Source organism: Rhododendron vialii, chromosome 7a, assembly GCF_030253575.1.
Source record: "Rhododendron vialii isolate Sample 1 chromosome 7a, ASM3025357v1".
NCBI lineage: Eukaryota > Viridiplantae > Streptophyta > Magnoliopsida > Ericales > Ericaceae > Rhododendron > Rhododendron vialii.
The window spans coordinates 20,086,704-20,157,780 of NC_080563.1; the positions used below are offsets into that span (position 1 = coordinate 20,086,704).

General features: G+C 37.2%; 8 protein-coding genes across 12 annotated transcripts in view; 4 read left to right on the top strand and 4 right to left on the bottom strand.

Moving 5' to 3' along the window:
• LOC131332059 (vacuolar-processing enzyme-like) overlaps window positions 1-1,201 on the top strand; it is a 7,276-nt gene extending 6,075 nt beyond the window's left edge. Inside the window, exons 8-9 of the mRNA XM_058366100.1 lie at window positions 1-136; window positions 686-1,201. The exon at window positions 1-136 is cut by the window's left edge and continues 71 nt beyond it. Of these exons, the coding sequence (XP_058222083.1) occupies window positions 1-136; window positions 686-868 (319 nt within the window). The 3' untranslated portion in view covers window positions 869-1,201. The remainder of the gene's footprint in view (window positions 137-685) is intronic.
• Window positions 1,202-10,773: 9,572 nt separating this feature from the next.
• LOC131333994 (glycosyltransferase BC10) lies at window positions 10,774-16,985 on the bottom strand. The gene is made up of 2 exons (XM_058368858.1): window positions 15,656-16,985; window positions 10,774-11,824 (listed from the first exon to the last, which is right to left on the bottom strand). The coding sequence occupies exons 1-2, from the start codon at window positions 16,175-16,177 to the stop codon at window positions 11,186-11,188; spliced, it is 1,161 nt and encodes a 386-aa protein (XP_058224841.1). The 5' UTR covers window positions 16,178-16,985; the 3' UTR covers window positions 10,774-11,185.
• A 4,653-nt stretch (window positions 16,986-21,638) lies between these two features.
• On the bottom strand, window positions 21,639-29,076 carry LOC131333996 (uncharacterized). The gene is made up of 4 exons (XM_058368861.1): window positions 28,724-29,076; window positions 24,368-24,469; window positions 23,715-23,882; window positions 21,639-22,079 (listed from the first exon to the last, which is right to left on the bottom strand). The coding sequence occupies exons 1-4, from the start codon at window positions 28,823-28,825 to the stop codon at window positions 21,957-21,959; spliced, it is 495 nt and encodes a 164-aa protein (XP_058224844.1). The 5' UTR covers window positions 28,826-29,076; the 3' UTR covers window positions 21,639-21,956.
• A 3,681-nt stretch (window positions 29,077-32,757) lies between these two features.
• On the top strand, window positions 32,758-40,027 carry LOC131332772 (protein neprosin-like; the record flags this gene model as incomplete). The annotated part of the gene is made up of 11 exons (XM_058367070.1): window positions 32,758-32,783; window positions 33,582-33,690; window positions 34,441-34,527; window positions 34,633-34,905; window positions 34,995-35,156; window positions 35,275-35,328; window positions 35,857-36,003; window positions 36,615-36,972; window positions 38,733-38,879; window positions 39,797-39,883; window positions 40,009-40,027. Coding segments are annotated over 9 exons (1,263 nt in total), but the record flags the coding sequence as incomplete, so codon positions are not given.
• LOC131332773 (protein neprosin-like) lies at window positions 38,849-40,873 on the top strand. The gene is made up of 7 exons (XM_058367071.1): window positions 38,849-38,919; window positions 39,246-39,354; window positions 39,797-39,883; window positions 40,009-40,287; window positions 40,385-40,543; window positions 40,636-40,689; window positions 40,817-40,873. Exons 1-7 carry the CDS (start codon window positions 38,849-38,851, stop codon window positions 40,871-40,873), a joined length of 816 nt encoding a protein of 271 aa, XP_058223054.1.
• LOC131333995 (protein neprosin-like) lies at window positions 40,728-43,246 on the top strand. 2 transcript variants are annotated; one of them, XM_058368860.1, is made up of 3 exons: window positions 40,728-41,138; window positions 41,347-41,493; window positions 42,639-43,246. In XM_058368860.1, exons 1-3 carry the CDS (start codon window positions 41,112-41,114, stop codon window positions 43,020-43,022), a joined length of 558 nt encoding a protein of 185 aa, XP_058224843.1. In that variant the 5' UTR covers window positions 40,728-41,111; the 3' UTR covers window positions 43,023-43,246. The 2 variants fall into 2 exon arrangements, with proteins under 2 accessions (XP_058224843.1, XP_058224842.1); XM_058368859.1 differs by having other exon boundaries at window positions 40,728-41,493.
• A 719-nt stretch (window positions 43,247-43,965) lies between these two features.
• LOC131333993 (protein EARLY FLOWERING 3-like) lies at window positions 43,966-49,400 on the bottom strand. The gene is made up of 4 exons (XM_058368856.1): window positions 48,625-49,400; window positions 46,885-47,729; window positions 45,284-45,335; window positions 43,966-45,165 (listed from the first exon to the last, which is right to left on the bottom strand). The coding sequence occupies exons 1-4, from the start codon at window positions 48,826-48,828 to the stop codon at window positions 44,185-44,187; spliced, it is 2,082 nt and encodes a 693-aa protein (XP_058224839.1). The 5' UTR covers window positions 48,829-49,400; the 3' UTR covers window positions 43,966-44,184.
• A 14,221-nt stretch (window positions 49,401-63,621) lies between these two features.
• The window catches only part of LOC131332286 (clathrin interactor EPSIN 1), a 9,307-nt gene continuing 1,851 nt past the window's right edge, over window positions 63,622-71,077 (bottom strand). For 2 of the 4 annotated variants that reach the window (XM_058366422.1, XM_058366423.1), the window contains 9 exons: window positions 70,790-70,869; window positions 70,611-70,689; window positions 70,391-70,474; window positions 70,123-70,268; window positions 69,810-70,034; window positions 68,503-68,663; window positions 67,814-68,010; window positions 64,941-65,325; window positions 63,622-64,103 (listed from right to left, as the gene is read on the bottom strand). In XM_058366422.1, the coding sequence (XP_058222405.1) occupies window positions 63,880-64,103; window positions 64,941-65,325; window positions 67,814-68,010; window positions 68,503-68,663; window positions 69,810-70,034; window positions 70,123-70,268; window positions 70,391-70,474; window positions 70,611-70,689; window positions 70,790-70,869 (1,581 nt within the window). In that variant the 3' untranslated portion in view covers window positions 63,622-63,879. The remainder of the gene's footprint in view (window positions 64,104-64,940; window positions 65,326-67,813; window positions 68,011-68,502; window positions 68,664-69,809; window positions 70,035-70,122; window positions 70,269-70,390; window positions 70,475-70,610; window positions 70,690-70,789; window positions 70,870-71,077) is intronic. The other 2 variants (XM_058366425.1, XM_058366424.1) reach the window with 2 other exon arrangements.

The window sequence follows — 71,077 nt, forward strand, 5'->3', positions numbered from 1 at the left end:
TAGGATGCACATCGACAATAGCATGAAGATGATAGGGAAGCTTTTATTTGGAATCAAGAAGGGTCCTGAGGTTCTGGAGACTGTCCGGCCTGCTGGGCATCCTCTTGTTGACGACTGGGACTGTCTTAAATCTCTGGTAAATGTTCTGTTTTATGCATATTCTTGATCACTGTTTGCACCGCTCATTATACGTTAATTGCTTTACTTCCATGCAGAGACAGAACTAAACTTTATCCTACAGGTTTATATAGCTTCCTGATAAATAAAATATACCAGTGCAGTACAAAAGTTATTTAAAATTTTGGCGTTGGAGACTGCTACTTTGCCCCTCCTGGCTCTATCCTTGCCTCTATGTGAAAGCATCTCTAGAACAATGTTAGCTATATTCTTAGTGGTGGCCGACTTGGTTATTGATAGAAATTGATAAGAAAAAGTTTTTGCAACAAGGGAAATTCATGATAAGAAGGATTGTTTAGCTACACTTATTTGCTCTCAATTGTTTATTGATGGGAGGGATAAGCAATAACAGCCAATTAGCCAAGCAGGAAAACAAATGGCTTTATTGCTTATGGCTTAAGCAAACGAGCAATTGGGAATCAAACGGGTTGCTATGATTGAAAACAATCAAGTTATGTTTACCTCTTCTATAGGGATGGGATTTTTCATGCTATAAACATTTGTGCAGGTAAGGACATTTGAAACACATTGTGGATCTATATCCCAATACGGAATGAAACACATGCGCTCAGTCGCCAACATCTGCAATGCCGGAATCCGGAAGGAGCAGTTGGCTGAGGCATCGGCTCAAGCTTGTGTCACCATTCCTTCTGGTCACTGGAGTTCACTTCACAAGGGTTTCAGTGCGTGATTCTAGCAGGATGATGCCCAACCTCGATGGCAAAACCCATTGATAGTAGGTTTCTCGCAATGGGGCTTGGTCTTTCTTTATACTGATTTATGTTCATTATTCTCATTTAGTGCTTGTTTGTAAGATTGCTTCAGTGTAAATACAGGATGGAAGCAGTTGTGTAAGAAAACTGGTTTGTATCGAACTATACTTGTTCCCCTTGTAAGAAATATATTACAAAGGTGCTTGTGATGTGGCTAGGGATGGATGTCATCTGTGAATTAAACGAACCATTGTCTGGAATACAGCTTGGTGGATAATCTATTCTCTTGTACTATGTTTTTTGAGGGCAAATCTTTTCTCATTGTTATTATTAAAGGCTGCCACAGTTTTATCTTTTGTTCATATTTTCTTTTTCTTTCATTTGGCTCTGTTTGATCCAGCTTTTTTGAACATAAAAGTTGATGATATGCGAAGGTAAGTCTCTTGATTCTTCTGAATAAGCAATTCGTTTCTTTCCAACTTCCATAAAAGCTTATTTTGGCACATGTACCCTACTGTGATTGTTGGGTCTTTCTTTGAGCATCAAAGTCTAAATACAACAAATTTTCTCAAAATTTTAAACTCAAAGCTTATAAAAATGCCCAACAAAAATACTAGGTACATGGTCAATTTGGTAATTGGGATCCTACGGCTATGAATGAAGAGAAGTGACAGATAGTCCAATGGTTTCCCCTTAAGCCCGCTAAAGATTGAGGAGGAAGCAGAGAAATTGCGGGATTTTTACTTTCTCAATCAATTAGAGAGATCATTTACGGCATTTATAAATTACTAAGTACATAGTATACAAACCTGAGGCATTACATCAATTGTGAGAGTTTACGAAATAACCAAATTCAACAACTCAACCAATAAAATAAATTAGCTCATCATAGGGAAAAATAATGAAATACTAAAGGAAAAGCCCTAGAAATCTTCATCTTCTCCATCGAGAGGTTCGGTTCAATTAAAAAGTGTTTCCATTCCCACAATATATATATATATATATATATATATATAGAGAGAGAGAGAGAGAGAGAGAGAGAGAGAGAGAGAGAGAGTCCCCTTCTTATAAGGACTACCTTATTTTAATAAAATGCGGACCTCCCTTTTTCGATCGAATTTCGATGATCCGAGCCGCTCAATGTGTTCAGAACGTGATTTTAAGGGTACCCGGGAGAAATCAGCAAAAAAAAAAAGACCGAGAAGGGCTTCATCTGAGCAGTTTTTGTTTATTTTTTATCTAACGGTTTAAATAACAACTGCTTAAATCAAGCCCTTTCCGGTCATTTTTTTGGCCGATTTATCACAAGTATTCTTAAAATCACGTTCTGAACACATTGAGCGGCTCGGATCATCGAAATCCGATCGGGAAATGCGAGAAATGGGAGGTCCGCATATAAGGTCTCATTTTAAGGTCATTACCTGAAGATTTCTGTGTGTGTCTATATATATATATATATATATATATATATATATATATATATATATATTTTAAGACAATTTACCTGTACTTTGATCAAGATCTCCTCAATTCAAAAGAAGACGACCAGACTTATTAAGAGCTTCTAATAAGATTGATGAAGTAACAATTAATACAAAAACAACCAGTTGGAAAGCATGCGTAGCAGTTGTCTTTTGTTGTATCTATTAATTTGCTATTGCTCGGCGCTAATTTCACCCTGAAAGATATATTCTATTCTTTTTAAGAGTCTCACTTCTAAATTTAACTTTTTATAGATGTATTATCATTACACTCTAAAGTTACTCCCTCTGTTCCAAATTGGTTATCCCTTTTGGGGAATCTAACTTATTAAGTACAGTACAACAGTATAATTGCTTTATACTTGACTTTTCTATATTGCCCATTCTTTACAGTACAATTATAGTAAAACAGTACAATTAGTTTTAAGAAATGGTAGAGAAGAGAAAGGCAGAAATCTTCTTAAAATCTATTGATCATACGTGGAAAGTGGACATTTATTTTCAGACATCCCAAAATAGAAAAAGGGACCAGCAATTTAGGATGGAGTGAATATAACTTTTTCTAATTTACTCTCTATGGAAACATCATCATATATTGTACTTTTATTCGCTAACTTTTCAAAATGAAATTTACTTTCAGGGGCAAAATGAAAAATGTACCAACTTTTATCCACTAACTTTACAAAATAGACACTTATTAAGGGATAGTCCAAAATGGAATACTGGACTCTAATATGGACGGAGGGAGTGTATTTTTCTTTTGACAAAAGTGAAGTTGTATTGATGTAACTTGTAAGCCTAACGACACTTACAACACGGAATTCATTACAAATGTCTTGGACAAAGCCAAACTAATCGTTTAAATGATAAAAAATGAGAGAAGTACAAGGCAATTGATGTCTTTCTCCCTAACCCAGGCATCGTCTGACGCACATCCTGCTGAAATTTCATATTTTCTAGCAATCTCAAAAAGAGATAGAGTGCTAGCCAACAAAAAAGACAACAAATACCTAGACAATTAGATGAACTCCAACCAAATATGAATGCGCCAATAAACTTTCAAAACTATAGATTTGACAAGACACCATGAGTTGCTCTAGCAAAGACATCATAGGAATGTTTATATTCTATTATATACAACCATTTTATTAGTTTGTTTCTACATTTTTATTAAACGTTTCACAATTAGTAAGCAAGATTTATTGTCATAATCCGTATTTTCTGAAAAAAAAAATCTATCTATTTAAACCACGATCGTTTAGGAACGATTCCACTCAGAATAAAAATTTGGAGGCAACTTACCAAGAAGTAAGGAAGTGTTACCAAGAATTCTTCTTCATTATTGTATAACTATTCCATTGATTTTCAGTTTTTTTATACTGACATAACATTCAGATATATATATATATATATATATATATAATGTTAATAGAGATATAATGGATATATCTCTAACTTATCTTATATTTATAAGGGGGCAATATGAATTATCCGCTCCAAATTTGATACCTGAATATTCATTTTGATAACTTGCTACTAATTCTTCTGGTAAATCAAAAGATAATCTCTAATCACCATATATAAATATTAATATACAGATTTTTATAAGGCCATCCATAGTAGTATAATAAAAAATGAATAACCAAAAGTTGACACATCAGCTTTTGATTATTCATTTGAGAGGTTGTTAAGCTTAACAATGTTGATATCCACAATGATCACTTTTAGTCCATAACCAAAAGAAATGGTCCATTACAATTTCACTTTCTCTCCCCCTCTGTTTCCCGCTATTCATCTCCCTCCATTACCTTTTTTTAGGAAAAAATATATCGATTCCCTCCTTTAATTTTGTGGAAAAAATCTGTGACTTCCTTCCCTCCTATTATGAATTTTTTTGGATGATCGAGAGATATGAACTTCACTTTTGGAGGAAAAAAAAAGAAACAATGTGTGGGTGAAGAGAAGAAGATATAGAGCAGGCTTATGTTGGGTGGGGTCAGCAAATTTTGATTATTGAAAAAGGTTGCTAATTTTGATTATCCAAAGCTCAAAATTTGATTATTTCTAAAGATGTAGCTAAATTTGAGTATACCATTGTGAGCCGTATTTTGCACCAGCATTGTTCACTTTAAAACAATTGGCTTTTGATTATACCACTGTAGATGGCTTAAGCTACGAAAATAATAAGCGTGTTACCTCAATTACTAATTTGAATTTGACATATTTATTAAATGAGAGAGAAATCCACTAGGGCGAAAATACTATAGATGCGAGATAGGGAAGAGAAGTGAATGTATTTTTTTTTTTTTTGACATTTTTTATTCCAATCTCTTCTTCTTCTTTTTTTATTCTGGATTGCGAAAATTATTTGCTTTGATCTCTATTTTTTTATAAAGATGTTTCTCAGTAATATCATGACTAATCTCTTGAATGAATGAGAAGAAAAAAGTTATTCCGCGATCACTCGAAATTGGTCTAAAACTTCATATTTACTTGGATATCTTCTATCCACAGTCCTTGTGAATCCATACGACTTTCGCTCTTCCATTTCTTTATTCCAAAACGTTGTTTAAAAAAGTGTGTTGTCTTTATTAGCAACTCTTCAATTGGATGTAACAATGCTAGATAAGTAATAAGACCTAAATAATGAGTTGTCTAAGTCTTTCATAAAAAATCACTTGTATAATGGAATTATTGGTCGTCTTATGATAGATTTTAAAATGCAATCTTCATTACACAAAGACTCCATTCGTCTATCTTTTATCCCTACGAAATATCAAATGAAATAGAATGATCCTAGAACATAAGTATACGCTTTAGGTCATATATCCATGTCCGTATACACATAGTCAAGAGGCCCTCTATGATCAATGATCATAGAAATGAAGGGATATTTTAATCATTACCAACTTAATCTTGTTGCCCCTGGCAACAAACATGCGTGAACCATTTCACGAAGTATGTGTCTTGATAGTCCAAAATCTCGATAGTTAGTTCTCGCTCTTCCGGTCGAAAAACAACGTCGACGAAGGCGTGTAGGTGCTCTATTCTGTGGTGGGGATTGTATCTTTTCATAAATTTTTAATTGTTTACTTACCGGTAGAAAGAATTTCTATTATTCTATTTTTTCCTAAATTGCGTAATTTGACTTATCTTATTCCTCTTTTCCATACTGGACAAAAAATTGAGCGAAAAGGAAGATAAGTGTGAATCTTTCAAGGGGAAATTACATATCAGTGGAGAAAGGGGTAAATAATGCCCAAGTGATGGAGAGGTTTTTTCAAAATTCCATAAATATGGAACGAAGGAAAAATAATTTCCCATACATGAAACGGAGGAAAAATAATTCCCCATACATGGAGTCCGAATCTGTATCTCCTAAGTTGCCATTTCCATGAATTTAAGTTGCCCCTTCTATGAAACTAAGTTGCTCCTTCTATGAATTTTCTGGGTATTCAATTTCTTGAGTATTTCTTCAATCTCCTTACCATTTCTATTATTTTTTGAGAAATTTGGAATCTGGGTTACTTGTAGATTTGCATGAAACGGACCAATTGAAATTCTCAATGCATGAAACAGAGGAAAAAAATTTTCAAAACAAGAAGTCGGTTTGTAGTCAAATCTGAGTTTGAATCTAAGTTGCCCCTTCTATGAATTTAAATTACCCCTTCTATGCACCTAAGTTGCCCTTTCTATGAACTTAAATTGCCCCTTAATTAGCTAGTAGCATAACTTCTTCACATTTTCAAGTAAAACCAAACAAGAAATTTTAAGTGGCAATTCCTAAAATCTAAAAGCAAAAGTATAAAGTGGATGCTAGAAAACATATATCTTATTTTCTCTATCATTTCTCTTTCTAAAAAATTAGCCAAAATACACTAATCTCAAAATACTTTAAAAACTCAAATCTACAAGTAACCCAGATCTCAAATTTCTCAAAAAATAATAGAAATGATAAGGAGATTGAAGAAATGCTCAAAAAATTGAATATTTAAGAAGTTCATAGAAGGGACAACTTAGGTTCATAGATTTATGTAGAAGCGGATAGATTTAGGTTCATAGACTTAGGTCCCTTCTATGAACCTAAGTTGTCCCTTCTATAAACTTCTTAAATATTCAATTTTTTGAGCATTTCTTCAATCTCCTTATCATTTCTATTATTTTTTGAGAAATTTGAGATCTGGGTTACTTGTAGATTTGAGTTTTTAAAGTATTTTGAGATTAGTGTATTTTGGCTAATTTTTTAGAAAGAGAAATGATAGAGAAAATAAGATATATGTTTTCTAGCATCCACTTTATACTTTTGCTTTTAGATTTTAGGAATTGCCACTTAAAATTTCTTGTTTGGTTTTACTTGAAAATGTGAAGAAGTTATGCTACTAGCTAATTAAGGGGCAATTTAAGTTCATAGAAAAGGCAACTTAGGTGCATAGAAGGGATAATTTAAATTCATAGAAGGGGCAACTTAGATTCAAACTCAGATTTGACTACAAACCGACTTCTTGTTTTGGGAATTTTTTTCCTCTGTTTCATGCATAGAGAATTTCAATTGGTCCGTTTCATGCAAATCTACAAGTAACCCAGATTCCAAATTTCTCAAAAAATAATAGAAATGGTAAGGAGATTGAAGAAATACTCAAGAAATTGAATATCCAGAAAATTCATAGAAGGAGCAACTTAGTTTCATAGAAGGGGCAACTTAAATTCATGGAAATGGCAACTTAGGAGATACAGATTCGGACTCCATGTATGGGGAATTATTTTTCCTCCGTTTCATGTATGGGGAATTATTTTTCCTCCGTTCCATATTTATGGAATTTTGAAAAAATCTCTCCATCACTTGGGCATTATTTACCCCTTTCTCCACTGATATGTAATTTCCCCATCTTTCAAATATACTCAATGGTTTGTTTCCCCAGTTAATGAAAGCCGGATTGTGAATCTCTCCAATGTATATGCTTCGGTCACCTTCAAATATTTCAATTCTACCTTTCAGAGCAAAAGCGCGTTCCAAAATTTCATTATAAGGTAATAATAGAATTGACTATTCTGTCAAGAAGTTTATAGAAAAATGCTTTTATTTATTCCCATATTTGCAGCTCCCCCTTTGTTCTTCCTGTCGAGATAAATCTGTCCCCTGCCTTTATTTCTGCCTATGTATATACGATGTATTTTTACATTCCACAACTTCGACAGATGGCTTAGCTCCGTTCATCTTCAAGGGAAGAACATCCGCACTCAGGTAAGAAGATTCGAACTCTTGACTTGCTTGTGAGATGCAAGAGTGTTGGCGAAGTGATCGAGTTAATCCCAGTTGGTTAAACTGCGGGATTTTGCTTCCACAAAGGATGAAAATAATTGCAATCACCGATGCTGTTTTACGTTCAAATTCACTGCTTTTTCGTCTCCGACATTTTTCCAGCTACCAAACACAGCATAAATTAACCAGGACATATCAACTTAACATGGACCTTACAATGGACATATTCCCAATCACTCTTCTCTCTAATTACTATATATTGAGATGTCTCAAAATCCTCTTTAAAAGTCGAAAGAAAAAGTGCATAAAGTTGTAGTATATAAAAGAACTTCGTAAATAATGTGAATTATTTTTGTTTTAAACGTACAGAAAAAGGGATTTATGTTAACAATCTAATCAAACTTTCTATTTCTAATAATACATGCATTGTTAGAAATATACCGAAACGGCGCGGGTCACGCGAATTGAGTTAGAAACCATATGAGACTGTTAATGAAAAACAATAAACACTCGTTTTTTTGTCAATTGATAGGAGATATTATTATATCATGTATGAAATACAAAGTACAAAGCATAAAACACTGTATTAATTATTGCGTGAAAATTCACGAGAACGAGATAACCAAACCTAACAACTCAACCAACAAGATAAATAAAAGAGACCACAAACACTGTAACGAACAGTCACTAAACAGAAGAAATGTGCACGAAAACAGAGAGTAATTTCAATTCAAACCCCCAGAAATACCAGAAGAATCACATACGATCACCCTCACAAACTCTGATCAGTACGATCAAGCACTAAACCAGTTAAAACAAATCATGTCGATAGATGTTCAGATCTTGAGTGCAGATCCGAAAAGGAAAGCCACGAAGGTGACCAGGCAACTGAAGGCGAGCGAAGGCGACATGGCTGCTGCCGCGGGGGAGGAGGGGGCCGGCGCGGGTGCCTCCGCTGCGAGAGAGGCCCCGAGGAGAGAGAAGACGGTCAATGCCACCGCCACCAGAGCAGTCAGGGAAGCAGTGGTCCGTGGTACCGCCATGAGAGAGAGAGGAAGAGGAAGAGGGAGAGGGAGAGAATGAGGAGATGAGTAGAGAAGCGTTTAGGAGGCAGAAGAGGGTTTTTATGGTTGTTGGGAGGAGAGAGAGAGAGAGAGGGGGGGGGGGGGGGTCGGGCAGACGGTTAGTTAGTTCGGGCAGTTGGCTGCCCGGACGGTGCAGGCTGAGGGAGGAACTGACAGCTGTTTGATTTCGACGTGGCCAATTGCTAAAAGAGGAAATCATCCAGAATGATTTCACACTTAACAATAATAATGTTTAAACTCATTGTCAGGATCAGGAGAGAGATCTTTGAATAGGAGATATCGATCCTAACCCTGTCATACAAATTACAATGCTGTTTAAAAAAGGAGGAAAATCTGTTGGATTGTTTTATTTTTTTAAATGGAAGAGTAACAACATCATTGATAAAAATATTACTATCTTATAGCGTGCAATGAATACAACTGTGGAAAGACTAATTGCACGCAAAAGCGACAAAAATAACAAATTCAAATCAAATGTTGAATTGTTTCATTCAAACCATGAGAATTGGGTTGGGGGGGGGGGGGGGGGGAAATTGCGATAAGAATTTATGTACTTTGTTTCCGTAAGTTACTAGATATCTCGAATAGTTCTTTAAATTTTATTTTTTTTGACAGAACTAAAAATTTTTTGCTTCTTGTTTTGATTAGTGAATAATCTTTTTGAGATGGAGGAAGTATCTCACAGGCAGGGATTTTATAAAAAAACTCAAATCGGTAAAAATTCACTGGAGAAAAATTACAAAACTATGCGGGACAATTACGGGAGAGAATCTAGACCATTTTGAGTACAATTGATGTGCTACGTTATCGAAATGACGTAGTATTACCATCAATTGAGAATAAAGGATCTCGCAAAGTTTTAATTTAGGGATAGAAGGTCTCTCCATATGGGGTAAATAAAATTGACAAAGTATAATAAGGGAGTTTCAAAAACTATAAGGCCGGCGATTATATGTAACTATTTCCCCAAATCGCATACGTTGATTGCAATATTGGTGTGACGTGGGTGGGTTATGAGCTGGGTCAAGGTTTGATTTTCGAAATATTATTTTTGTTAGACTTCATCTAGATGATTGTTCATGCAAAATATTATCAAAATCATCAGGTCAATAACCATGTATAGTTTATTTCCGAAATTATAGTAGTAGCAATTTAATCCTTCCGTCCCAAAAAGGATGTCAATTTTTAATGTCCGTGACATCTTTTATTGCATATATTTTAACTTTGTACTCCTATAACATAAATAATTGAGAACTACGTATCAAACAAGATTCATATTGCATATTTTTGGATATTCTTATTGAAAAATATATGGAATTGAATTTAACACAAATATCAAAAGTTGACATTCTTTTAGGACGGAGGAAGTAGTTGTTTTTAAAAAAAAAAAAAAGATTACATGACGAAGGGCTCTGATAATAATTTCCTCACCAAGGCAAAATAGACACTCTCCCAACATCCCTTCGAGAAACTTTTGTATATCACAAATATAGGAGGGGTGGTGGTGTCCCCCTCCGGCCCATTTTCAATTTTGTGGGCGAATTCCCACTCTCTTCCTTCATCAATTGAATTAGAGTACAACTTTATTTTGTGAATTGGAGCTCACAAGCAGGATGAGATCGATTGCTCTCTTTCCTTAACACAGGGAGAATAATAACTCGTATCTTTTGACAAATCTAGGAACCAAAGACACCATAAAAGAAGGGAGAGGGTGAGGGAGAACGAAAACAGGAGCAAAGCAACAGAGCTGGAAAGCTAAGCAACAATGGAATACATACACAAACTTGGCAAAACTATAGAGTTACTGCAAGAATGCTCAGCAAACAAAAAGAAGGCAATTTCAAGCTCAAAAATCATGTGTTCACGTAAATAATTTTCCTACCAATATGGATCTTATTTGATAGATCTCATTAAGATCTTTTAAACGGTGCAAAAAAAATTAAAAAAATATTTTCCATTTTCATTATATTTGAATTTGAAATTACCTCCGTTTGAAAAAAAAGAACTTTTTTAAAAAGTGGAACACCACCTAAGACCAATCTCTGTCTGGCTACTCTAAATTCCAATCAAAGGTTCGATTATAAATTCTACTTACGTATCAATTACTCTTATTTTGTACATCTAAAAGTTCTTGGACATGGGGTGATAATTCTGAATCTAACTGTGTACAAACAGAAAAAAAAAAAAAATCAACATGCGTGTATCACAAGATCAGCAACTACCAACATCCAAGACTTGAAGAAATTAACTCGACACTCAAAGGCACAAGCCGAAGGCTACCGATAGACTTCTTTCTTCCAAATACACTCAAAGGCACATACCGAAGGCTTCCAATAGACTTCTTTTCCAAATTCGCTCCATATTTTGCCCAACGATTAGTGCTAGTTAATCTTCCGAGTCAAGGGTGGCCCTTGTTCACAACATATCTTATAATGAGTCACAAAATTGAGCAACCATTGAATGCCAACGTCAATAACCCAAATACTTCGGTGCCACCAGCAGAAGAGGGTCCAAGGCGCTAGGAGCAAATTTCCGTGCGAAAAGGAAGCAAACAGAAGACGGCTGGTTATTATAGAAGCAGCTCTGACCTTCGAGAACCCTCTTCAAGAACTCCTCCGTGATATCGGCTCTCCCAAAGGTAGCCGGATGGGCCCCGCCTCTCGACCAGTCCACCCAAGTGATGCTCCTATTGGCCACGAGATTTGGCGCTTGAATCGTCAACATGGTGGGGAAATAATGCTCGTCCACGTAGCATGAGGGTTTACAGAAATCAGAGAATTTGGGGTAAAATTTGGTGTCCTCCACAATGTAAACTGCAAGTTTCCGGTTGACTTCGAACCATTGTGATCCTTTACGCCATTGTGTGATGTTGACTTCGGGTGCCAAGTTGGTGTTATAGCGTCCTCTGCCGAAGGGTCCGGGGTCGTCGAATGCACCCATGAAGCTGTATTTGGATTTCATGATGTAGTGGTAGATGACACTAAAGTTGTAGAGAGGAATGCATGATTCGGAGAGAAGGATAAACCATTCATTGGAAATATCAAGCAATGCATTCGCGAGAAGTCTTCTCTCAGCATCACACATACTCATCTTCCCCCATTCTGACACCTGCAATAAAACGGGAAAAAAGAAAAGAAAATAAGAGATTCACCACCAATTCCTCAGAATTGAAAAAGATGAAAATTGTTGGAGTTTGTCCCGCATCGGTTAATTATCTCCTCCAAAAGTAGCATATGAGCTTGGGCGGCCTCTCCACTAATTGCCAATTGGTATTGAGTTGGATTCTTTAACATGGTATCACAGCTAGGGTTTTAGAGAATTTGTTCCCCCTTATTTGTGCCATAAGTGCACTGTAGTTTGTTGTGATCCAAGTGTTGTGGATCGTTTGTTTATCTCTCCACATGCGAGTTGGAGTTTGTCCCACATCAGTTAATTATCTCCTCCAAAACTAGTATATGAGCCTGGGCGACCTCTCCGCTCATTGCCAATTGGTATTAAGTTGGATGCTTTAACAAAAATATTTATGAATTTTTTGAGATAACATGAAAGCACAACGGTCAAAAATATTTTGAGGGTATGACAACTGTGCATGAGGAGTATCGAATGTTGAATAACCAATTAAAGAACTAGAGTGAATCAAATCTCCTCAAATAGGATTAGCTATTCCGGTTTCATGCGAGCAAGTTGTAGCCTGCAGCCCAAACTGGGGACAGGTTTTTGGGCAATTAAGTATTTATCATTTTTTCCAGAAAAAATCCTAACATAGGGATTGTCAAGAGATTCTCAACCATTAGGCTGCCTTTGTACCTAGTAATAAGGCTTAAGATAATCCAAAACAATGGATGTTTATAGAATTTCTGCAACTAGTGTAGAGATCCTATAATGTGCCATGTTAACGAAAACCAAATTCAAATCATATCCTCTTCAGATCAGATAACACCAAGAGATACACCAGCAAAGTTGAATCAAGTAAAAGCAGCAAACGATGGACGGTTGAATCAATCCGAACGAATTTCCCACTTCTTTCTATTTCCGGTACAACTAGAAGGGGAGTTGCTCAAAACTTTGACCAGGCAATACTTCCAGTGAAGATTTTCTTATTTCCATTTTGACTGTTACTAGAAGTCCTTGCTGTTTGAGCATAAGATCCAAACTGGATACACAATGATAAAACAAACTTATCCGCTAAACAGTTGCCTTTTAGACCCCAAGCCTCATACTCTTGGTTCAAAGGTGCCAAGCCATGTGGTGTGGAATACAGACTTCCTCCAAACCCCAGTTGAAAATGATTGAAGATATTGATGAGCACCTACCTAGGGGCTAGGCTTCTTTTACCCGTCAAACAAGCACAAAGAATCCTTACCCAAATATTCTTCTTGTAAAATTCAACCTAACCATTGTGGTATGAGTTCTGTGAAGGTGACATTAAATTTAATGGATTTACCAAAAGTCATGTAACAAGGTAACAAATCTATGTACATTTCCTAGTGACTGGATGAACACAATGAAGAAAACATTTAACGATTAGCGACTGTGTTCAACTAATCCAAGCAACACATATCAAACACAAAAAACAATGCTATGATACGTTAACAAGTTGACTTTCTGTGAATAAAAAGGTGTGGTAAGAAATCAGAATACGCTGCATTGACCTTGGATTTATCAACATCCAGGAGGCTCTGCACTCCCTTTCTGTTCATTTGTTCTAATTAACTATCTTGTTCCCAATGTCATATCGAGGTACCATGGGGAACAGAAATATGATAAGAATACTTTCTCTGTTATAGAAGTATCTTTGTCCAGTATTTTTGTATAGTTTTTCTCTTTTGCTGTTGGACTGGCATTTTTAAAAGACCACAGATACTCCTAATGCCAGCAAAATGGCTAACAGTCGTATGAAAATTCTGCAATACTTGCCCTCAAATAAAAGAAAAAGATGTCATGAAACACATTAGTCAGGTCCATTCATGTGTAAACCAATCAACATAACTTGGATTGTCCTTAAACCCCACGTAATTTGTTCCTAAAACCAAGTCCATTAATTACCTATATCCAACAGTTTCAGCAATGCACAAAGCATCAAAACTCTGCCACAATTCTTGTCATCGTGCAGGATTATTTTCCAGAGTATCAAATTCAAAGTTCATTTAACATAGCTAATTTGAGATGCGTGCGTTGGGTAGATGTGTCCATTCTACCAAGATAGGCAAACGATTCATACCAACAAATTACTGAAATGAGGAACCACTTAAGATGTTAGTCCTAAAATATGAAAGACTGCAATTAGAAGGTTAGCAGTAGAATTTTCAAAACCTAGAGTAACAGACTGCGGTTAAAAGCACATGATTTTCACATGTGACTACAAAGTATGTCAAATGGAAAACCAGACCATCAACCATCCAACAGGTGGACAGTTACTCAAAGACAAGAGCTCCCAAACAGGGGTGGCTTTCACTTTTAATCATGTAATTTTCATCGCCCTACCAATGTGGGTCATGTGACATACATTAAGCTTTTTAGAGAATTTAGATAAGACTGAAGTACCCATAATCGTCAAACACCTAATGGTAGCACCAGGTCTGCAAAAATTGGACAACTTGTTCTGGATAATTGGTTACGCGTGTTATAGCAATAATAGTATTAGTACCAAGTACCAACTAACAACTAAAGAATGATGCAAGTTGGATGAAGAACACCAAGGGAAAACAGGATAGAGGTTGTGTGAGTAGGTAGCAAAGAATATATTAGTCATATAAAGTACTTAAACGTCATAGAAATACACAAAAAGAGGAGCCCCTAGTAGGCAACCGAAACCCAGCTCTTGTGTTGCCATTCAGTTGAGTTGACTTGAGCAATTTTTGTCTTCAAAATAACAAGGTTTGGAAAGGCATTGGAGGAAAAATAATCACAAGATGGTCCTTGGACATAAAACGCCCACTTACATAGTTAATACATCTCAAACCTAGTTAATCAAGGTTTATGTACTTAAACGCCATAGAAATACACAAAAAGAGGAGCCCCTAATAGGCAACTGAAACAGCCAGCTATTATGTTGCCATTCAGTTGAGTTGAAGTGAGCAATTTTTGTTTTCGAATTAACAAGGTTTGGTAAGGCATTGGAGGAAAAATAATCAAGCAGGATGGTCATTAGACACAAAACACCCACTTACATAGTTAATACATCTCAAACCTTGTTAATCAAGTTTTGTGCACTTAAACGCCATAGAAATACACAAAAAAGAGGAGCCCCAAGTAGGCAACTGAAACAGCCACTATTAAGTTGCCATTCAGTTGAGTTGACTAGAGCAATTTTTGTTTTCTAATTAACAAGGTTTGGTAAGGCATTGGAGGAAAGATAATCAAGCAGGATGGTACCATTAGACACAAAACACCCACTTACATACTTAATATATCTCATATGGTTAAAATAAGTTCTTATGCAATGAACTCTGCAGCAGCAACAAAGACAGACAATAACTTGGTCGAATCACCAAAAGTCATACTCCTCAGTCCCAATCAGACTCTTTAAACAGTTTGCATGTGATAAAAAAAAAAAGTCAGTTCATATGCCAAAAATTGCCGAAGCAGTAAGACAAACAAGCAATAACTTGGTCAAAATCAATGTAAAAATCAGAGTTGGTGCAATCAGATGCAGACAAACTGGGATCAATCCACATTGTGGAAGGGAAGTCCCTCCAAATTGTTAGATAAAGTTTTTGTCACATCGGGGCATCATATCCTAACCAGTTACCCCTTAATGATATGATTAGCATTTGTCTTATAGCAGCAATTCTTAAGAGAATAATCCAACATGCTAAGGAAACGAGGAAATAATTCATGTATGGCTACAAACTTCAACTTAACTGCAAATATTATATAGATGGTAACTAGTACATCTTATTATAAAAGACAAAGACCATAAAATGGTAAGAAACATACCTGGCTTGGTACCTGTCTCCGGTAGAAAACCGACGAGGCAGGGAATTGATCTTGGAACGACGGCAGCGAATGAACATAGATCGAATGCAGCCCCTCGTGCCTGTAGAAAAACCTCTCCCAAAGAGGTGCCAGAGGCAATGGTCCCTTTGTCAAGAACATGAATGCAATCTTAGGAACTCTATCGAACGGATAATTCTTCATTCGGGGCATAAAAGTCGCCCTCCAAAAGAGCTCTTCGTCTGTCATGTTGTGCATCAATTTGGACGGAGGCCTAATCCATTGCTCTAAACCATTGCTGGGCTTCTCAACGCAAAGTTGGAAACTTGGCCTTGCTGTGGCCACAGCACTTTGAAACCCCGAATACCGAACCATGTACATACTAATGGCTGAAAACACAACACACAACAAAAAGAACCCCACAAGGATTTGAAGCAATCTCTGTGGAAAACCCCTAGATTGGTTTGTTCTAGCGGTAACGGTCAGGTCCTTCCCTTCCTCCATTAGCATCATCCCTGACTGCATCTCCACACCACAAGCTGAATATATATCGAAATCTAACTTGTGGGTATTCCGTTTTGCGCTACTTCAATCCAAAAAACACCCTTTCCACATAGAGAAACAGCTTGGAATGAGAGAATTTTCCAAACCTTTCAATTTTCCTCCTAAAAAATCGCAAAACCCTAGTTTCCAAAAAAGCATAATTCAGAACTCGCTAGTCGACGAACTGGGTTTGGATTTTCACCATGTGGGTATTCGAATTACAACGGCAAAGAAGGCCTTAGCTTCAGAAACAGTTGGGGTCGTAAAATGTGATCTAATTCACAAAACAGAGCAGCAAATAAAAACCCTATAGCACTTTTGCTCCGCTATGTTCGAGCATACAGATCGCGGGTATGAGCATCGAAGATCAATTAACGGGATAAAGAGAGACAAGATTTCGAGTTGAGGTTGGAAGGTAAAATTAGGAGAGGTTGAACTGTTGACGTACCGTAATTGAGGAGGGTAGTACGTAGAAGCTTTACTTGTGATTCTGCGTAGTCCTTAAGCCTTGGTGCTTGAATGAGGCAAATTCATAATGGTTTATGGAAGTGAGGAAGTTTAGGCTGGAGGAGAGGGAAAAAGAGAATGACAGCAAATGAGAGAGACAGGGAGAATATATCTAGAGAGCGAGAGGGAGGGAGTGGGAGGAGATGGGGCTGAAGAAATCCCGTGGAGAGAGAGAGAGAGAGGAATTAAATCTGGTTTGCTGGGTGTTTGGAGAATGTTTGGACGTCACAGTCGCAGACACAACACAGCCACAATCTGAATACCGACTTCAATCTTGAAAACTGAGTTGGCTCCGTTGTCGGAGGATTCTGTTGTTGTTCTTTTTTTGGGGTAATAGTAATAAAAATACAAAGACCTCCCTAATGTTACCAGAACTTTTTAATGTACAATACAATATTCACACCTTGGTGAGAGAATCGATGCATAGTTTAGGGTGTTTTATAGAGCGAGATCCAATTTTTTTTAGGTTAGGGCGTTTTAATTTAGTTAGTTAGTGAGTGATGCTTGCTGCTGCATTCACTTGGACTTAACTTAAATATAAAAATTTTGTCCTTATTTGAATATTTTTTCACATTAGTTAGTTTTTTACCAAACTTTTTTGGGTTACTGATTTATTTTGACGAGAGAAATCGGAAAAGTAAAATTTTGGCACTTTTACTTAAGTATTTTGAGAAATAACCATTTTTTAGCTCAAAAATGACCTACCCAAATATTTTGAAAAATAACAATTTTTTAGAGAAAAAATGTCATTTTTGAGCTAAAAAATGGTTATTTCTCAAAATACTTGGGTAAAAGTAAAAAAAAATTACTTTTTCGGTTTCTCTCTTCGAGACAAATCAATAATTTACAAAAATTTAGAGTAAAACTAACAAATTCGAAAAAAATTCAAATAAGAAGAATTTTCAAATTTAAGTCCAATGAATTTTCAAATTTAAGTCCAATAATAGAACGCATTAATGTTTTTTGTTAAATTGTAGTAAAGCTTTAATGTTTTTTGTTAAATTGTAGTAAAGGGCAAAAAAGCGGACTCTCGTTTCCTTTTTCTTTCTCTTGACGCTACCTTCCATTTCCATCTCTATAAACCCTCACCTTCTATCTTTTGAACTTTTATTGTTACGGGAATGTGATGTTTTTATTGTCACCATGTGTACCTTTTAAGCTTTTATTGTCAGAGAATATTTTTGTTTGCGCCGTGGGATGTAAGCTCTCTCCTCGAAAATTCTAATCACAATAAAGATTTGAAAAGAATCACGCAAAGAAAAAAGCATTTGGACTCATTTCGGGTTCAACAAAAATCTAGAAAAATATTCATAAATTTTTGAATATTATTTTATGGACTCTTGTAAAAAATAGCTCCAACGGATATCAGTAAGTATTACTTTTGGATTCGTAGGGCGAAACTGCTCAATTCGCCCCTACGAATCCAAAAGTAATACTTATCGATATTTGTTGGAACTGATTTTTTATAGACCCCATAAAATAATATTCAAAAATTTATAAATATTTTTTAAATTTTTGTGGGACCTGAAATAAGCTCAAACGCATTTTTTCTTGTGTGGTTCGCTGCAAATCTTCCTTGCGAATATGGATAATATTGTCGGCGCAAGCAGGCTGTACTCTCTCTCTCATCATAAGAAATTATATTCACTCCTTCCTTTTCTCTTAGTATCCAAACCATATTAAAATATGGGCGCTGCTATTCGCAGCCCTCTATTTACTCACATAGCCCGTTAAAAATTTTCAATTATACTCGACAGTTAGTTACTGAAATTGAAATATATTTTCAGCATCCAATTACCGAAATATAATATTTTTTTCAACAGATATTTACCGAAAATGCATGTTCGGCAGTTGTTTACCGAAAGTTGAACATATTTTTGACATGTAGTTATCGAAATATAATCTTGTTTTCAACAGCAATTTACCGAAATGTTGTTTATGATTTTCAACAACCATTTACTGAAATGTAGTGGGCTACGGGAGAAAATAAAGGGCTGCGAATAGCGGCGCCTTAAAATATTTCGTAAGGTTTCAAATTATCTAGGAAAAATTTCAAAATGGCACCTGAACTTTGTACCAAATGTCACAGAGATACCTGAACTTAAGTTTATTTCAATTAAACATCTGTACTAACAAAATCCCTAAATTTAGACACCTGAACTTAAGTTTATTTCAATTAAACACATGTACTAACAAAATTTCCAAATTTAGACCCCCGCCGTTATACTCCGTCCCAAAAATTGCTGATGTGGCATCTCCAATCTGTTTAAGTTGCCCCATTGCACATGTTTCCAAAAGGGGACAACGAAACCCATCATTAGAAGTATGCCGAGCAGAAAGAATAACTGGGTTTGGGCAAAAAAACATGTGCAATGAGGCAACTTAAACAGATTGGAGATGCCATGTCAGCAATTTTTGGGACGGAGTATAACGGCGGGGGTCTAAATTTGGGGATTTTGTTAGTATAGATGTTTAATTGAAATAAACTTAAGTTGATGTGTCTAAATTTGGAAATTTTGTTAGTACAAGTGTTTAATTAAAATAAACTTAAGTTCAGGTGTCTCTGTGATATTTGGTGCAAAGTTCAAGTGTCATTTTGAAAATTTTCCAATTATCTATCCACACGTACTTATTTTGAACCCTAGCGACTATCGGCCACCCTATTTCCCAATCACCAACACCACATCTCACAATACCACCAACCATCTCTATTACTTACGTTTATCTCTTACCCCTAACACATACTTGAACAACGACCACCACGCCACAACCATGATCCACCAATCAACAATATTCTCCCATCCCCGTGTTACTTTGGCTCATTCTTCATATTTAGTTTATCTCAAGACTTATAATTGACGATGATGTTCTTTTCAAAGGTTGTGGAGTGATCAAAAGTCAACATTCCATTTGGTCATACAGTTCTAAACAAATTGAAATTGTTCAAGGAACAAAATCCGACCAACGGAAATGCTTGTGATGTTGAGTTTGCAACACTCTGAAATTTTTTTCGCATGTACTTCTACACAGAGGTTTGGATGTTGAAATCCAAACAATCTGAAACGGTTCAATCATGGAGATCCGAACAATTTGAAACAGTTTGGACATTAGGATCCGACAAATCTGGAATGATTCGGACATTGAGATCCGAATAATTTAAAATGAATCCCAAGGGGTTTTGTGGTAGGAAACAGACACTACGAGTGATGGGGGTGGGAAAGACACAAATACACGATGACGAACTTTCAGTGGTAATGACCTCTATGGGGTGAGGGAGGTGGCAGAAGAACAAACAGTAGGTGGCGATGGAGGAAGAGAGACAAGAAATGAGGTGGTAGTTATTGGCAACTAGAGTGGCAAAGCACGAACTATCTCATTCTATAGAATACACCCTTTTCTCTCTACATTCTATAGAATACACCCTTTTCTCTCTAGAACGTCTCCGCTCCCTCAACGTCTCCCAATCCAGTCAAGATTTCTCTTGGGTGCCGCCTCCTTCCTCCTCCCCCAGGTGCCTTCTTCCTTCCTCCTCCTTCCATCTCTCTCTCTTCCCCCATCTCCATATCTCCTTTTTCCCCTCTTTTTCCTCTCCCTTTTCTTAGAGATGAATTGTAGTGAAAGATTGTGGGACTGCATGCCATTTCGTGGAGTATTAATTACAGTATATAGCTTCAACTGCCATGAGTCTGCTGTTTCTATGAAAGGAAGGAACGGAGGAGAAGAAAGACAGAGGTCCCCCAACCACACAACAAATATTCTAATTAGCCAAGCTTGACTTAACCTAAACCACTTGATTTGAGCCATGGCTCATGAAGTCTTGATTCCCTAACAAACAAGTCAAACCAGCAACAATGGTGAAAAACCAACGAGTCCACTTAAGATTGGATTTTGTGTAGGTATCGCTCTGGGCAGAAATACTACCGGTTCCGTCACCGTTGTCGTCCATGCATCATCACTAGGTCGCTGTCGAACCCAACCACCACCGTCTTCTATAGAAACCGTTGGAGATTGGAGCTCTAGATCCACCACAGATTGGCGGTAGTCAATCCAAAATGTAGGGAAATGAGAGATTGAGCACGATCTCAACCCAAATTCACAAAAGAGAGAGAGAGAGAGAGAGTGGGGGAGGCGGCATGGGGAGGGGATGGAACCCTGCCTCCCAGAACACTCCCTCTCTCTCTCTACACTCTTCTTCTCCATAAACACTCTAGCTCCACTACCATTGCCCCAATCAAAATCCATACAAAAACCACTATTCTCTCCTTCTATACAACTCAATTTCATACCCCATTCCTACTGCAATATGGAGAGTATCTTTGTGAGAAACCGGTGAGATTGACCCGGAGTAGTCGATTCAATACCCGGATACCAGGTTATGAAAAACAACAATTAAAACAGAGCCTACAACCCGCAGCTTCCAAGTCTCCGCAATACTAAGCTTCTCTCTTATGGCCATTGAAAGAGTGAATCTGTGCAGGAATACAGGAAAACTGAAGAATCGTTTGTCAAGCCAGCAACTGGATGTGATTATCAATATGCTTTGAAGATCAATACGCTTTGAAGCCTATTGAGATTTGATAGCATCAAGTAATTGCGGCATTGAATTTAAGGAGGGAGTAACCCTTTCGACTTTTGTCAGCTGCTGTTGAATGCCCAGAATCTCTCCATTATAAAAAAAACTCTACTTCAATTGATTTAGCACATGCTGTCAATTGAAGTGACACATCAACTTTGCGAATAAGCCTTTCAAAGTACAGTTCTCCAGAAAGAACTATTATAAAGTGGGCACCTCCATGTTGAGCCCATTTGCAGGAACTCAAGAGGAAATATAGCTCAGCAATTCCAATTCCCAACCAGCTGGGGGATTCTTAATCAACAACGAATAGAGACCCTCACAAAGAAAAAGAAATCGCTTCTTAGGCATTAAAAGCCTATCTGCAGAAAACGTCGTACATCCAATTTGTGCAGCATCAAATATGTGTGCCAATAATATTTCGAGTGAACAAAATACCACATAACCGAGGGTTCCTCAAAATCACAATGCATAGAAAGTATTTGAACAGTATGCTCTAAGTTGTTACTAGTATATATAAGACTTCCAGATGCCAGACCACAGAGATTTACATAGCCAACTACATTTATTTTTTTATTATGCCATGATGTCAAAGTTATCTACTTGAACAAAAGCAGTTATCCTGTACCCATTTCTTGTATAACCCAGTGAAAATGCTTGCACACACACCCATGGCACCACCTACTTCACCACGTTGAAAACAGAACGAAGATTAGATATCATAACTGGGCACTCTCCCTTCTCATCATACTCAGCGAAATCCCCTCCCGACAAATCCACAGCATCAAATTTAGTCCCTTCAATCTACAGAACAAAGTAAACACACAGCACAATAATTAACGCATCATGTACACAGATTTAATATGAAGGTACGAGTCAAGTTCATGGCATGGCACACCCTCGAGAAATTTCAAGAGGACTTAAAGTAAAATTAAATGCTGCAAGATTTCATATATTGGTGATATCAATATGTCAGCAATCTTAAGACAGTGGAAGATCCTCTGAAGACGGGTGAAACATCAGCATTTAAATTCCGTGGCTTTGAACCACAGTTGTGCACACGCTTGCCTACTAGTCTGAAGTACTAAAGAGTAAGAGACTCACATTTATAGAAAGGGTAATACTGGAAGATTGTTGGTTGAATTATTTCGCATACTTTCCAAACAAGTCTACTTCTTTAAACACCATACTTTGCTTGGTGCCCATGCCAGTCACATTCACAGTAATTTTATTTTTATAACCCCACATAGTTAGTTAGTTACTCACACGTACCAAATTAGAGATAGAGAGAGAACAGTCCTTAAAATTTTCCACAAAAAAATAGAGATTAGAAATAGAAACACAAGAACTTAAGTGTTTTGCTCTGACAGCAACTCCTCCACAAATAAAAAGGAACTATGAACATTCAACCAATTTCCCCGAAAACAAAGGTGTCCAAAAGCTTCGAATTAAACATTAAAACACATTCTTCAAATTAATCAATCACTTCTTGGACAACTCATAAACAGTAAGCCTAAAAATAATACTAGAGCAGTAAAGCTATCAGATATCACAAAATTAGTGAAAAGAAAAATGGAGAGAAAGCACAGAGCAGCATGTACAGTAACACAGTGCTAATTACTCTCAACAAGTCAACAAAGGGAACGCTCAATCAAGAAAGTTACGGGGAGGAGGAAGCTAATGTTGTTTTGAGTTCTTGACATTATTAACTGGTTGAAGGTCTTGTACAGATAATTACCAAACAATGATCGGACAGCTAATATCATTGTTTTTACAACTTAGTCAAACGATTCCCAACCTAGTTAGATGTTTTACAATTTGGTTTTACAAGTTAGCCCATCCTAGTTACATGTTTTTCTACTTGGTTTCTGCAACTTAGCGTAATATTTTCATTTAACTTTTCCTTTTGACTCTGAAAGCAAATACCAATGGTTCTCACAACTAAAACAGTAATCAATCCCTTCCTCATAATGACAGGTTCTAAGGACCACCAAGTAATGGTGCATTCCATCAGATCTGTACAATTAAATCAGCTCATAAAGCAGCTTAGCACCCACCAATTGATGGAATTACAGGTTGCTGGTGCTCTATACTTGCAGTTACAACCAACCAGACCACTTTATCTCACGTGCAACAGCTTAAGGTTCCACAATTGCAACTAAATCAGCAAGGAACTTTTTCACTCTTCAAATCTCATTAACTTGAAATACACTCATCTATCTTTTTCAACTATAACTAATGAAATACACAATTCAACATAAAGAGCAGAATTCTTTTAATCTGATAGATGCTTGACGGCAAAGGGATATGCATCTTAACAGCATAAAGCTAAACTTTAACTACTTTTTTTCTTCACTTTTTTTCCTTCAAGAGGTAAATTGTAACTTTATAACATTCCTGTCCAACAAGGAGCGAGATTTAAAGCAATCAGACACTTACAGATTCCACTTTCCAACCACTGCCAAATGCAAATTCCATGGGCTCATATCCCCTACAGTCAAACAACATCAGGGGCGCATACTGTCCTGATTGACTTAGTGCCTGGGTCAGTGGACGACCACGGCCAGTGACCATCAACACAGTGCCCTCTCTCCCACAGAACTTACACTGAAGCAAAACAAAAGAAAAAAGATATCATTCAAGACAGGACCATAATAATTTCACACGTAAACCACAAACAATGGAGTACAATAGTAGATGTAAGTCCTAAGGATCACAAAGGTTTAAAAGACACAGAAATTACAGCAGAGATCAGACGCATGACTTGCACTAGTCCTATGATCCTATCCCTTTCTCGAAGAAATTAACAAGTTGTGGTTTTGCTAAAGTTACGGATAAGGAAATTCCAGACATCTGTAAGATGTCAAAGCAAATAGTACGAACAAATAAATACGTCCTCTGCACACAGCCATGCATGCCAACGCAGAAAGGGAGATGACAGGGGGCAGGAGGGGACAGAACTACACATCACCACATTCGTCAAATGGGTCTACTTTCATGCTTCTCACAAAAAGAACAACATTCAGAAAGAAAACTGAGAAGTCAGTACACAATCGTAACACATGCAGAGGGAGAGAGAAAGAGAGAGTCACCTTCTGAACAAGATTAGTGGTACTCCTGGGCAGAGCAACTGTTTCGCTCAAACTAACACATGTATCTTTCTGGGTCACCTCTCCACATCTCTCGCATTTCAACTGCAACATGAATATATAAATACAGCACTAATGGCATAAGATGCTGCTCAGAAACCAAAATAAATCACCATAATCAGAAAGAAAAGGGATCAAGTGTACAGTAGCAGAAACCCTATACAACACTTTTCCAACAACACAAACCTCAAAAACAAAGAAGTCAAAGAAGAAAAAGAATAGACTTAAATGCCATGATTGCAGAAAAAAATTAAACACATATAGTAATTGTGCCATGATCATAGTGTTGCCAATTCCATCCAAAATAGATTAGTTGAAGAAACACGTTACCAATAGGAGCTGAGACAATATGAAGCACAACAGTAGATGCAAAGAAAATGAATATATAAGTAAAGACCAATCAGAACAGTGATAACCACATGCTGTAAAAGAGCAAATAGAGTAAATGGCATGAATGAAAGTTACTCTGAATAATTATGAGTTATCACTTACCTTCAGAGTGAGCATGCATTCAAAGTGATCTGACCTACGATAAGTTGAGAAACCCTAAGTTCACAGTAGGGAAATTTGAATTATATTCCTAGACATTTGCAGTAAATGAGCAAACAGAGTAAAGAGAAACATCTGAACAAATCAGATATGAATAATACTCAATATAAATCAAACATTAGTTGTGAGTGCACATTCAAACTAATCTGAACTTATGTTAGGACTTAAAAACTAATTCACAGAAAGAACAGTTTCCATAGGAAGTGGTAATACTCTGATGCCTGGGAGTTCACAACAGATTACAGTGAATGAATGTATTTAAGTCTGTAATAGATCGAAAGCCTAGCCCACTGTATACATTGCATATCCATAACAACATCCGAAAGAAATCAGACATGAATGAGAGTTTCTATCAATCACTCTCATTTCAAAGTGAGTATGCATTCACATTAAGCTGAAGCGCTGAACTGTGATAGCTTGAGTAACCCTAACTTCAAATGCATAACATATTCAATAGCAAGGGGTAATAGTTAAATGCATCAGATTCAAATGCAGACTGGATTGAAGATATGTGTTCAAAGAATCAATATCTGCACAAAATTAAGACCCTAACTGATTGTATACATGTCGATGTACATATATGATCAGCCGCGAATCAAAATTAAAAGCAACTAAAATTTTGAAAAACAAATAGCGAGGAATAGATTGTATAGAATATACTAGTATATGAACAAAATCGGACATGGAGTATTAGTTAACAGCAATAGGAGTTCAAAGACAGCAGATCACTGAGTGGTAAAACAATATGATAAGCCCACAAAAGTGTGTATATTCGGGCTTATCTCGCTCATTTTTGCCACGCCCGCGCGCATAATTCTAGGATTTTGAATGATATTGCGCGAAAGGTGCATTTTTTGGTGTTTACAGGTTTTCTTCGAGAATAAGGCGTACTCAACGCCATGGCCTCGCTCCAATGTCGGCCGGAGACCTGAGGAGTCTAAACGGAGTGATGGCTGAACCCGGGGAAGCATCGCCGAAGCCCCGGAGAGATTGAACAAGCCTAGCATGAAGCTACTGTCAAAGTCTACCCAGCCCAGAAGGGCCTACCAGTAGGAGGTAAATGCCTACCGGTACAACCCTCACCTTGTCAATCCCTACCGGTAGAAGGGAGGCCCTACCGGTACAAAATGGAACAGAAAGGCCACCAAGTTGCATCATTCCATACCTACCGGTAGGAGTTTAGTGCCTACCGGTAGGATCCCAGCTGAAAGCAGCATACAACTTTTGGATCGAACCGTCCTACCGGTAGGGGGTCAGTGCCTACTGGTAGAAGATTCCCAGATTCTGCAGATTTTTATTTTCTTTTTCTTTTTATTTTGTAACTAAAAAGGGGTACTATATAAGCCCCCTTTGCACGTTTTTTAGGGTTATCTTTTTCATTTCAGAGCTGGCTCTTTCTCTCTCTACCTCCCTCTCATCTTCAACTCTCAGTCTCTCTTAATTAGGGCATTGATTGTTGGGTTTTGAGGTGGGTGTGCTCCATTAAAGTTGTAAGAATCTCTCTCCTCTTAAGGATCTTATATTTATTTCAAGTAACCTTGATGTTTTGTATTTACCTTGTCTCTCTCCTAGTTCATTTCATTTCTCCTTTCAATATGTGTGAGTAGTGTGGCAAGGCTAGGTTGTGGGATGGTTAGCATCCCGTGACCATGGGTGTTTCTTGTTCTTCTCTGTTAAATTTCGTTTTTCTTAGCCTAAGCTTGATTTAGGGTTAATTTTATGTACCAAAACTTAGAGGAGTTAACCTCTTTGATCAAATGTAGGCAAGGGTTAAGCCACTTGCCACATTTGATGCTTGGAGTTATGTCCCTCTGGGTGTTTATTTAAATTCCTCAAAAAAACCCTAGACAAGCTTAGCACTTTTGTTGAAAAGAGAAGAAGAAGGCTGCCCTTGCGTTATGGGTGTTGATTATCCCTAAACCTAGCTTTTAGTTTAATCTCTAGTTAATAAGCCATAGTTAGGTTAAGTAGCCAATTCACTAAATCTTTCAGTTGGCCGTCTCAACGCCAAAGTTTGGTTGGCGGTCCTAAAGCTAAAACTCTACCCAAAGCGAATTTCCAATCAAGTTATGGGTGCGCTCCCTGTGGATTCGACTCCAGACTTCCGGGTATTATGCTTTCAACCGACCTAGCCCTACGCTTGGGGTATTCTTATTACAACACACTTTGGTCGCAAGCACAATAACAAACTAGATTGAAGGAATATGTTCAAAGAAACATTATCTGCAGAAAACTAAGACCCTAAAGTATTGTAGACATGTAGATGGTCATCTATGACCAGAATGACTGAAATCAGATATGAATAAAAGTTAATAGGCATAAATCACATTTAAATTGGGCATACATTCAAACTAAACTGAAGTAATAGATCTAGTTTTTATAGAAAACTGGTACCAGTCACTGAATTGGAGTTCAAATACAAACTATATGGACAGAATGTATGAAAAAAAAAATCTCCACAACAAATTAAAACCCTAACAGATTGTACATTTTGCATGTACATTTGCAGTAAAAGAAAAAAGAGTAAACAACAACATCTGAAATAAATCAATAATGAAATAAATCAAACAGAATTACAGGTCATAGGTATGACTCACACAGTTCATAGCTATCACCCACATCCGACCTGTGTATGCATTGAAGCTAATCTGAACTATTATAGATAGAGAAATCCTAAACTGAACTATATCACTATTTCTTATATGAAGTGTTCTGTGCCAATGAATCAGAGTACAACAACTGCCAAGAAAACAAAGTGGATCCTATCAAGTGTCAGATATACATTTGTAACAAAAGAGCAAATGCAGTCAACAGCAACATCAGAAGAAATCACATATGAATAGAAGTTGATAGCGATCACTCACATGCGAAGAGCATAAACTCAAACTACTGTGAACTCTGATACGTTGAGAAACCCGATGCTTACATACACTATGCCACATTTGTTAGAAAGTGGAACCAGAGCTCATACATGGACAAGATTGAAGGAATTTAACATTCCATATTGATTTGAAGAAAATTAGTCAATATAATAAAGAGCAACATGCGAAGTAAATCGAAATGCAAACTATCAGAGATTCAGAACGAAGTAAGTTAGCAGGAACAACTCTCATTTGAAGGAGTATACAATCAAACTAGTGTAAACATGATCAATTAAGAAACCCTAAATACACATACACACTGACAGAAATTGGTACTACTAATCAGATGCATTGTGGCTCAAATTCGGACTAACTTGTAAATGAGCCAAGCTGAGTTTCTTAGTGTTCAAGCTCGGCAACGAGCCGAGCTTTTGCGAGCCGAGCCGAGCTTTTGAGTGTCAAGTTCGGCTCGTTTAATAAACGAGCCTCTCGTCTCGATTACTAAACGAGCTGAGCCACAGGCTGCTAGCACACAGCTCGGTTTGTTTGCAGCCCTCGAAGGAATGTATTCAACAAACCTTGAACGCAATCAATGAAAATCCTAACGATTATTCAGATTCGCATAAATTTGTTGGATCAGACGGCAATAAAAACAAAACTAACATTCGAAGCGAGTATGCATTCAAAATACTTAATATGCACTACGACAGATACATAAACACTAGATTCACCTACATTATAGTACTATATAACAATTTTACAGGAAGAGTTGAAAACGAACCACACTCGAGGAATGTAATCGGCAAACATTGTGCGCAAAATGGAAAACCCTAAGGAATTGTGTACATGTATATGGATAGATACATATATATGTGATGTGAAAGTAGACCTTGAAGTAGTAAGCGAAGTTTGGATCGTCGCAGCCGCCTTGAGGCTCGAGTTTGGTCAGGTTCTCGAGGTCGGCAGTGATCATCAACAAGTAGTTCACCATTTTCTCAGACCCTAAATCGAAGCTTCTCGCTCTCGCTCGCGTTTTTGGACTCGGTTTTTGCTTTTTTCTTTTTGGAGGAATGGTTTGGACTCACTTGACTCGCTGGAACGGGCGATTTATAGTTGCACGCTCGCCGTTGCAGCCCTCTCCGGCGAATGCTCATCTACAACTGTCTAACTAATAACATCACGCCATGTGTCGTGATAAAAAATTTTTTTTTGGCCTATTTGTATTGCAGTGTTAATCGTTTTTTTTTTTTTTTTTTGAAGGGATAGTGTTGATGGTTACTACTGGTTAGGCTGTTAGCAATGTTCAAGACCTAATTTTCAACAAAGAAACGGTTTTTTAAATTTTTTTCTTATTCAAATTTTCTTCCGTATTGATTGATTTTGCGTCAAATTTTTATGAATTATTGGTTCATCTCAACAAAAGGAATTGGAAAAATAAAAATTTTGACTTTTACCCAATTTGGTTTTTAGAAAATATCCAAAATTTAGCACTTTTTTGGATATTTTCAAAATTTTTTTTGCACAAGTCATAAACTTTTACTTTTTTTTATTCTTATAGTCGAGACGAATTAATAATTCATAAAAATTTGACGTAAAACTAACAAATGCGAAAAAAAAAATATGAATAAGAACAAAACAAAACAAAAAATCCTAGATTTTTTTTTTTGGGAAATTAAGCTAAATAAGTTACTCCCTCCATTCCACAATGTTGGTTTGTCTCGGAAATTCCAATTTTTTAAGGGGACAAATATTAAATGCATGTCCCCCTTAGAAATGACCTTTGATCTCCACTATTAACCATTGAATGCTATAAAGTTATCCTTAATTATTAATGAAGGATAAATTTTGGAAATTCACACACTTTTTTAGTTGACTTTTTAAAAAGGATTAATAGTTTGAGACATTCTAAAATAGAATAGAGAACCAACATTGTGGGACGAATGGAGTAAATCATTGTACAATTTAATTTCATTTACTCTAATTTTGAGATTTTAGAAGCCTAAACCGACCTTGGAACTAATCATACAAATCCAGGTCCAACTTTTGAGGGATGATGAAAGACGGGTTCGGCCCATCTTGCAAAACACTCTATTTGAAACCATGTGGCCTTCAACCAAACAAAAAAAAAAGGCCCATGATGTCTTCTCACTAATTCCAAGTCGAGCTATGTGTTATTAGATGGAAAACTACAGTGGTAGTGGCTACGGATCGAGGGAAGTGAGTGGTGGCGGTAGGTGTAGTTAGTGGTTGTGGGATGAGAGGAGGGGTGGTGGCGGGATAATAGTTGTGATTGATTGGTAGCGAAGGTGGTGTGACCTTTTCTTTTCTTTTTTCTTAGAAGAGTTTGAGCAATAAGAAATGCTTAATAAATAAACATGTCAATGAAACAATAATGCAATACAATAACTCTTTTGTTGTGACAAGTAAAAATCATAAAACATATTTGTTCTCAAGAAGGGTATGTTCCACACCAAACTCCTGAACATACGAAAAAAGTGCACTTTAAACTTACACCTAAATGCAATAGAGTATGGCTAATTCTTAATCAATGTTTCCAAAAAATATTAAAGCCCTGTTTTCAAAAAATAATAAAATTCTACTACATATGCAGCTGCATACAGTATACTAGTATACAAGAAGGGCAATATTGCAAAACTATATTTAGGACTACAGAGGAGTAAATCTTAATCTGTGATGATAGGTAGGATGAAAATCTATGTGGACACTCCATTTAGGACTAGGATTTAAATTGTTTCCTTTTTTATTTATTTATGCTTTGTTTGGATGACAATAAATAGAATACTAATAAGAAATGAAAAAAAGAAAGAAAAAGGTTTTAGGAATTTGGTTTTGCCTATCCTCGGATAATGACATGTAGTTTTGTCTATCCACCACACTTTTACTGTCTACCCTCTGATAATGACACGTGACTTTGCCAAGTCTTTGTTACTTTATGGAGCCCAAGGAACCTGGTCATTAGTGATTGCAAGATTTTTTGAACGAGGTAAGCTCACATTATTATACAAACAGAACCAATACGGAAAGATGGATTAAGATCACACTCTTAATTCTAGACTCCTGTCATACGAGTGGAGCTGAAGAGCTTGCCAACTATAGATACTAGTAGTAACTAGTACCATTATAGTATATCTCCTAAAGCATTATTCTTTCCATTATCACTACACCTTTGAGAATTGCGATGAGAAAAACCAATTATATTTAAAATAAAATAAAATAAAAAACTTGTTGCTAACTGAGTAGTGACTGGTTCGATAGTCACTTGACTAGTATGCTTATTAGTACAGTACGTATTATTTTTGTTACAAGTAGCAGAAAAATATAAGTATATACTACTCCGTAATTACTATAGTACAGTATCAAACTAGATATAAGTTCAAGATAAACCCAGGTGAGCCAGCTCATTCGAACTAATCAATTTCGTATTGGCTAATTGATGGTATGTTTAACATAAAATAATAATAATACCACAACCTATAAAAGCAAGCACCCAGTCTAAATGCGGATAAAAAAAAAACACCCAGTCTAAATTGAGAGGAATGGGAAGTGACGGAGTACTACATTGGGAGCCCCAGTTAACTGAACAAAATATGCTGAGCACCGTGGTCATAACTTGGTAAATGCGTATTTGTATATAGTAGTATATAATTGATTTCCTCTCATGGGGAAATAAATGTTACGGTACATATCCCGTATCATATGAACCTGTATAACCAAACTATTGAGAGTTGTAATCAAATCATTGAGAGGCGTAACCAAATACTGCCTTCAGTTGTTATGCTTCTCTCAATGGTTTGGTTATGCTTCTCAATAATTTGATTATACGAGTGCATATAGTATGAGTATCTGTACTACTGTAGCATGACCCACCAAATTAATGAAATGGATGTGGAGGCGAAGAGAACCAGAATTTGCCGGCCACCTTCTGTTTTTTCCATCTTTCCCTACGAATTTGCGATGAATTCCCGTGGTTTCCCATCAATTCTCCCTCAGTTAACTCAAATTTTGGAGGTAATCCAAAACTAGTTTTTCAGTATTTTTAATGCGTGTTATTACTCACTTTCTTTGGTTAAGGCATAAATCTTGCAACATGTATATATTACCCTTTTATTATTATACTATTATTCACTTTAAGGCATTAAGTCATGTAGCTAAATTTATCAAGTGGGGTTTCCCCCCATCTTGACGAGTACCACCTAGTCGAACAAGCCAGCCTTTTTTGAAAACTTAAAACAATTCTACATGTTCAAACTTGGTTTCGTTTCTTATAGTACTTGAAATTGATCCTATATTGCCCTCAGGCTTTCTTTCTTTCTTTTTTATTTTTATTTTTATTTTTATTTTTTTATGTCTAGATGATTACAGTATATTTTCAGCACCCTGCATTATGGTTCTTCAACATAGATGGATTAGTCACTTTTTTTGGGCCAATCAGTACAACAATGATAGTAATATTTACAGTAATATATATGCAATCATGACGGACAATCATCAATCAACTACAAGAGAAACTAAGCCCGCAACAATTCAAGCACGAATAAAACCAGCCCAACAAGGCCCGGGGGATACAACCCGTTCAAGAAAAATTCCATAACGAGAGAGAGATAATCAGTCATCGCATTTGTCCAGATGACCAAGTACTTGTCTTACCCCTTTGCTTGTTGATTCACTAGTAACTTATGTCCGTAAACTTTTTTGTTTTTATTATAGGTCTTCTCTCCAACCCCGGCCTATGATTCTCTCCTCTCTCTGATGCAGCTTTAATTTGTCATAGCATCAATAAGTTATCAGTAGTCTCCATGGTGCAATGGATTCAATAAGCTGCTTGGGCTTTTGTTGCACAAGTGAAAGTGGATAAGACTTCAAGTTTTTCCTTACCACTTCAGTTCATAACTCATCCCTCAATGCAGATGGATACAATCAAGAAGCTGGTAACAGTCTTTCGGACAATACGAAATTGTTGAATAATAGCAGCTTTACTTGACAAAGTTGTTCTTTTGCATTGATTATTAACTCCTGGAATGGACCATCATCATATTCATAAACTTTTAAGTCCATAAATACAAGACCAGATAATTGGAAAGGGAAACAATGTATCTTATCAAGGTGTATTTGTATTTACTTGTCCTCGTTTTCTTGTCTTTCTGAGCCTTTTGCTTCATGGATCTAATTGCTTGTGATGGTCTAGTTGGGCAATGGAGCAAAGATATTTGCATATTTCCCTTAATATTCTTCTTCTGAAGTAAATTCTGCTAGCAGTGTAACTACATACGCAAACTCTTGACTTTGACCACAAAGCACCATCACAGCACTTATATCCACCATAACAATTGCATGGGTCATGTACTGTATAACATAACAGCTCAGCATTAGCAGCAGTTTATCAATCCAACATGGCTGATCTTTCTTTGAAAAGGTTAAGGGTTTTACGAATTTTTTCACAAGCATCACATTTTATGATTCTTTTTTTTTTCTTTTCTCAAATTCAAATGTAAATGATATGATTGGAAGGTTAATCACACGACTGTTGTGTATTCTTAGCTAGCACTCTAGATGTCTAATGCATCTCCTCTTAACACATTAACTTCTGTATTCCCTGATTTGCATGCCATCCTTTTTATATTTGACAAAGAGCTAAACCAATTTCATAAACCGACTTTGGGGAACTATTTTTCCAGGAGTATGGGGTTCAAACTTCTGTTATTGTTTTTATTTGTTGCAACTTTCAGTGGCTTTACCTATGGGGTTGTGGAGGTTAACTTGATAGCCAGACAGAAACTACTGGAAGTAGAAAGGAAGTCAAATCTTCTCAATAAACGTGCCGTGAAAAGTATTCGGGTATGGCTTCCATGCTATTCAGTGGAATGTTGCATTTTTTTTCTCCTGTATATCCCATTTTACTCTAGTTTTTCTCATATTCTCTTCTTTTTGGCCCCAAATCCATCCAAGGCTGTGTTTTTTTCAATACGACGTAGAGTTTGATTTTTGTGTTAAGTTTCAGCAGGGGAAAAAAGAGGAAAGCAAATGCCGTTTAATTTGAGAGGCAAAATTATAGCACAATGATTTTTTTTAGTTACGCACAAGTCGCCTTGCTTGGTACAGGGTCTCTTGGTGAGCCTATTAGTTTCAGAAAACGCTAATACCCTAGTGAGTTGGGTTTTGAAACACATATTTTGAAACATGTTACACTATCATTTCTAAATAGAGAATATTGCGATCCGAAGTGATTCTAAAAAGTTTCCTATTTATTTGCATGGCATTTTTCTTTGGAGAACTGTATCAGATGTGCAAACATTAATCTCAAAGAGAGGAGCTTTGTCAAGATTAAATGCGAAAGAACTATTCATAATGCTCCTATAAAATATGTGTTCTACCCGAATAGTTTGCAAAGATGTACTTTTCTTTTGAGTTATCTATTGCCTGGAAGAAGTACATTCTTATGTAGTAATGTACAGAAGCCTGCTCCTAAGTACGACAATTTAAGGCACATAGCGTACCACATTGCAAGTACTTTTAGTGGTAGTGGCAAAGCTAATTTCCTTGGTGTGGTCGGTCAAGAAACCTTGAAAATTTCTAGTGTTTTTGCAGAGTGAAGATGGGGACATTATTGACTGCATTGAGGTTCACAAGCAGCCAGCTTTCGATCATCCTGCACTGAGGAATCACACAATCCAGGTCTGCAATTTTTTGTTGCATAAAAACATTTGGCTTAATCCTATATGACGTGAGAATTGTGTGATATTCCAAATGCAAATGAATGTAAATGTTCTTTATGTTTAGATGACACCCAGTTACAATCCTCAAACGGAAAGGACAACCACAGCGATGGAAACATCAACAAAGGGTGGAGGAGGCTCTTCAGTGACTGTGACATCACAGCTATGGCAACGAAGTGGAAGCTGTCCTGAGGGCACAATCCCTATCCGGAGAATTCGAAAGAAGGAATTACTTAAAGCAAGTTCAGTGAAAGAGTACGGGAGGAAGAAGCCTTCCCAAAAGTTCAATCATCTTGATGAAGACATAGATTCTTACCTTCAACTAGAAAATCACTCGGTTGGTGGAATGATGGAATCAACTCAATTATCTACTACTGGCGAGTGATTGAAACAAGCTTTAGTTAAATATGTTTTTCGTTTGTACAGTTGGCGATATTGTTAACGGAAGGCTACAGCTATTCAGGAGCTAAAGGAGACATCAAAGTTTGGAACCCTTTCGTTGAAACTGATGATGAGTACAGTACCTCTCGCGTGTCTTTGAAAAATGGCCCTTACATGAGTTATGAGGCTATTGAATCCGGCTGGGCAGTTAGTATTTTCTCTTCATTGGTTGTATTATTCTTTTAATGAGGATCAATGTGGATGTTGGTTATCTTATTTTCAGTATGTAACTATACTGATTGATGGTTCTGTATCTGCTTTTCAGGTAAATCCGGGTGTCTATGGTGACAGGAGCACTCGATTGTTTGTATATTGGACTGTAAGTACTTAACTATATTGATGCTAAAAGATGGTTTAATGATGCCTAGCTAAGACTTTCACTCTAAATCTCTAATGTACTGTATCATTTGTTGATGCTTAACATTAGTACATAGTTTGGTTAATGTCTCATAAATCTGGGGAAAAAAACTATATTGTTATTTATTGAAATCACGGCTACCCAGGCCACCTGTATGCCACTGTAAATTACTGATTAAGTAGGTTGTCGAAGCACAACAAATACAATCACCAAGCGAAGAAAACAAAAATTGCCAAAAGCCATAATGCTTCCACTACTTGTCGAACCTTGTGTCATGAAACCATTTTTTATCGCTTCGCATAAGCAACAATCAGATCTGTGGCATTATGACATCCAAGAGAGAAAATATGAAACAAAAACATACATTCGAAAGCCATACATTGTTTTGGTTTTTTAGGTTACCTATCTGAGGTTAGCTACCATATGACCATAGAATAAATTAATTGATGTGATTGCACTAACTTTATGTTTGCTTCGTGCATGCACCAGACTGATTCGTCAAAGACAACAGGTTGTTTTGATCTCACATGCCCTGGTTTTGTTCAAACTAGCAATGAGGTTGCTCTTGGTGCTGCTATATATCCAATATCAACCTCTACAGGGCTTCCATATCAAATAACTACGTACATCTTCCAGGTAAGAGTACAATAAAGCGTCTTAGATTTATGTAATTCCACTCGACTTATAAGCAAGCATGAAAATAGTTCATGGAAGAGTGTTTTCTGGGCAGAATGATCTCCTAGCTAAGACTCATGCTACAAGAATGCTAGTTTGATAACCTTAAAGGTACTTTTTAAAAATTGGTTTTCGATGATCAATAACTTTGGTCAGTTTGGTTACATCATTTTATCCATAAAGGTTGGAAAGCTGGAAAGAAAAACACTTTTTGCCAAGTGTTTCTGCTTTCGAACAAATGGCAACAGTTATGAAATTTTTTGCAGATTTGAAAGAGAGGGGAGGAATGATGTTTGTACTTGCTTTCAAAGCACTTTTTCATTCCTCCCCTCCCTCCCTGACCATCTCCTGTCATCCCTACCCCAAGCCACCCTCTCATGGGCTTTCAAACTAACATGTGTACGCAACATGTATGTTTTTCAATTTTTACAAAGATAGATGAAAACATGTTTTTGGTTTGTAAACAAAAAACTGACAACATTACCGAACACCGTGTTTTTATCTAACGTTGTATGGTGAAAATGTTCCTTTCTGATGTTCCTTGTTTTGTACGTCTTTTCCTTTTGACTTAGGATCCAAATACAAGCAATTGGTGGGTGCAATTTGGAGAGAAAACCAACATAGGCTATTGGCCACCCGATCTGTTCACTCTGCTAAGATATCATGCTATAACTGTTCAATGGGGAGGGGAAGTTTGCAGCTCAAAGACAGGGATTCATCCTCACACTGCAACTGGTATGGGCAGCGGAAATTTCCCGGATTACATGTTTGGCAACTCTGGATATGTGAAAAGAATGCGGGTTCGCCAAACCATTCTAGACTTGAGGTTTCCAGAGTGGGTTGATACTTACACAGATGAATACAAGTGTTATGATGCCTTTTACCTTGGGGATTATGTTGAGGATCCTGAATTCTATTATGGAGGGCCTGGTAAAAATCTGATGTGCCCTTGAGGACTGCCGATGGAAACTTCTTTATTATAATTTTTCTTTTTCTTTTTCTTTTTTTTTCTTTTTTGCTTTTTGTCATTTCTGATCGTAAGGTTTTACTAAGCCACTTATGAGATGAGATCATATTAGCTGCAAAAAGGCTGTTCCTTTCATGTCAATTATGAAATCGTATCACTCCCTCCTGCCTTTTTTAACTAGCAAAGAAAGAAAGAAAAAAGCACTCATTACCATCAACTCTTAGGAGAATGTGCTTTTGGCTATGTTCAGTTATTTTTCGGTAAACGTAAACTGTAAGAGCTTCATTCAAATATTCAGCTGATGTTGAGGTATATTCTTATGTATTCCTATAGATGAACCTGTATAGGTAATAAGACAAGCTAATGATATGCTAGGGAAAAGCATGGATAAAAGTGGTAAGGCATGAGTTAGAACTCACCCCATATTTGTACTATCCTGAGGTTGGAGTCTGGAAGGTTGTTTAGGTTGTGATCCTGCGCAACGGCAGGTACTATTCAGCAGCTGTGATTTGGGTTTGAGTCAAGAGAATTATTCTTCGCAACGATGTAGGGGTAGTAAGGTTTCATATTTCCCATTTACCATCACTCTTGCAGAGTTTAAGCAGGAGTTGACAACGTTGGCAAATTCAAGTGTTGGTTTGAAGGCTTCTCTTTCGTCATTTGTGCTAAGTTTGAAACTCAGCCTTCACTGTATGTACCCAAAGTAAAGTGAATTCATTCGGTGACAATACATCAATCCTCTTGTTAATAACTAGACATCTTCAGGCTTTGTGCTGGCTTTTTATATGATGGATCCTCGTGTCCCGTTCCACAGGCTGGAAAAGAACATTTTCATTCTCATTGTGTCATTAGTTGGGGGGGGGGGGGGGGGGGGGAGAGAAGCTTTTCATGTCATTAAACAATATGGAGGCAAAGAGATTCACCTTCGGTTCATGTTTCCATTTGATTGCAGAGAATCCTGGTAGGTTCCCAAGAATACCTCCATAGATTTAACTCAAAATTCTGGAGGTACACTGATTCATCGAACTTCTCTTTTTGTGTGTATGTGTTATAGATCCACGTTATTGGTTAAGGCAGTAATCTAGGTACTTTTGTCAAGTGGGGTTCCCATTTTTGCCATCTCAGGTGAGGACTAGGCACAGTAGCTCATCGTTTTACTGGAGTTATTCTCTCCAGTCCTCCACGATTCGACTTATCTGTATGATGTCCTAGTATATAAGAAGGAGGGACTTCTTTTTTACACATCATTCCTCATTAGTATTTTTTTGGGCTTAATCCTCAATGACATGCATGTTTGTTTAGAATCAATTATTTATGTGAGTCTCCCTGATTTTATGAACATTTTTTTAAGAAATTTGGTTTTTCTGCCAAAAGTGATATGTAAATGGATGTTGGACCTTTTGCTTACCAATTTGGTCAGCAGGTACCCTTGTTCAGTCACATACTTAGGAAGCGAAATGATGTATCTGGCCCCAATTTATTTGTGTTTCTCTTCAAATTAAAGTCCTCTTATTTTCAAGTTTTTTGAAAGCCTTATTTAAGGATACGTCAACTTAAGTAAATCTAATAAGGTACCAATGAGTATTTGTTGATATCTGATGAGAAATAATAAGGTACCAAAGAGTGTTTTACGGATGTCTAAGATAGTTTGCATGGATCTAATTGGAGCCATTTCATGGATCTACTGTTGTTGACAGTCTAATTTCTGTATTTTATATTGAAGGAGCAGGGAATATCTCTTATGACATCTCCAGATCTCATCAACTATGAATATAGAGTACTATCTCAGCACTACTTATTGATCATAACATTTGTATGAAGACATTTTAGTGTATCGTAATGCCTCAGTTCCCTTGCTTAGTTGACAGCAGTAAGCATCACTATAACATGCTCAATGTTTCATCTAAAAGGTTGTATTTTGTGAATCTTGCGAATGCTCTCACATTGCATGAGTTTTTCATGTTCTTTTTGAATTCATGAAGTGAATGATATATTGATGACTGGAGGGTAAATCACAAGATTTTGGTGTATTCTTAGCAAGTAGTATTATAAGTAGATGTCTAATGCGTCACATATAAACAAATTTGGCTCTGTATTTCATGATTTTTCAAGATCATATATCTGTAAAAGAGAACTAAACTAATTTTAGAAAATTATTTTGCATCCTCTCAACGATGGGCATGGGGTTCAAATTGATAGTGATTCTATTATTGGTTTTATTTGTAATAACTTTTAGTGGTCTTACTCCTGGGGTTGTGGGGGTTGACTCGATATCTGGCCACAAGCTACTAGAATTTGAAAGGAAGCTTGACCGTCTTAATAAACATGCAATGAAAAGCATTCACGTATGGTTTCACATCCAATTCTTTGTTATTTTGCATATATACTCCCTTGTTTGCCATTTACATTTTCATCTTGTGGGCACAATGATGAAAAGTACATGCCAAAAGCTCTAATCCATGGATGTGTTTATATAATATAAGGAATAAAAGACAATAGTGCTTAGTTTCACAATTATACCCAATTCACTGTATTTGCTATCTGATGGTGTACGTTTGTCAGTTAAGTAAACATACGCCAATATTGTGATAGTTCCAACCAGAAGGTATAGCACGTCCTTGTACAATACTACAATGCTCAAGGCTCTAACTCGAGTACCTAGGACAACTTTTGTATCATCACTTTTATCCACTGATTTACTTAGACCTAGTTCGACTCTCGCTCTCTTAACTTCTATGAATTCCCTTCTTCTTCTTTTTTGGCATGATAAATTCATGTTTTCTGCAGAGTGAAGATGGGGACATTATTGACTGTGTTGACATATACAACCAACCAGCTTTCAATCATCCTGCGCTAAGAAATCACACAATCCAGGTCAGCATAACTTGTTATTGAGAAAATTATGCTGCTAAATCTTATGTCCTATGAGATTATGGGATATTCCACATACAAATTAACAGAAAGTCAGAAAGTTGTTAACCGAGCATTCTTTTATTTAGATGACACCCAGTTACCATCCAACAATGGAAAGGACAAGCACAACAATGAAAGCATCAACAAAGGGGAAGGGAGGATCTTCACTAAACGTGACATCACAACTATGGCAGAGAAGTGGAAGCTGTCCTGAGGGCACAATTCCTATCCGAAGAATACAGAAGCAGGACTTACTTAAAGCAAATTCTCTAAAAGAGTACGGAAGGAAGAAGCCTAGATTTTCCCAACGGTTTCAGCACCTTGGTGATAACATAGACTCGTTCCTTCAACAAGAAAATCACTCGGTAGGTGGAATCAACTTTTCTACATTCAGTGAGCAATACAAACAGTTGTTTAGTTATATTTGTGAGTAGGACCACTGAAGTTTTTTTGCGTTTACAGGTGGCAATATTGATAGCTCAAGGCTTCAGCTATTTAGGAGCTCAGGGAGACATTAAAGTCGACAATCCTTTTGTTGAATCAGATGATTACAGCACCTCGCAAGTTTCTTTGAAAAATGGCAATTACATGTATTATGAGGCCGTTGAATCTGGTTGGGCAGTTAATATTCTCTCTTCAAGAATTATCTATTGTTGTTCTTCTAATTCGTAGTGAGGATCAATGAAACTGATATATGTGAATCTGCTTTTCAGGTAAATCCAAGAGTTTATGGAGACAGGACAACTCGATTATTTGTATATTGGACCGTAAGTCACCCGATAATTTGTAAATAAGGTTTAGTGAAGCTTAGAGTTTCACCTAACCAGTAGCACATAGTTTAGTTAATTTATGCACATAGATTGGTTAATTTATGTGTAACATGGACTGCGATAGGGGTATCGGGTGAGGGTGTTTGTTCAGGAACCAGATATCCTAAACCGTAAAGCTTAGGACACTTTATATTTTTCCAAATGTTGGAGATGGGCATGCAAATACGTCATGTATGTTTACAACTTATATGTTGTACAAGTTACCAAAATAATAATTATGCTGTGCAATGCTTGGTTTACCAGTGTACTCAAAATAAAATGGGATTTTGACTGCAAATTGTGAACTTCTTTCCTCACCATCTTTAGAAAGTGAAGGATCCAAGTGCCTAATTCGGGAATGAGAATGTTGGGCACATCAAATGCCCTTGCCCTTGTCGTATCCAGAGGTACTTTGGTGGAATTTGAAGCAATAATCTGATCTTTTAGCAGATGGAGATTAAAATCTGAAACAAAAATATCAGATTGCAAATTATTCAAGCTGTAGGCTCTTTTAGTGAAAATGAATTTTTGAAGTAAGCAAACTACCACATGATAGAATTATTTGATTTGATTTGGCTAACTTCTATGTTTGCTTTATTCATACTTATATACCAGGTAGATTCTTCAAACACAACAGGTTGTTTTGATCTCACATGCCCTGGTTTTGTTCAAACTAGCAATAAGGTTGCTCTTGGTGCTGCCATATATCCAATCTCGACCTCTGGAGGACTGCCATATCAAATAACTGTGTACATTTACAAGGTAAGAGTAAAATGAATCTCCTTAAATTGATCTACTTCTTATCAACTCTGAATTAAGTATGAAAATTGTTCAGTAAAGTATCTTTTGGTCTGACTGATCTAAGGGTCGATACTCATGTTATAAGAGCGATAGTTTGACAGCTTTCGAGTTGGTTTTTAGAAGTAGGTTTTAGATGATCGATAGCTTGGGCTTGGTTGATTTTGTCTTTTGTTTTGTAGTTTTCTTTTCAATAAAATGCGAATGATCAACTATTTTTAATGGTAAGTTTGTGCATATTACCAAAGGTATAGGGGGGACATTGTTTCAGTGGTATTATGAGATCGAGCAGCCACTTTGTGCATATTGCCAAAGGTTAGATCTGTCTCCAATCTTTTCCCGCCCATACCCCCAATGATTGAGGACTACATGGGTTATGTTGTTGTTGATAATGGTAAGTTTTGAAAATTTCCAAGTCTTGCGGAAATAAAGTGCTGTTTGAAATCGTTTTAAAAGTAGGTTTTCCTGCCCCACTAAGGGCCTGCTTGATGCTGCTTAAGTGCCATAAGTGATGACATTTCGTCTCTCGGAAGCTGTGTCACAACCAAAAACAACAATCTAACAGGAATGACTCGCTATTCACTCCATTTTTGGGTCAAGGAGCTTTGGTAGCTATGTGGGCTCTTTTGTTATTCGATCGGCAAAAATAATTTCATTAATCATTGTGGGCTCTTTTATTTACCGAGCATTTGAATCCCTCTCTTTCCGTACGTTCACCTAATTGACCAATGTTACTGACCGTAATGTTCCAAATAGCAATGGATACCATTATTCCAGTAGTCAGACCTCTTGATATAGTTTCTCCATTTGAAGCTTTTTCACATTGCTTTCTAATAAGCAGCTTTTAATATACAAGTTCAGCTGCACCAAACACCCTCTATTTCTGGTCAACCCAGCCTCATGCAACCCTCCTCTCTAACAACCCCTTTGCACCAGCCACCACCTTACAGTTTTCAAAACAAAAGGTTTTGAAAGCATACGAGTGTGCCAGCCTTGTTTTTTCCTGTGAGATCACAAAACCTGTATGAAAACATGTTTCTTGTTTCTTGTTTCTTGTTTTTTTCATTCTGACGTTCTTTTGGTTTGTATGCATTTGCCTTTGGACTTAGGATACAAATACCAGCAATTGGTGGGTGCAGTATAACGGCGTCAATATCGGCTATTGGCCACCAGATCTCTTCGGTGCGCTTAGATACCACGCTGAGTCTGTGGAGTGGGGAGGGGAAGTCTACAGCTCAAAGATAGGGACTCCTCCCCACACTGCAACTGCCATGGGCAATGGGCAGTTTCCGAATTGGGACGACTACGGATGCAGATCCGGATGCGTAAAACGAATGCGAGTCCGCGAAAACTCTCTAGACTTGAGGTTTCCAGAGTTCGTCAACGCTTATGCAGATGAATATAGGTGTTATGATGTTTTTTACATTGAGGATTACGTTGAAGATCCTGAATTCTATTACGGAGGGCCTGGTAAAAGTCTCTGGTGCCCTTGAGGACACTCCTAATGGCAACTAGTCTGAATTTCAGTGCATTTTTCTCTCCTTTTTTCCTTTAATGATCATAAGGTGTTATTCAATCAATTATGAGAATCACATTGGCGATCAAAGGAAGTTCCTTTGTTATTTTTTGGGCTGTAACCTGGGGTGGAATGGTCATTGATGTTGATGTGTGATTCTTCTCATAATTGAATATGTATTGTAAGATAACAAGCGTATCTATGATACACTATGGAAAAAAGGATGGCACAGTGATAGGGCATAAGTACAATGAGGGCTTCGTGCAGTGGCGGAAGTTCGGACTTGGTTGGACTAGATCCGGGTTCGAATTCTCATCGGCCGAACACACTCCTAACACCACGCACACGTGGTGAGATCTTAGCTTCAGTCTTGACATAAGTGAGATGAGATTCCCAACTGATAGTGTTGTGATGTGACGGAGCAATACTTGTTGAAGGAAGTGTCGGAATAACCATACATGCTCTCCTGTTTTAAGCACCAAAAAAAGAGACGAGAAAAGTAACAACTTACCCGATTTATGCATATTCGAAGGCCTATCTGATTATCCTCATGAGCTCATTTTTTTAGTTTGTTTTGGAACTTTGCTTATTTTTTTATTTTTTTGGTAAAGATTTAGGGGTAAAATAAACAAATAAGCTAAGATAACCAAACGGGCCCTAAATTCTGGAACATCTGGACCACGGGCAAGTACTATAGTCATAGTTGTTTGTGCGCAAAGCATATAGTAGAGAGGCAAACTAGCAGCATTCAATCATATAGTCACCAGGAAAAAGTTGCTGCACCAGTACAAAGTGAAGTAAAAAAATAACGAGAGAGAGAGAGAGCAGGTAAACACCATGCCGATCTTTTAGGTAACTATCAACTGCATACAAATTCTACAAGCTGAAAAAGGCCCAAGGCCAAATAGAAGATTAACACATGAAGGAAAACTGACAGAAACTATCATATAACATTGACCTGATTGATCTCATGAAATCTTCAGACCTATATCTACATATGCATCACCTATAATTACACAGAAACAGTTACAAAAACATCATACCGGACAGTACAAACAAAAATAGTAAGCACAAAACCAATATGGAGTCGAGGACCTCATTGACACTCAACGCCAGTCGATCGTTCCCCACAAGCAGGGTTAAACCGAGTCGTTTTGCTTCCTTTCTTGTTGTATAGACTGGAAAATCCGAGCTGCTGATTCAGTAGCAGATCTAGCATTGTGAGGCACAACTCTGATCACTCTTGTTGGCTGCTCAGTGTCGTCAAGCTGAGATGCTCCCTCAGATACATTAACAGCCGGAGAAGTAGGGAAAAGAGGAAGCGCATTTCTTGCTTCGGGAGTGTGACCTACCCTAACTCCTTGTGTTCTTCCTCCGGGAGGACTACTGGCTGTACTTCCAGGCAACTCGGTTTCTTTGGACGCAAGCATTTTCTCAACGCATTGAACCTCTCCACACTTTTGGGTTGGAACATTACACGAACTCTGGTGTTGCATGTTGAAGTTTACTTCCCCACCAGAATTTTGTCTAGAAAAGCTATTTGTTTGTTCAATGCCAATGCCAGAGATAACAGGCATGCCATATGGAGGGAAATAACAATGACTAATTCCTGGATATTGCTCATGAGAAGTCGGAGCACCATATGGAGGATTTGCAAAACTACCCATCATGGGCTTTTGTCCTGGTGGTCCACAACCTCCGCATACTGGGCCCATGAATCCGTTTCCGGGATATGGCTTGTATATTAGTCCTTCAGAAGGAGACATTACAGGAATCAACCATTGATGCCCAGGCGATTGATGGAAACAAGGACTGAATTTAGAATCTGGAATCAGAGGTGCTGATAGTGGATTTCCTGAAAACGGTCCGTAATTTGAAGGCTGATTAGTATTTTGCACAGAAGAAAGAAATGTCTTGCCAACAGCATTGCCATTTTCAGCGGAGCATTCCATGTTTTGATTTTGGTTCTCAGAATCATCTTTATGCTCCACAATGTGCGGAGATGGCTTAACAATACACTCCAGTGGTAGTTTTATTGCAGGAGATCCCTTTAAAGGTTTGCCCAAATAAGCACTGTCTTCAAGCAAAAGATTTGGTGATCCCGCAATCGATCTCTGGACCTGTTTGAAATCAAGAATTAAATCAAAATCCACATTTCTATCAAAATGAATCCAATGCAACGAAATTATTTATGCATCACATATCCTGGAAGTAAGATAATATTCAAGAACTCCTTACCTTTACCAATCTATGCAACTCGAATACTTGAACAGCAAACACTCTTTGTTGACTGAAAAGGAGAAAGGGGTTGGATAAAAGACACAGACAATTTTATTTAACGAGGCCTAGCATTTACAAACAACTTACAGCACGTGGTATAAACTGAGAATAAATTGATAGAAATCACAACCAAGAACCAGGTAGTCAAAACCTTTAAAAAGAGCATCAGTAAACCATTGTTACACCCATAAACATAAGTACCTAGAAACTGGAGAAGCAGTTAAAATTCATATTGCATGTTTGAGCAGATGATTTCCTTCTACTGTAAGCAAATATTGCAAACCAGAACCATTATATGAAGGAAAACCCAGGGAGACCAAAATACCTACATGAAAATGATGTCCTTCTCCATCACTAATTCAATTGCTGAGTACTAGTTGCCCGTAGGATACCTCTCTATCCATATCTAAGATCCAAAATATCCTACATAATTTGTTCCCCTTCTTACAGGCCATGACTGCCAGAAAAAAGTGAACTTCTACCCACGTGGAGGGCTGAAACTTGACACCCAAGCAATACGAAAAATCAGAACTAAAATATATCCCAAGGCCAATCTTGAATGGATAATGAATAGATAATCATACACCATCAAGAGATATCAGTTGGAAATTGGCATAAGAATATCCACTGCAAAACACTTACAAGGGCCGCCGGAAACCAAAATGGCACCTTGGAGGGAACAGCCAGACTCCGCCCCTGAGATCCTCCCTCCCTTAAGGCCTTATTCCTTGAGCTCACATAGGATTACATATTCCTAACCCCAAGTATTAATACTCGATATAGCCTTCACCAATCAAATTAAGTTTTGAATTGTTAGAAGACAGAATAAAATAATTGGAAGAATACAGAAATAGCTGCCCCTTCCAAGTTCTACATTAGACGACTAGATGCATCCCCTGTACATGATCCATATCCCTCTCAAAGAAATATCTAAATGCTTTTCTAATTCTAAAACAAATGAACAGATGTTACCCAATATTCCAACATCCCTTGCAATCATCTTCCAATTCTCTACAAGGCCAAGCCCAGAGCTGGGAATTATCACAAAACTATGATGGACCTCCAGGAAGTAAAATTGATTCAGCTAGGGCAGGGCTTCTAAAACGGCACTAGAGCAGCTCCTGCTTTCTAGTACTCAACAACTAGGAGATGAATTGAAATGAAGAAGATGATGTGAATGCACCAACATTTAGAAGATAGTTTAGGAAAAATATTAGCAAAGCTAAGCAACTTTATAGAAATTGATGTACGAGAAATCCTACAGTTTTGCAAAAATGTTGCTCCTACTTGCCTAGGTGGACATCTCCATATTACTCACACTCACACTGACATCAAAATCACCATAATGGTTTGGTATGCAACTCTATATCAATACATACGCATACATGCTCCAGGAAAGCAGGGGGCAGGGGGAAGCAAACGGGCCTAAGAGTTTGTGTAGGGGAAGAATGAGTTTCCATGACATCCAAACTTCCAACCATGCAAAATGAGAAATCAACGAGGAAGATGTACCAGACTGCCAAAATAACTGAAAGCCATCAATAAGGAAAGGAACTTACTTGACTATCGCTCTTCTCGCTTTCCAAAAATGTTTCTGACCTATTATTCCTACAACATCATCAGGGGATATATCCAACGCCGATATAGAATCCACCATGGAAATCTCAGAGGCATCATCACTTCTCTCACCATTGGCCGTCTGTAGTGGTCCCTGTGTCTTGTAGTCATGATATCCACTTTGATTAGTGGTGTTTTTAGGACTTCCAACCTTTTCTGGACAAGAATCTCTTGTACGGATGGCAGAATGTGCATTTTTTATGTCCCTCACAGGCTCATTTGAGCAACCATTCCCACTTATACTATTGTGTAGCTGTGACCTGGTTTTGGACTCATGATGTAAACTAGCACCAGTGCTCTGTAATCTGTCAAAATTGTTTGCAAGGCGGTGTCTATATTCTTTATCAGTTTGCTTCAACAGACCATCAGTATTTTCTCTGGATTTTGAACTATTGACATATTTAACTGATTGCTCCCCCAATGCCATAGATTCTTTCAGGTTCTTTATCTGGCTTCTGCCTTCTTGTCTCAAATTGAAACCTGTAAAGCCAGTTTGTTTGGGCTCTTTGACACTGGTATTTGGAATGTTCATTGACTTATTCAAATAGGCTGGACTGGAGGGCGAGATTTCTTCCTCAGTGCCATTAGCTTTTTTGCTCCGTTCATGATTTGTTTCCGACTGAACAAAGGTAGGAACTGTAAAATCCTCTTCATCTATCCTCTCTTTATGCTCAAGTTGTACCAATGGCGTGTTGAAATCAGAACGGCTACCATGTGACTTATCAGATGGCTGCGTTGAACGAGGCTGATGAAGTTGATAAGGCATACCATTTTCATGGCCACTTCCCTGCAACAAATTATTCATTGTATCAGACACAAAAAATGGTTTCTATCTGAGTCAATATGAAAAGACTGACCTGGCTCCTCAAGCGCAGACATGTTAGGAAATGAAGAGTGGAAACTAAAATAAAGAAATACAAAGATCCTGTACCTAGAGGAGGGGTCAAATCTAAGACTAGAATAGGCTTTCTGTCCCTAATGGTGGTATGACGAAAACTAAATTGAAAGGACCCCCCTTCTTTTACCACAGATTCACAGTCAGCCAGTCAGTCTACAGGAGTAAATGAAGGACATGGCTCATGAATCATAGGTTGGCACTAAGAGACATTACTTCAGATAAGTAGGCTTCAAAATTCTATGCAGGATACTGTATAACAACACCAGCACAAACATCCCCATTTCAAAACACAGGGTTAAGTGGTTAATCGGTTCTTTATTTTCCATGACCCGCCTCTTTTCTTATCGATTCTTCTTTTTCAGGTTTCTGTGTGTCTCTCTTGTATACTAGATTTTTGGAGATAGGAATTTAGTAGCTGACTAACTTGTGCAACAAATGATATCAACTATCAAGGTTAGCAGCCCTCATCTCCCAACAATCAGTAAGCCACAGGAAAAAACCGAACCCACAAAATGCAATATTAGTTTCATTAGCAATACGTCAGCCTCACAAAAGATCACATGAAAGCTGTGTTCTGAACAACAGCAGTTAGTCAGCATATTTAAAGAAGTGCAAGACCTAAAAACAATTCATGCACCAAAGAAGATAATGTATAGTGGTGTCTCCAAACTGTCTAATTCATGCACCAAAGAAGATAATCAATTCAAGTTCAACAAACAGAACATTTCAGAACCATCACTAGAAGAAGATGCTTACATCAAAGAAACCATGAACTTAATCTTACCTGGCTTGAAGATGCTGGAGGAACAACAGCAGCAGGGTTATTGGGATTCAGGGAATTGAACCTCTGAGAAGGGATACTAAGCTGTTCATAAAGGGCCATCTTGTTCCTTGGAGGTGCTCTTGGCCCTCCTTTTTCTGTATCATTGACATGAAGCCTGGGGAACATAGGTCCCATCATTCTCTCATCATCTTTCCCTCTCTTCATCTCTCTCTCTCTCTCTCTCTCTCTCTCGACAAACTCCAACTACAAAAACCCACAAGAAAACCACATGAAAGGGACCTCAAAAACCAAAACCGATTGCAGAAAGCTCAGATTTCACAAACCCTGAAACCAAAACAAATCCCTTAACTACAAAATCGATGTGGGGGAAAAACAGCCCTCCAGCTGAAATTGAGGGGCAAAATAATCAAAACCCACCAGCAGAAATCTTGAATTAAAGCAAACCCAGAGAAGAAAACCAAAACGATTTTTGATTAACACAAAACCGACCCAGTTGGTCAAGGATTAATATCCCGACAAAGTGATGAAGAAAACAACGAAGGACGCGTAAATCTTGTTATTTGGGATGGTAAAAGATCTGTGTAGTCGGACGAAATGAGAATATATTCGGCAAATGAAAAGGGTGGGCGTCGCTTGCAAGAGTGGGGAAAATATCGCACAAAAGGCTGTGTGGAAAAGGGCAAGGGCAAAAGTGCTTGTTTGTGGGGTCCATTTTGGATAGAATTACATAGGAACCTCCCAACGTGATACTACGCCTGCTAAAGGCTGCTAGTTACAAACATAACAAACATAGATGATTGAACACAATATAGAAACGAATGATCCAAAAAAAAAGAAAACACAATATAGAAAAGGAAATTTACATAAAAATTTGTCTTGTACTATTTCTCCAAGATAGATTAATAGTAGAATAAAAAATTTCTGTATCTAGAAAAAACAAAAAATTGCATGTGAAACCAAAAAAAAAATCAACGTGGGTGGGTTTCGAGGGTATAAGAGATAATAATTTTTCTTTCCTTCTCCGAAATAATTAGATTACCCAGTAATATCAGATTCCCAGGAGCTAGTGGAAGTTTGAGATCCCTCCTCTTTTTAGGAAAGTGATTGCTCTTGGATAGAAAGATAAAAATCATATTTTCATTCAATCACTACCTAAACATGGAAATTTCAAAGTTCAAGAATCATATTTACATTCTCCCTCGAGATACCTACCATCCAAACTGAGCCTTTTAGTTTTCATCACCAAAATTGAGCAAGAACCATAATGGGACAAGAAGTCAACTTGAGTCCAAATAGATATTTAGGCGTGTTTGCGATAGTTGTGAATACAAATTTTAGCTTCAGATTCTGCTGCAGGTTTTAGATTATGGATTTTAGTAAAAGTTGAAAAACATATTTGTTGCAACTGCAAGATTATGAGAATTTCATTTCTTTTTTTTAGAATTTGTGTTGTAGAATCCCAAAAACTATCCAAACTCAACTTTGGAATTTTGAGAATTTCATTTATTTTTTAGCTTTTCAGAATTTGTAGAATCTAAGAATCCGTTATCAAGAATTTTTAACAAACACTCCAAAATGATTTTGAAAATCTAGAATCTCAAAATTTTAAAAAAAAATCTCGCACACACATATTGAAGGCTTAGGGAATAGATTTACGTCTCCGGATCCTCAATCCGAGTAATACTGCCTGACTTCCCTGTCTCACCTTTTTCCTTCTGCCACGTACCCACTCCAAACACCCGCCCAACATCTCCTCTAACTCTGTTATACAAAAAAATGACTTTATAATTAAACAGTCTAAAAAAATTAAGTGCTCCAATTTTCAATCATCTTGAATCGGTGTGAAAATCTTATTTTTTTGATTATAATATTCTAAATGGTCATGATTAATTTTTGTCTCTAGGACTCTTATAATTAAGTATTTGTTGTTTATTTAGGATCCTATAAAGCAAAAATTTGATTATCAGAGATCTAAAGACAAAAATAAATTATGACCTTTTAGAATAAAATGATAAAAATATATATATATCTTCGCACCAGTTTTATTCTAAAGTTAATTTTTGTCTTTAAGTCCCTCATAATCAAGTTTTTGCTCTATATAATCCTAAATAAAAAGCAAATACTTAATTATAAAAGCCCTAGAGATAAAAATTAATCATGACCTTTTAATAATATGATCAGAAAAATAAGATTTTTGCCCCAATTCAAAATAATTGAAAATTGGAGCACTTAATTTTCTTTAGACTGTTTAATTATAAAGTCTGATTTTTTGTTTTACAAGGTTAGAGGAGATGTTGGACGGGTGTTTGGAGTTGGTACGTGGCATAAGGAAAAGGGTGAGATAGGAAAGTCGGACAGCATTACTCGGATAGAGGATCTGGAGCCTAGATTTACATAGTAGGCGAGGCGATTAAGCTCTTGGAGACATGATTGAAAGGTTTATAGGAGTACTTGGGAAGAGGAATTATAGGAGTACTTGGGAAGAGGTCAGGAACCCTTTAGTGAGGAGGACTCTCATCGCGATAAGCTGCAATATCTGATTGGTGGCAAGATAATTAATTATATATATATATATATATATATATATATATAAATTCTATTAGATTAGTATAAATAAATTTCCAAAAAAGGAAAAAAAATAAAGGGAGGAGAAAGAAACATAGTAATGCCTAATGGTTGAACTTTATCACAAATTTATAGAATTACAAACGTATATTGACTTTCAATTATAAGGATAGAATTACAAACGTATATTGACTTTAAATTACAAGGATACATATATTATATATATACACACATACACACTAGTACATGCCCGTGCTTTCAGGCACGGCTCGAACAATCAATACACACAAATAAATTTTGGAATCGCGGTTTTATTTTTTTCTTCAAATTTAGATCATCCCACAAATCATGGAGTGGAAACTTTCAATTTTTTTTCCCAAAAAGTCTACATACACATACAATCTGTGCACAGATTGTACACAGATTTTGTTGTGGGGCCCACCACAGGTCCCACACAAATCATCCGAGCCATTCATTAAATGTAAAAAAAAATTTCAAGGGTCCCCGTAAAAAATAATCTCAATCCGATACCTATAAGTGCTCGATCCAATCATATAACTTTTCATTATCCGGAAATCTAAATGAAAAGTTAGATGGTTGAATGAAGCACCTATAAGTATTGGATTGAGCTTATTTTTTACGGGGACCCTTGAAAAAATGTTTTACATTTAATGAACGGCTCGAATGATTTGTGTGGGATCTGTGGTGAGCCCCACAACGAAATCTGTGCATAATCTATGCACAGATTGCTGTGTGTGTAGCACAGTTCTTTCTTTTTTTTTTGAAATGGTCAATTCCATTTATCATTCAAAGCCTGAATGCATTACAGAAATCATCAAAATATTATGAGAGAACCAAAACAACCTAATCCTAGATACAGGCACCTACTACTAATGCAGGCCTGCGAAACGTCGGGACATAAGAACCAATTACAAAAGAGATAGCAGATAAACCAACAGGGGTCCCCACTTCAAACATTAGGAATGCACATATGAAATCTGGGCAAGCTTCACGACTGTGATACTCGCAGGTCAGACGCTGGCACACCCTTGTTAGCGGGTAAAGACGCCGGCAGACAAGATGACACCAAACAGGCACTGGATCAACCTATGCGAGCCCCGCTGACACTTTGAGCTCAAACGCGCAAAAGGACAACCGTCAGCAAGCCGACGAGCGAACTCAATCATGACAAGGTGCTAAAAATCACACCGAGAAACTAGAACACAACTACAATCTAAAAAATTATTCACCCACCACCAAGCCCACCAGATCTGAAAAACCAGACCAGTACCTACGCTGGACTGGGGAAACCATCTAGGAAACCTGGATAAACCGGTAAAAGCAGAAAAAAATAAGAAAAATCTCAACTCCATCACACCATTATTATCTTCCCGCCGGCCACTAAATTGCCGGATATGAGAAGACAAGGCGGGGTCCGATAGGTCCGATCATCCGAAGCAAGGTCGCTAAGAGCACACCACCAATAGCCATACCAGACTGGAGAGAAAAGATACACTTGAGAGTCAAGAGACAGGAGGAGGGGAAGGGGAGAGGAAGCGGATGAGGGTGGAGGAAGCGGCGGCCCCCCTTTACCAAATCTAGAAAAGTTAGGTTGTAACTTTAGAGAGAGAAAGTAGAGACAAGGAGGAGCCTTCTGTTATTGCAGAAACAAAGCCATTGAAAACTTTCAATGAGTCTTCACAATTTTCCGTAATGTAGTTTCTCGCTATAGTATTAAAAATTCAAATGAGATTTGGAGGGTTTTGATATTGGTATTCAATTGAGTGAGCCAAATGTTGATGTATCAGTAAGGAAAATATATTGTCAAAGAAAATCCAATACAAATGGAAGAATTTGATTACTGATCATCCTTTACAAATTTATGAAAGAATTTTAATTGAAACACGGATGTATACTTGGTAATGATAGAAATTTTAAAACTAAAATGGTAATCTATCATGTCTTCCATTGGAATAGGAAAGGTTTCTCTGCCGTAGGACTTATGAAGAAGATAGGTTTCAATGATTAAGATTTAGAGTTTTTCTTTTCTTTTTATCCCCCAAATTATGCATCTTTTTCTACTTAGTCCCTAAACTACCAATTTGACAATTTCATTCCCTCAACTATCATATCGTTACCTACTTAGTTTAATAGACAACGGAAATTAGAAATTTAGACGAAAAAATGTCACGTAAGGCCCTGTTTGAAACCCTATAAAGCAGATACTTGATTATGAGAGTCTTAAAGATAAAAATTAATTGAGATAAAAATTAAATATGATCTTTTAAGATAAAATGATCAAAAAAATAAGATTTTCGTACCGGTTCAAACAAATTAAAAATTGGAGCACTTTATTTTTTTACAAGGTTCATATATCAGAATCTTGCGAGGTATTTTATAGAGACTGACACATACATTTTTTTTTAAAAGACTGAGTTCTTTATACAGAATTTATATTAAAAATATGATTAAAAATTAAGCGCTCTACTTTTCAATTCGTGTAAACCGATGTGAAGATCTTATTTATCTGATCATTTTATGCTAAAAGGTTATAATTAATTTTTGTTTCTAGAACTCTCATAATTAAGTTTCAGCTCTAAAGGGTCCCAAATAAAAAATAAATTTTTAATTATGATAGCTCTAGAGATAAAAATTAATCGTGACTCTTTCGAATAACATGATCAAAAAAATAAGATTTTCGCACCGATCCAAACAAATTGAGAATTCGAGCACTTATAATTTTTTAAGAAGGTTTATATACTAAAAAATATGGTTAAAAAATTAAGTACTTTAATTTTTAATCTGTTGAAATCGGTGCAAAGATCTTATTTTTCTGATTATTTTACCCTAAATGGTCATAGTTAATTTTTATCTCTAAGGCTTTCATAATCAAGTATTTGCTCTGCAGGGTCTCAAACAGACCTTACATGACATTTTCCGTCCAAATTCCTATCTTCCGTTATCTATTGGACTAAGTAGGTAACGCTATCATAGTTGAGGAGATGAAATCGTCAAATTGATAGTTTAAGGACTAAGTAAAGAAAATGTGCATAGTTGGGGGATAAAAAAGAAAAAAAACTCTAAGATTTATGGATGAATGCATGTACATAAGATTCAAAAAGTGAGCTCCCTTATTATATAAATGTATATAAGATTTAAAAAGTAAGCTCCCTTATTATATAAATATAGATTTATGGATAAATATATTGGTGTTTACTGTTGATGTGTCATGTTATTACGTTGTAGGTTGTGAAATCTATACCTAGTAGGCATAGGTGTTGAAATAATAGTATGTAGTCAGGTGTGACTTATGTCTGATCCATGGACTAGTAATAGTAATAGTCATATGTACTTATGTAAGAGATGATGTAATCAACCCCTCCATATGCCTATAAAAGGAAGTTTCTCTTCATTGTAAAAATCAAGCCAGTGTTCTAATAATATTACTTGTGTCTTGTGTTTGCCTATACTCATTTTCTCTCACGATCCTAACCTATTTTATGTTTGTACCCACTTCGTGTCTATTTAATTTGGTATCAAAGTCAATGTTATTCATTCTAGCTTAAACCCCTTCTGGAAACTTCTTTTCTAAAACTACTTCAAATCCTTTCTAAAGAAAAATTTGAAGCGTATGCTCTGTGGTTGCCTTTTAAAGGATCCTCCACATCAGAAACTTCTCTAACTATTTTGATTGAAAAAATTTCTGTATCAGTGGATTAAAAGTATCTTGAGACTTTGGGTTTTGAGTAGTGTGTCTCAGTTTATCTACCCTAGTATACAGAATTTTATTAATCAAAATTGGTTAAAAGATTTTACATTAAAAAGGAAAAGATTTGTTGTATAAAGAAACGAAGAACCTAGACTTTTATCCATAAAAAATGAATCATTTGTTTTCTACCTATTCCTCTGCTACATTCTCTTTAGTTCCTTCACGGTCATCTACTAGTAGAAATTCCTCCACCTCTTCTTCTAATTTGGAGTACTTGTATGAGTTTGAATATCTTTCTGATGATAGTAAAATTCCTCTTACTGATCTCCATTTCCTAAACCCCTATAATGCCTTTGTAAAACTACAAACTTTTGTAAAAAAGACTGTCACTCAACTCTTCTCTACAAAACGATCAACTTCTGTAAAAGAATATGTTCAAGCCTCCAAGTTTGATCAATGTTTTATAACAGCTACAGAAGCTGAACAACTTTTACCCTTGAAAATTCCTGTTGATTTGTCTCGCCTTTGGCAACAACAAATATTTACTCATCTTCACTTTGGAGCAATCAGACTGGCTGTCACTTTCCATGGCAGAAAAGGCTTACATGTTACTTCCAGACTTGCTCTGGTAGATACCAGGTTTATACAGTACCAGCACGCATGTATTGCTACAGTCCAAATCACGTTAAATGCTGGAACTGTGGTCTTTACCTTTTACCCCAATTTCAACATGCCACTACCAGATCCTCATCTGCAACAGCTCTGAAGGTGCAAGTTCAAATTGGTGGTGCCTCTCAAATTTCTACCACATATGCAGCAACCCTTCACTATCAAATGGCCTCTCGCCTTCAAAATCATGCCCTAGACATGTCATTACTTTCCTCCACAGATGAAGCCATTTTTCTAACTGTCAACGCACCTCACCAAGCTTCCTGTGTCCATGTGCCACGACAAATTTTTCGTCATGAGCTTCTCAAGCTTATCTCAGAGTCTTGGGTTACAACTTATGAGAAAAATCAACAAAAAGCCCATACCAGTTCAATCCTCAAATCCAACTTTCATCCCAAAACCTGATTGTACAGTGAAGATTTCATTCCCAAAAGAAGTCCCAGCCTCATCCTTCACCCATCCTGTCATTTTTCCCTCTAGAATTGACATATTTGTAGATAGTTCTCGACCTGGCCCTCCAATTAAATACTTCCAACCCAGTGGCCTTCCAATCTTCTATTTCAAAAATCTAGAAATAGGTCATTGTTATTTTGATGCCTGTGACTGTGATGAGTGTCTAGAAGACAGTCTTCTAGAAGATGAAGAAGATTTTGAAAATCCATGTCCCATATGTCCTCCGTCACCTTCCACTCCTTGTAAATCTCCACTTCCTCCTCAACCCCCATCTAATACTGATTCTTCTACTCAACCAAGTGGATGTTTTATGTTCACCTCATCTTCTTCCTAGACCGAAGCAGATTTTCCTACTTTAGAGTTTCATAATCCTCAAGAAATGACAACCCACCGTCATAAAATTCTAAACTCCATTACCATTCTCTCTGATGGTAGCACCAAAGCAGTGTCAACAACGGAAGCAGTAATAAATTGGCAGTCAGCAAATTCTCTTGCTCAAAACAGCTCTCAGCAAAATTTGAAGAATGTTTTCCATAAGAAATTATCATCTTTGGAACTTCTTATCAGAAATTTGCAACAGAAAATTCAAAATGTTCACTAAGAACTTCTCCAGCTGGCATACGCCAACCAAGCATTTTCAACAGCTTTTTACCAAAAGGATGCTGAAATAAAACATTTAAAGAATCAGCTTCATTCACTTCAAGCTCAGCAGTATTCTCAACAAAAAAATCCATTTGACATTTTCCCCTCTTCCTCTCAAGAATGTTTTTTTAGGTATCCTCAAATATCTCAGCCCTTACCGATAAACCCTACCTCAGGATTTGGTGAGTCCAATATCCTTGGGAACTCATCAACTTTTCTTCCTCCACCAAAAAGATCATCTCCACCAAAACTTCCTTTCCCAAAGCCCCAGATAAAACCTATCCGACCTCCAACAATTCCGTCTCCACCATTTACATCTCCGTCTATTCCAATTATCTCCACTCGTTCTAAACCATCTGATCCAAATTCAAAGCTACCTCAGTTAATGGTTCAGTCAACTACTAGCCCTTCCAAAAATCCAATTTCCACTCTCCTACATACCTTAGCCATTATACCTCCATATCTCCTGAACCAACCATTGAGTTTAATTCAGCTACTAAATCCACTGATTCTGTGCCAATTCCTCATGTTTTCATAATGAACCCCGAAAATTCTCCAGAAGAACATGTTGAAGATCCTATTATTGAAGAAGGTCCTGAGTTTGATACAACTCCAAAAATTTCAACCTTTGATTCTTTCTCACATTTCAATATCCATACCCAAGATTTCTCCTTTGATAACATTCCCCCATCAAAATGGTTGGATAAACTTTATGAGATTCATGCTTGGTATACTGCTGCAATGCTCTCTCCAAACGCTACACTGAGTATTGTCATTACTAAGTGTACAGCAAAATTCTTTGGCCATCTTCGTCAATGGTACTTGGCTCTTGGTGAATACCGACAGCTGCAGCTTAAATAATTGTCAACCCTTGATCAATTCATCTCAGTCCTGTATACTGAGTTTCTTGGAGACCATAACAACACAAAAGAGTTTATTCGAGAGGAATATCTCAGCATGAAGTGTTGTTCATTCAAAAGAAAAAATCTAGAGACTCATTATGATCGTATGTCTCAGAGATTTTATTTTCTCAACGGCATGGATGATGTCAACCTCAAGCAAACCTTTCTCAATTCCCTTCCTGAACCATTGGGAAATGAGACAATAAGGTTACTTCAAATAAAAGGATTAACGTTGAATGCAACATCTCTTGGCGGTATTTACCAGCACTCCTTGATTGCATTGGAAAAACTGTGCAATCACCAGAAATTCCTCAGAACTCATGAAAAACAGGAAAAACTTCTTGGCAACGCATGTGACCAGCCAGGTCTATCTATAAAGTACAAAGACAAGAAGTGCACTTGACATCCTTCATACCGAAAGTCCAAACACTTTTAGAAATGGAAGTTCCAATCTCCTGGCAAGTTTTCAAAGTTTTCAAAATCTGGTAAGTTTTCACGCTAGAAAAAATGAAAATTTTTCAAGAAGAAAAAGTTCAGAGAACAGCGAAAGTCTGATCGCTGCTACATATGCAAAAAGAAATGGCACACTATGCCAAACAATGTTCAAATAAAGTAGTAAGGGACAAAATGGTGAGCTCTTTGGCTCTCATTGATGATGATCTTGAAGATGCCGATGTTAAATCACTATTTTTCATTGATGATGAAGCAACAACTGAAGCAGTCCTTACATTTACCTTTGATGACTCTTCATCAGAATCAGATGATTCTTCTAATGATTCTGACTTATTCTCCTATGAAATCCAAACATTTGAGTTCTCAAACATCATGGTGGCTCAACCCTTAGCTAAGGTCAAAATCTTGCTTGAAAAGTATGAGAAACCTATACCAGTTATCTCTTTCTTTGATACTGGTGCAGCAGTCTCTATTCTCAACCCAGCAATCTTCCCCAAGTCCTACAGGCACTCGTGTTTTAGACCCTTTACAGCAGCCAATGGAGAAACTTTTCTCATCACTCTGATCAGAAAGCCTATTACCATCCAACTTTTCCCTGGATACACTATAAAACACCAAGTCTATGGTTCTGATCTCTCAGGAAAAGATTTATTGTTAGACTTTGATATTCTCCAAAATCTCAGCAAAGTCTTTTGGCTCAAAAAATGCTTGAAATACAAAAATTACCTATTACCCTGGACCACCCAACCAAATCTCTTTTTCATAGAAAATTTCTTCTCTATCAAAGAAGCCATAATCCTAACTTCGTGTGCTAAATCTCATTCTCAGTTTCTCACTAAATGCTTCAACCCACCCTAGAAAAAACCCATATTTCTTTATTTTTCTACCCTTTAAGAAAAATGAAAACATTAACCCCACCAAAGTTACCCATCATGGAATGAACCCAGAACACTACTAGATTGCTCTCCAAGAACTCCAGCAACTTCAGTCAGAAGGTTTGATCGAGCTCACAACCTCTCAGTTGGCATGTGAAGCATTTTATGTAAATAAAAGGACAAAGCAGATAAGAGGAAAACTTCGCCTGGTTATCAATTACCAGCCTCTTAATCATTTTCTGCAGGATAACAAATTCCCTCTTCCTCAAAGAAGTGTTCTTTTTGCAAACTTGCCTAAAGCTCAAATTTTCTCAAAATTTGACTTAAAAGCAGGTTTCTGGCAGCTGGGCATCCATCCAGATAATTGTCCAAAAACTAGTTTTTGTATTCCAGATCACCACTTTCAGTGGTCAGTCATGCTTTTTGGATTAAAAATTGCTTCATCTTTGTTTTAAAAGGCCATGATTCGGATATTTTTCCCCATTCTGTCCTCAGCACTAGTCTACATTGATGATATTCTACTATTTTCTCCAGATATTGAGTCTCATGCTGTCTTATTACAAACTTTTCATTCCCTAGTCTAAACCCATGGTATCATACTCTCAGAGAAAAAAATGCTTCTTGCTCAACCAGAAATTGATTTTTTAGGGATGCAAATCTTTATAGGTCAATATGCCCTCCAACCTCATATAGCCTCTCAACTTGACCATTCTCCAGATGAAAATCTTACAGTCAAACAAGTTCAATAGTTCCTTGGAATTGTTAACTATATGGTTGATTTCATTCTCAACCTTGCCCAATACCGTACTCCTCTTTCAACTCTACTAAAGAAAATCCCTCCTCCTTGATCAGTCCATTGTACCAAAACTGTTAAAGACCTCAAAGCTATAGCCAAAACTCTTCCTCCATTAACCATACCTTCAGATGGGAAAAGAGTTCTTCAGACGAATGCCTCTGATCTATATTGGGGAGCAATTCTTTTGGAAGAAAATTCAAAACAAAAGCGCAGAATTTGTGGATACAAGAGTGGTGCATTCTCTCTAGCAGAACTTCATTACCACTCTACTTACAAAGAAATTCTGGCAATCAAAAGGAGCATTGAGAAGTTTGAATTTCATCTAGTCGGTCATCATTTTCTAATTGAGACTGATATGATGAGTTTTCCCAGCATACTCAAGTTCAAACAGAAGCACCTTCCAAAGGCAAAGTTGCTCATATGGGTAAATTGGTTTTCCAATGGGAGTTTTGATGTTGTTCACATGAAAGGAAAAACAAATGTCCTCCCTGATTTTCTGTCAAGGCTCAAAAAAGAAATCAACCAATTTTCAAAAACAAAATCACATTTCTTTGTTCCTGATTGTTTCCAATAATTTCATGTTTTCACCCAGTTAATCTTCCTGTCCATCTTCAGTGTCAAATTTTAGAATTAACCCTTCTTTCTAAGTGTGTCCAAATGTGTCAAAACCTTCAACATCTCTGCATTTTCAAGTATGGTCTTGATGAAGGTCCCATAGGAGGTTTACATTTCCATCCTGTTTATCCCTTTCTTACCCAGTTTGAAATATATGACTGCAATGTCTTTTATTTCAAAAAAGAAGCCTACCTTCTTTTATACGGAGTAGTATTTGGTAGATGTTTATCTCATAAGTGTCTGTTTTAATAAATCAGCAGTATTGGTTTATCTGTCACATGCGACGTTCAATCACGTCCATCCTTCAGACGATTTCTTTTTGAAATTTCTCTTGCTCTTCGGAAGCATATCCTACTGACAACAGAAGATCAGACAGATCTCCAACAGTGCAGGCAGGAATCTCCAATATATTTTTTGGATAAGTCGCAACAACAGATGTTTTCCTAATTCAGATAGTTCTATCACTTGACGAAAGGAGTATCATACTATATTCCTCTCTGCACATCCAGAGTCTCAGAGAATCCAAATCGACAGTGGAAATTATCTAGTCATGACTCAAACACTGTGTTCACTCAATGGATTGACACCTGCAGAAGTTCCCTCATCTCTCCTCTATTATGAATCTGCCAACTCGAAATTCAATGATACTTATCCGAAAGAATGGCGCCAAAATATCCGCTATCTTTTGGAACAGCATTACTTGACTGACAGAACTGAAGACTATTCTGAAAAAGGTTGTACAGATGATTCAGAGTGACAACCATACGCTCATGCCACCTGTTTCTCCTTTCATTTCCGAGAGGTGGTGAAATTATTGGTGTTTACTGTTGTGTACTGTTGTAAGGAGTATAATTGGTGTTTACTGTTGATGTGTCCTGTTATTACGTTGTCGATTGTGAAAGCTGTACCTAGTAGGCATAGGTGTTGAAATAATAGTATTTAGTCAGGTGTGACTTATGTCTGATCCATGGACTAGTAATAGTCATATGTAATTATGTAAGGGATGATGTAATCAACCCCTCCTTACGCCTATAAAAGGAGGGTTCTCTCTATTGTAAAAATCAAGCCAGTTCAAGCCAGTGTTCTAATAATATTACTTGTGTCTTGTGTTTGCCTATACTCACTCTCTCTCCCGATCCTAACCTACTTTGTGTTTATACCCATTTCGTGTCTGTCTAATTATATAAGATTTAAAAAGGGAGCTCCCTTATTGTATGTACCTTCCATTGTGAAGATATACACGTTTGAAAGGAGCTATTGGTATGAATATGATACATTGCCTAACAGAATTTCAAATCTAAAAAATATCTGAAAGATTCCTATTGGTTAATACATTCCATTATTTATGGTATCAATAATATTTTGAGTTCAAGGAAATGTTCACACTCGTTTTCTCATATTCTCTTTTCGATTAATGGAATTCAAATTCAAAACTTTCCATAATCAGATCTTTTCGTATTGACAAATAAGCCAACTCTTTTCTATATGCTTTTGCATTGACATAATAGTCTTTTTGCTCAATATAACTTTGTTCATGGAGTTTGTGGCAAAATGTTCGATCTGTTTTTTATTTTATTTTTTGGAGAGAAGCACAGTTCAACTCTTTCTACTCCGTCATTTTTGTATCAATTAGATTCTTTAACATGTAAAATTTAGTCATATGACGTATTGACATCTTCCAGTATTATTTTGTTTCTGTAGGAAATGATGGGATCAACAAGGCACTACAACAACAAAAAACATTTTTAGCAACAAAATCTTGCAACGAAATCCAAAATTCATCTCCAAATGATACCTTTTGGCAAGGAAATGGTATTCCGTTATCAAATGACACCTTTTTGCGAGAACACCCATATTTCGTCACCAAAAGATATCTATTGGCGACAAAATACCATTTCCGACGAAATATTCTATTTTGTCACCCAATGGTACGTTTTGGCCGTCACCGCTAGTGGCATTTGCCGTGAGAGAAAAAGGACGATACCATCCTCTCAAGTGTGCCGATGAAGGTGGGTGTCATCAACAAATTGAGGTCTGCCATTAGATCCTCTGTGTGCGCGCGCGCGCAAATCTCTATTAAGAAATCCAAAACGGATCAGAGATACAAGAATAACAAGACTACAAGGAAAAACCCACCTAAAGTCTACTACACTTGCAAGCACACCACAAGCAAACACAGAGACAAATCCTAGCCCAAAAAAATATCTCTGAACCCTAAGAATTACTAATGAAGACAGCAAGAGAGGCCGACTCATTTGTGCACAATTAAATTTTCAGCCAACATGTAGGGTTCGTTGATGGGATCTCTGATCATTATGCCCTTGTAATAACGCACTGGGTCATTCGCCTGAGAATGAGTCCAGGATCACAAGAACCGGCGCAAGGCCGGCCATGACAGAAATCAACCAAATAGACAGCGAACCGGTCCCATGGACTACTTTCCTTTTAGCACGCTGGCCGACAGGCTGGACGAACGGCAGAAAGGGAGTAATCTCCAGTCAAACCCTCGTCCAAAAATGGAGGTGATCTCCGCAACAAGCCCCTGCTGCCACAGCGAGCTCCAACCACCGACCACGCTAACCGATGCAACCAAACCAGGTCGGCAGGTTAAGCGCGGTCACGGCGACCGGTGACCAGCAGAAAGTCCATTCGTCAAACCCATCCAGAATACGCACCAGATCAGGAACAAAAAACGAAAAAATTAACCCACCACTGTGACGGTATGACCACACCAGATCCGGGGGAACCCGAAAGGCGAGCCCGAAATGGCACACAACTGGACTGGGAACCAGCCTGTAAAAGATGGAAAGACCGCCGGAAAAGAACCAAAACAAGACCAAAAACCCCTAAACCCAACCGCACAAAATATCCCTTGAAATGTCATGCAGTAGATTATTTGGTTGCTTGTAGTAGTAATCTAATAGGACATTAATTATCTCTCATCACGTGCTGATAAGAGTTTAGTACTGAGTACTTTGCTAGGGTAACGTCAGAGGCAATCAGGCGTTGCATTTGAAAATATCCCTAAAATCTCTCTTGATTAGTTCTAATTTAATTTGAAATTCGGTTAAGGAATACGTAATTGTTCCACAATCTATGTGCTTTACATATCTATATCTATATATATATATAGCAATAAGGCTAATTTTGGTGAACTACTCAATTTCAGAATGAAAACGTAACATGTGATGATGTCATGGATGGAAGCTTAAGTAGATGCTAAATTTAGGACCAATATTTAATTTATCCATGTATTGCATAATGAGTTAAGAATGTAGGTGACCTAAGTGAACAAACCAGCACTCCAAAAAGCAAGGATTAAAGAGACAGCAATCATATTCACCCACAGAAGAGCAGCAGTTTATTACATGGTTTAGAACAACTCACATTGTCCTTTGAACACAAACTAACAATTTCAAAGTGTTCAACCAACATGACCACATTATCATATCGCCATATTAATTGTTCCTCTTGTTAATATAGATACATCAAAACAATTGTGTGGGCTTCCAACTATATATGCCAAACACTCATAAAGAATACCGAGGGGAAAATAGCTCAAGAAAAAGGGAAACTTTACTTGAAGCCACCAAACTGGTATTGCTGGCCGCCAAGGTTTGAGAACATGTCATCACTGCCGGTTCCTGTTGATGAGGTAAACCCAGAAGATCGGCCAATACCAGACCCTGCACCCATAGCTCTACCCATGTAAAATGAAGTTGGGGGTCCCTTGTCCTTTTCATCTGATCCGTCGCTTAGTCCACCCACGATGCCAATGTCTGCTAGAGACACCTTCTTGGCTGCAATTAGGATTCCAATTACGAAGCAATCAAAACAATGTTGCATACATTAACTCTATCAATGGAAGTCAAATTTTAATACAGTCGGTTTGGATCATAAGATTAGTGCAGGCATTATGAAGTGAAAGGAAAGTATAACAAGATTACACATTATTTTTCCTTTCTTAGGTAAATCCCTCCATGAATACGTAATCCAAACAGTCCAAGGCACCAGATCACCGGTAGGATCACCCAGTTGAACAAAAAAAAACCAAGCTTCACAGAAGTATGTGATATAGTACAAGTGCTTCAGGAAAATTAAATGGTAACTATTTCATAGCTGGTCAAAACTCCTGAGAAGCAAAAGTTTGGAAGTTGGGGAAAAATGAGAATTTTCTATTGGTTTTAGCATCTAAAAGGGTGCTCAACCAAGGGTACTACTGGCCACTGAAACTTTTAAAATTCGACCATGGTAAGGTACTTAGAAGAAAAGAATAAGCTCAAAAGTAATGCTTTCCACTGTTTCCAGTACAGCAGTACTTCATGCAATCCAAAGGGGCATCTCCTACAGAACTCCTCAGGCAGACATCAACAGTGTTATTAACAGTACCCTAAGTTAAATCGCCGTTCAAAAAAACCCTAAGTTAAAATTTAAAGCACTTGAGTGAAAAAAACTAAGTCCAGCAGGGACAGACGACTGGAGGTCAGAGAAGGATAGAAAATCTAACCACAAAAAAACTCATGAAAAGAATTCTAATCACAGAGAATTTAAGTAACAAGCAACTCACAAACAAAAGAAAACATCCAACAAGGACAATAGAAACGGAAGGTACTTTAGTTTTGAAACAGCCAACTTACGAGCAGATATATTAAGATCAATCAATCCACGGCTCAGAGAATCCGACCATATTCCAGATTTCACTTGGAAACTATCCTTCTTGGGCGGAGGCTTAGATTCAGCCGAAGACTTTCCATTCAAGTTATTATCACTGCCTTCAGATTTTTTTGTGGCCTCTGCAGATGAAGCATCAGCATTAGAAGTGAATGCACCAAAAAGATCAGATCCATCAAAACTGTTCAGCGGAACCGCAGCAAAGGGATCAACTGCATTAGTATTTATTGGCTCAAATTTTGAAGAAGTCTTGTCAGTTTGCACTATCGGATCAGGAGTCGAAAAAAAGTCTACAGATGAAGAAACTGAGGGCGATGAGGCAGGTTTAGAAGCAAATAGATCAACCTTGGCCTGCACACATGGAGAGAATATAGTTAGTAATAAACAATTGAGAATGATTCGACGACGCTAGATTTCAATAGGACAAATCAAAGTATTGTTTCAAGTTTCTCAAGCAAAATTTTCCCCAACTTGTATCCAGTAAAGACCAAGCCATGGAGTTCAAATATCAGTCATCTAATACTAATAGTAATGTATCCAGCAAAACACACACACAGAGGCTAAAAGGAAGCACATCAAGTACTTGAGTATAACCAAAAATCTTTAGAAGCATAACTGCTCCTAGTAATAATTATATGAAGTCGATTATATAAGCAAAAAAATTCTGCTTCACACTTAAAAACTAGGGAAATAACAACCGCAAGGTCATTTTATCTTTGCACCACCCAAAAACCCAACAGCATGGCCAATGAGCTTTACCAGAGGACTGTGTTGCTGATCCAATTGAAACCAGACAAACTACGGGAAAAAACAATATACTTTGATCTATTTCCCTTGAAGAATTGTGGGAGAAAATGCCTTTGATATGGCCATGTATCAAAATGTTGTACAACAAGAGAGAATAAATGGAAAGAAATGTCAATTACTCCATCGGAAACGACGAACACAACTCAATTGCCTTGATCCTCTTTCGTAGCGTGCACTTACATGTGGTGTTCCTTGCGAAAATGCTAAAGAAAGGTGGTGAGGCGTTTGGCATAAGGTCCCCCCTCAAATTGACCTCTGTTGACAGTGTACATATTTTCACTCTGCTGACAATGTACACAACTCAAAAATATTTTGCCACCATAAGTGTCATAAGTGTGAATATGGTGGTAAAAATTGCAATTGCACTTGCATAGACTCCTCTATTTTGAAGTGCTTTCTAATTAATATTCTTATCTCTGAATCAGCTCTGGCACCATGCCTCCAGTTTTATGTCCTTTGGACTTCATTGACCCTATTTCTTCCCTGCCTGGCCCACAGCACAAAGCACATTGGCGTCCTCCACATTTAACCCTCCTTTAAGTTTTAATCACTTTTACCACTTCCAATTTGCTTATGAATACTACAGACTTGTTATGGTAGCGCAGAAAGAGACCAAGGGACAAGTGCTTCATATTCTAAGCGCAATTCTACTTCCAAATTGCTTATGAATACTAGAGACTTGTAATGGTAGCACAGTAGCAGACCAAGGGATAATTGTTTCCTATTTTAAATGAAACTGCAACATGTAGAACCAGGAAAAGTAGTTCTGTTACTTGAAATGCACTTGAGTAACCCACATCAAGTAGCAAAAGAAAGAAGAGGCCTTCACACCTCTTCTAAAAGCCCTGATGATCCCTGCCCTGAATCAACTTAACAGAGTTGCTATGCAACATGCTAAGAGTGTCCCCAATGGCATGGCCAAAACTAAAAGATTTCTAAAGTTAGCAATGTTGGTCCAAAATATGGCTCACAATGGTATAATCAAACTTGGCAAACCCCTTAACCAATAACCAAAACTAGCAACCTTTTCTCTTTGGATAACCAAATTTAATGGGGACCACACACACTCTCTTCCTCTCTCCTCCCATCACTATTAATGGACCCACCTACTTACATTTATTCCCAACTCTCTCTATTTTCTCTCTAATAAAAATGAGTTTTTGATTATGGACCATTGTGGGACTTCACATTATTAATCCTAGCAACCCTTGAAATGGATAACCAAAAGATAAGGCGGCAAGTTATGATTATCCAATTTTGGTTGTCATTGGAGATACCTTTAGTAGAAATAAGTTCTAAATACAAGCAATTTTGTCCACTGAGACAGTATGGCAATTTCAAACCAACAATGCATTGACATTTGGGTGAACTGTACTGGTAAGGTGCTTTATGCCTTTATCTTAATCTGAAATTTGGTTCACACCGATTCATAATGAAAATTAGCTTGATCGAGTGACTATTGTGCTCGCACAGATATATGAGGTGTATCCAACTTGGGAACTCCGAAATCCATTTTGATCCGGTGTTGAAACCCAATAGAGGCCTTTTACAAATCATAATTTCTTTCCAGTTTTATCTGTACTGTTTACACTTCTAAAAAACTTTTGCAAATTATCTCTCTACTACTTTACCTCCTTTCATAAACATACTCTTGACAACATTCTTTTTCATTTCTGAATCCAATTTTGCCATTATATGTAAACTGTGTAACTTACCCTTCAAAATAACTTTTGTTGCATCATCATCAATTAACTTCTGAGATTGTGTTCTCGACATTTAACAGTGCTCCCAATGTTTAAATTGCTGAATGATTGTGAAATGGTAACTTCATATCAAGTTTATATCAGCAATGACAGACATGTGCCCAGTCCTACTTGATTCATCTCAATGGCAACAGGTGAAAGATTGTAATGTCAAATGAGTTCACATATGTAGGGATTGGTGGCAAGGGTACAGGAAATAGAAAATCAAGAGGCAAACATCATACCAGAGCTACCTAAGGGATTAACTACTACTTGGAAAGACATCTGACCTGAGGCTCAGAATTTCCCCCGGCTTCTACATGCGGTGGTGCTGATACAAAAGTTGCATCAGCAAACAGATCAACTTCTGATACATTGCTGTTCCCAGTTGACGCTTTTTCGGGAACAGATGCTGGTGCATCCATGAGATCACCAACCAAACTTTGTCCAAACAGATCCTCTTGGTTAGATTTCCCTAAGGCGGATTCTGCGTAATGGAAAAGACACCAGTCTTACACAACAAAGTTTCAGTACATGGAATCATACACTTAATAAAGTTTCATATTCTACACAGTTCGAATCAATCACTAACATTTGCTTCATTTTGGCCGCAAGTTAAGATCAAGAAAAGTCGCAAACAGTTCTCTCCCCCCCAAAAAAAAGGAAGAAGAAGAGAAGAAACCAAAACAAGGACTAGTCAACTGAGAAAGAATGATCGCCTGTTTCAATATTTGTCTAGTACATCGGTTAGAATCCAGCAGCATCTATTTCATGTGAGGCCGGTCAAGTATGGTTGCATTCTTACTAATAACAGACTTAAGAAAAAATTCATCCTTCAACAGGTGCAGGGTGTATAGGCATAATATGTCCAAATCAAACTTTAGCAAATTATGAAGGTGAAACATGAGGACTTTTATTTTGCCATTTATGAGTCACTTAAAGATAACTATCAGAACAGATGCTACTGAAGAATACTTACCGCTACCGGAAGTTCCCCGAGGATCGAAATCATCAAAATCATCATCATCATTATTTGAATTTGCAATTGAGTTCTGTGCAGGAACTGAAGCATACTTATCAGAATCATTATTGGCTGTGGCTGGCCTTGATGCACCTGATGCTGAAGTATTTCCACCCTTGCTGGTGAACGAACATTCACCACATAAGCAAGTCAGCAAAAACGCACATATGCTTTTGGCACATAGCAAGTCAGCAAGTGTGCGATGGACAGTTGAAAGCCAGTTATGGAGCAAAGAAGGGGCTACCTAAGAGTGGATTGACAATTGACGTATACCTAAACTAAGCAAGCAAAAGGCATGAGCGGCAAGAGTCAAGTGCATGACCACCCAAGCGCAAGAACTTTGCCATGTCTATTAAATATGGATAGTCTATTAAATATAGATATAGTAGAAGAAGACAGACGATCTCTTGGTTGTCAATCACAGATCTAAATTGCATGCAAGTATGGATTACAGTGAAGTTAAAGAAGACAGAACGGCCTCACCGAGCAGGCGAGCACCTATGAGAAAAAACAATAAGATCAACATTTTTCCATGTATAAGGAAAGTAAAAGACAACATACACAAAAACAGTGGTGAGCAAACCAATGAGGGTGGCCACCCCGGACTTTTAAAAGCTCTCGCCTCTCACGTAGATGCTACCTACAATACCGGTAGCAATTAATCCCATACCGTGGGCCCCTCCTTCCTACTTATCCAAGACACCGTGTATGAACTTTTTTCATAAATTTATGCAAATATACTCAAGTTTGAAATTTGGATTATGCTTTCCATAATTGTCCTCCTTTGTCTTTTCCGCATCCCCTCATGTCACATATTAATCATCGTGATTACACGTTTCTACCCTCTTGTTTCAGGCTTTGTAACTCATTCACCTCTCAGCCATTTACAGCAGAGCTCTCAGGCCAATAATTGGTAACCACCTGTGGCTGGAAAAAAGAAAACACGGAAGAGGGAACCTGAAAGATTGGCAGGTGTTCTAAATTTGCACATAATTATTAATGTTTGTATTTAATATGCCCATTTCATGATAACTTGACATTTCAATACTTGAAATATGAAACATTGGATCTTTTAGTACAGGTCAATACTATTACTCGGTAAGAATGAAATTGCCAGAAACCTAGAACTTTGCTCTCAAATCCAGCCCCGAACTCCTACCCAGGATTCGGGGGTCTGCACCCGCACACAAAAAAAACAGATAAGAACCTTGCAGCCACTACTAGATAACAGAAGCAACCATATCAAGTTCACAAAACTGCCATACCGTGAAGACTCCTTCTTTGAGGTGTTTCGATGTGACTTGGCAGAAGTACTCTTCTCAGACTTTTCTTGACCAAATCGATCGTTGTCCGTGTAAGTATCCTTGAATGTTTCACTGTCTTTTGTACCATTAAAGCCTCCATACCTATCGCTATTTTGAAAGCTGCTGCTACCAGATGAGACTGAGCCTGATTTATATGTTATTCCAGTTGATGAAAGTCCAAAGTACCTACCAGAAATGACACGTGAACAATACCAAAAAAAAAAATGCTTAACTAAATCTGCATGATGGTGTGATTCCTGAAGCATTTACTTACTTCTCACGGTTTGCAGCAGCTTTGTTTCTCACTTCTTGTATCTTATCTTTATTATTCAAAAGAGACACAATAGTTTCAGCCTTCTTTCTCACATTAATCCCCATATCCTTCCCATTTGGCTCAACATACTCGAAACTTGCTAGTGACTACACCAATTGCAGGAAATGATTAGCAATCAAAATGTACAATAGAATCTAAACTACTTCAATCAGTGTAGCAAATTAATAGGAAGATAGAGCAACATCTAGTAGAGTCGTAGAATACATACTGAGATTTGAAAAGTGTGTTCAACTATGTCATCAACCGCACGTTCAGAGCCATTGCCCACCAAATACTCTATAACAGCCAATGACTGGCATAGAAATGATTTCAGATATTTAAGGAATCGAAAATGATATACAGGCCACAAAAGTTGTGATGCAGTGGAAGCTTGTTTCTGAGTTGTCTGCTATATACGTTCAATGGTATGGGAATAGCAAAAGTATTACCTTGTAGACATAGCGCCAATTCTTGCTAATTTCACCTAATCTTGTCCAGAGAACATTCATCACCATCTGACATTCAGAGCTGGAAGATATCTCAAAAGATCAGCTATGTCAAAGAAATGACACTGTTGAGAGGACTAAAAATGTCCATACAAAGAATAATTACAAAAATTTAGAAGTACAATTTTTTAGTGGCCTGCGCTATCTCTGCCAATGCCGAACCATGAGGACCCCAGGGTTCATCATCTGTTGCATCCAGCACCTGCATTAATGTTTAACACTTTGATTTGTTTCTTCTTTTCATTTTTAAAACTGATGATCAATGCACATAATATTTGTATCACAGATAATGCAGAGCCTTTTATACTTGCATGCTAACTTTGTTGCCAATACTCAAATCCCCCAAATCAAGAATAATTTTCACTATTTACAATTCAGTAATTATTGCCCGTGTGGATATGAAATCCTTT

Coding starts and splice junctions, on each gene's coding strand:
- LOC131333994 (XM_058368858.1), bottom strand. CDS start 16,177: ATGCAGTCAGGGATGATGCTAATGGAGGAAGGGAAGGACCTGACCGTT. Junction 11,825..15,655: donor GGAGACAGGTACCAAGCCAG/GTATGTTTCTTA, acceptor GTTTTATTGCAG/GTGTCAGAATGGGGGAAGAT.
- LOC131333996 (XM_058368861.1), bottom strand. CDS start 28,825: ATGGTGAACTACTTGTTGATGATCACTGCCGACCTCGAGAACCTGACC. Junction 23,883..24,367: donor CCACTAATCTTGTTCAGAAG/GTGACTCTCTCT, acceptor GTTTTGCTTCAG/TGTAAGTTCTGTGGGAGAGA. Junction 22,080..23,714: donor GTGGTTGGAAAGTGGAATCT/GTAAGTGTCTGA, acceptor TTTGTTCTGTAG/ATTGAAGGGACTAAATTTGA.
- LOC131332773 (XM_058367071.1), top strand. CDS start 38,849: ATGCCTCAGTTCCCTTGCTTAGTTGACAGCAGTAAGCATCACTATAAC. Junction 39,884..40,008: donor TAAGAAATCACACAATCCAG/GTCAGCATAACT, acceptor TCTTTTATTTAG/ATGACACCCAGTTACCATCC. Junction 40,544..40,635: donor CCGTTGAATCTGGTTGGGCA/GTTAATATTCTC, acceptor TCTGCTTTTCAG/GTAAATCCAAGAGTTTATGG.
- LOC131333995 (XM_058368859.1), top strand. CDS start 41,281: ATGATAGAATTATTTGATTTGATTTGGCTAACTTCTATGTTTGCTTTA. Junction 41,494..42,638: donor TAACTGTGTACATTTACAAG/GTAAGAGTAAAA, acceptor CTTTGGACTTAG/GATACAAATACCAGCAATTG.
- LOC131333993 (XM_058368856.1), bottom strand. CDS start 48,828: ATGAAGAGAGGGAAAGATGATGAGAGAATGATGGGACCTATGTTCCCC. Junction 47,730..48,624: donor CTCCAGCATCTTCAAGCCAG/GTAAGATTAAGT, acceptor AATTTGTTGCAG/GGAAGTGGCCATGAAAATGG. Junction 45,336..46,884: donor GCGAGAAGAGCGATAGTCAA/GTAAGTTCCTTT, acceptor TCTCCTTTTCAG/TCAACAAAGAGTGTTTGCTG.